Raw genomic sequence first — 72,089 nt, 5'->3', positions numbered from 1 at the left:
CTGAACATCCTACAATGCACAGGAAAGTCCCCCACAGTAACTATCCAGCCCAAAATGTCCACAGTGCTGAGATTGAGAAACTCTGTTCTAAATCAGGGCTGGATTTGCACCACTAGAGTTTCCTCCTTTCAATTTAGGATTTCAGTCCCTTGAAAAATGCAAATCCCACTGAGAGTAGTAATATTTTATGCTGTTGGCCACTTACACCTGACTATGAAGCAAGGATCTGTGAACGGGATTGGATAAATGGCTGGGTAGGGAAGAAGAGGAAAAACAGGACATGGAGGACACAAAGCACACATCCTATTGGAAGGCTTTCACCATTTCATGATAAGGATCATTCCACGCAGGGAGCTCACACCAAATTCCTCTTAGTAATTCTGCCATTAATAATGATGTCACACTATATAAAGTTGATCACTTGCTTCAGGAGAAGCACTGAATTCAACCACTTTATATCTATAATCCCACTGCATCCTCATAACAATATTGTAAGACAGATAAGGAAACTAAGGCATAGAGGAGATAAGTAATGATCTCAAAGTCACACATACAGAGAGTGATAGGACTGAGACTCTGAAACTTGCATTGCTCACTCCAGAGATCAACCTCTTAGCCAAGAGGAAGGGACAACATTTACTAAAATTTTCACTGAGCCAGACACCATGTTAAGCACTTCGTCTACATGATGTCACTTAATCTTTACAAAATCCTGAGAGGTAGATATTATTATCATACCCATCAAACAAGTGAGGAAACTGAGGGTTAGACAAGTCTCACAATTAGACCTTTAACACAAGGTCTGCTTGACCTCCTAAGTTTAAAGTTAGTCAAAGCATTACTTCGGTCCATCTTGCCTTCACTGACATTGGAGGGAGTGATGTGGAATGGACAGAGCACTGACCTTAGACCAGAAGACCTAGTTTGTAGTCTTAGCTGTGTCACAATCTTAATGGGTGACTTCAGTCAAGACCCTGAGATCAGGTCCTCTGTCCGATTCCCAAGAAAAGAAAGGAGCCAGACCATCATGAGCCATGGTTTCCTATAGATAGCTTCAGTATACTTAGAAGAAATGCTCCTGCCCAATGACAAAGCAATGAGGAAACCTAGTCAGTCTGGTGACAGCATTTTCAATCAAAGAGGCTGAACCAGAAATACTGAGCTGCTCCAGCTCAAAGAGTAGCCATGAACCTTTAAGAACTTTCAATATGGAAATATGCATATTAATCATGACTCTATTATGCCTCAATTTTCACATTCTGTTACCGTAATCTGAGCATCTTTCAAAGTCAACTTCTACTAACATTGCCTAGCAAAGTCATGATTTTCTAAAACATAATTTGAATATGGTCCCTACCCACTTTTATAGTCATCTTTTCTGGGGATTTGGGGAACTTTTTCTTGTTTAGTAATAAGAATAGCCTCCTAGATCTTTTTACCTGAGCTGATAGGGCCTTTTCTGTCAGTTCAGAGGGAAGGTAAGTTAAATTGTAATGGAGTGTCACTTAGATGACCCAAAGGGTATATTTGTTACTTTATCATAGTAACTTCCCCAAAGCCAACTTCACAAAGATACAATATTATTGAAAAGCATGTGCTGTAAGCAAACAAAAACATAAAATGGGGAAAGGACACCCTTTTCAACAAATGGTGCTGGGATAACTGGCTAGCCACATGTAGGAGAATAAAACTGGATCCTCATCTCTCACCTTATATAAAAATCAACTCAAGATGGATTAAGAACTTAAACCTAAGACCTGAAACTATAAAAATTCCAGAAGATAACATTGGAAAAACCCTTGTAGACATTGGCTTAGGCAAGGATTTCATGACCAAGAACCCAAAAACAAATGCAATAAAAACAAAGATAAGTAGCTGGGACCTAATTAAACTAAAGAACTTTTGCAAAGTGAAAGGAACAGTCAGCAGAGTAAGCAGACAACCCACAGAGTGGGAGACAATCTTCACAATCGATACATCTGACAAAGGACTAATATCTAGAGTCTACAATGAACTCAAACAAATCAGTAAGAAAAAAACAAACAATCTCATCAAAAAGTGGGCTAAGGACATGAACGGCAGTTTTCAAAAGAAGATATACAAATGGCCAACAAACATACGAAAAAACATTCAACATTACTAATGATCAGGGAAATGCAAATTAGAACCATAATGTGATACCACCTTACTTCTGCAAGAATGGCCATAATCAAAAAATCAAAAACCACAGATGTTGGCGTGGATGCATTGATCAGGGGACACTTCTACACTGCTGGTGGGAATGTAAACTAGTACAGCCATTATGGAAAACACTGTGGAAATTCCTTAAAGAACTAAAAGTAGAACTACCATTTGATCCAGCAATCCCACTACTGGGAATCTACCCAGAGGAAAAGAAGTCATTATACGAGAAATATACTTGTACACACATGTTTATAGCAGCACAATCCACAATTGCAAAATCGTGGAAGCAACCCAAATGCCCATCAATCAACAAGTGGATAAAGAAACTGTTTTTTATATATATCATATATACATATATCTCATATATGTCATATGTATCTCATGTATATCATATATATGTATCTCATATATATATATATATATAAATACTAGTCAGCCATAAAAAGGAATGAATTAACAGCATTTGCAGTGACCTGGATGAGATTGGAGACTATTTTTCTAAGTGAGGTAACTCAGGAATGGAAAACCAAACATGGTATGTTCACACTGATGTGTGGGAGCTAAGCTATAAGGAAAGGCATAAGAATGATACAATAAACTTTGGGTACTCAGGGGGAAGAGTGGGAGGGGGTGAGGGATAAAAGACTATAAATATGGCACAGTGTATACTGCTTGAGTGATGAGTGCACCAAAATCTCACAAATCACCACTAAAGAACTTACTCATGTAACCAAATACCACCTGTATCCTCAATAACTTACGGAAAAATGAAAACAAAACAAAAACAAAACTTCCCTTTATAAAGGGAAAAAAATGAAAGGAATGTGTCATGATCTAATGTTGAAATTACAAACTATCTTGACTTAGTAGATTTGGCAATGTTTAATAGATTTCTAGTATCATTGTCCTTACCTTGAAATTTTAAATTTCCTCCAGGAACTCAGGGTACTTTGGTGCACAGTTTGGGAACCACAGGTATACAATAAAAATTACATGCCCTTCCTACTTCAGACCCCAACTCCTCATTCCCATTCCCTGTGGTATACAATATTAACAGTTTCTGTTGTCTAATTCCAGAAAATTTCTATGCATAATCAAATAGAAGCATATCATACATACTGCTTTGATTCCCACTTTTTCTGCTTACTATATTCTGGAGATCACTTCATAGCAGCACATAACAATTATTTGTTGTTTTTACAGTTTCATGGTGTAATTTATGCAATAAAATTATTGATGTACATTTAGTTGTTAGCATTACTAATGGCATTGTAGTGAATATCCTTCTACATATATCTTGGTGCATTTGCATAATGAATTCCTAGAAACAGAATTTCTGGACCAAGGGATATGTACATTTAAAGTTTTAAGAGATATTAAATTTGTTGTAATTAATTTCAATTAATTTGTACACTCCCCCTCCCCCCAAAAAAGTCTAGGTAAGAAAGAAGAAACTTGCAGCTGGCATATTAGAAAAGCTTAGATCAAAATACTCAAGTCTTTTCAAATGTGTGGAAAGCCTTCCCAAGAAGAATGGCTACAAATAAGCTGAGACAGTGAAGACTACAATAAATACCTAATTCTTCAATGCCCAGACATGAAATAACATCTTTAGTTCATTTAATGAGGTCATGTTTTTCTGGATGGTGTTGATGCTAGTAGATGTAACTTTTCAGATAGAGAAGTCAAATAGCTGTATTGAAGAAACTCAAAAGAAATTTAAGATAACATAGAGAAGGAATCTAGAATTCTATCAGATAAATTCAACAAAGAGATTAAAATGATTAAAAAGAATCAGTCAGAAATTCTGGAGCTGAATAATGCAACTGGCATACTGAAGAATGCATCAAAGTCATTTAATAGCAGAATTGATAAAGCAGAAGAATTAGTAAGCTTGAAGACAAGCTATTTGAAAATACACAGCCAGAGTAGATAAAAGAATAAAAAAGAGTGAATAACACCTACAGGATCTAGAGAACAGACTCAAAAGGGTAACTCTAAGAGTTATTAGCCTTAAAGAGGAGGTAGAGAAAGAGAGAGGAATAAAAAAAAAAAAAAAAAAAAAAAAAAAAAGAAATAAAAACAGAGAAAGTCCTAAACCTAGAGAAAGATATCAATATCCAAGTACAAGAAGGTTATATAGAACGCCAAGCAGATTTAACTCAAAGACTACCTCAAGGCATTTAATAATCAAAGGCAAAAATAAAGGATTCTAAAAGTAACAAGAAAAAAAAAGACAAATAACATACAGTGGAGTGCCAATAAGTCTGGCAGCAGGCTTTTCAGTGGAAATTTTACAGGCCAGGAGAGGGTTGCATGACATATTTAAAATGTTGAAGGAAAAAAAAAAAAAAACAAAGACAAAACCTTTTACCCTAAAATAGTATATCTGGTGAAAATATCCTTCAAAGATGAAGGAGAAGTAAAAAATTTCCCAGACAAACAAAAGCTGTGGGATTTCATCAATAGCAGATCTGTCCTACAAGAAATGCTAAAGGAAGTACTTCATTCAGGAATAAAAGGGTAATGACCAGTAAATAATCACCTAAATGTACAAAACTTACCAATAATAGTAAATACACAGAAAAGCACAGATCGTAACACTGAAACCATAGTGTATAAAGTATTTGTGTTAGTCCATTCTCACACTGCTAATAAAGACATACTCGAGACCGGGTAATTTATAAAGGAAGGAGGTTTAATTGACTCACAGTTCAGCATGGCTGGGGAGACCTCAGGAAACTTTTACAATCATGGCAGAAGGTGAAGCAAACACATCCTTCTTCACATGATGGCAGCAAGGAGAAGTGCAGAGCGAAGCGAGGGAAAGCCCCTTATAAAACCATCACATCTCATGAGAACTCAATCACTGTCATGAGAACAGCATGGAGGTAACTGCCCCCATGATTTAATTACCACCCACTAGGTTCCTCCCATGACATGTGGGGATTATGGAAACTACAATTCAAGATGAGATTTGGGTGGGGACCCAGCCAAACCATATCACTATTCTTGACCTCAGTAGAACGACTAAATAATGAACCAATAAAAAATACTAACTACAACAACTTTTCAAGACATAGTCAGTACAATAAGATAAAAATAGAAACAAAAAAAGTTAAAAAGCAGGGAAACAAAGTTAAGGCATGGAGTTTTCATTAGTTTTCTTTTTGCTCTTGCTTGTTTGTTAATGCGAATAGTATAAAGTTGTTATCAGGTTAAAATAATGGGTTATAAGGTAGTATTTGCAAGCCTCATGGTAACCACAAACCAAAAAAACATACAATGGACACACAAAACACGAACTATAACAACAGACAAAGAAGGTCACTATATAATTAAAAAAGGTCAACTCAGCAAGAGGACATAACAATTAAAAAATACATGCACCCAACATGGGAGTATCCAGATACATAAAGCAAATATTATTAGAATTAGAAATAGGCCCCAACACAATTATAGTTGGAGAGTTCTACATCCTACTCTTAGCATTGGACAGCATTTCCACACAGAAAAATCAACAAAGAAACCTCACACTTTATCTGCACTATAGACCAAATGGATCTAATAGATATTTACATAACATTTTACACAAGAGCTGCAGAACACAGTCTTCTCAGCACATGGATCATTCTCAAGGGTGGACCATATGTTAGGTCACAAAACAAGTCTTAAAACATTAAAAAAACCTGAAATAATATCAAGCATCTTCTCTGACTACAATGGAATATAACTAGAAATTAATAACAAGAGGAATTTTGGAAACTATAGAGATACATAAAAATTAAACAATATGCTCCGAATGAGCAGTGGGTCAATGATGAAATTAATGAGGAAATGGAAGAATTTCTTGAGACAAATGATAATGGAAACACAACATACCAAAACTTACGGTATACAGCAAAAGCAGTACTAAGAGGGAAATAGAACTATAAGTGCCTACATTAAAAAAGAGGAAATCTTCCAATAAACAACCTAATGATGCATCTAAAGAACTAGAAAAGCAACAGTAAAACCCAAAATTAGTAAAAGAAAAAAAATAAAAAATAAAGATCAGAGCAGAAATATACGAAATTGAAATAAAAAAATACAAAAGTAAAGAAATAAAAAGTTGTTTTTTTGAAAAATTAAACAAAATTGACAAACCATTAGCCATTCTAACTATGAAAAAAAGAGAGATCAAAATAAATAAAATCAGAAATAAAAAGGAGATATTACAACTGATACTACAGACACTCAAATGATTATTAGTGGCTACCAGGAACAATGTACCAATAAATTGGAAAATCTAGAAGAAATGAAGAAATTCCTAGATATGTACAACCTACCAAGTTTGAACCAGGAATAAATCCAAAACCTGAATAGACCAATAATAAGTAATTACATCAAAGCCATAATAAAAATCTCCCAGTAAAGAATAGTCTGCAACCTGATGGCTTCACTGCTGAATTCTACCAAACATTCAAAGAAGAACTAATACCAATCCTACTTAAACTATTCTGAAAAATAGAGGAGGAGGGAACTCTTCCACTCTCATTTTATGAGACCAGTATTACCCTGATAACAAAACCAGACAAAGACACATAAAAAAAGGATATTACAGGCCAATATCTTTGATGAATATTGATGCAAAAATCCTCAACACAATACTACTAAACAGAATTGAACAATACATTTGAAAGATCATTCATCAAGACCAAGTGGGATTTATCCCTGGGATGTAAAAATGGTTCAGCATGCATAAATCAATTAATATGATGCATCATATCAACAGAATAAAGGATAAAAACCATATTATTATTTCAATTGCTGCCGAAAAGCATTTGATAAAATTTAACATCCCTTCATAATACAAACCCTCAAGAAATTGGGGACAGAAGGAATACTCCTCAACATAATAAAAATCATATATGACAGACCAACAGGTAATATCATACAGAATGGGAAAAAACTAAAGCTCTTTCCTCTAAGATCTAGAGCATGAAAAGGGTGCCCATTGTCACCATTGTTACTCAACACAGTACTGGAAGTCCTAGGTAGGGCAAACAGACAAGAGAAAGAATTAAAGGGCATCCAAAGTGGAATGGAAGAAGTCAAATTATCATTCTTTGCAAATAATATGATCTTCCATTTGGAAAAATTGAAAGACTCCACAAGAAAGCTATTAGAACTGATAAACAAATTCAGTAAAGTTATAGGATACAAAATCAACATACAAAAATCAGTAGCATTTCTATAAGCCAACAGTGAACAATGTGAAAACAAATTTTAAGTAATCTCATTTACAATAGACACACACAAAATTAAATACCTGGGAATTAACCAAAAAAGTGAAAGATCTTCCTAATGACAACTATAAAACACTGATTAAAATAATTGAAGAGGACACAAACAATGGAAAAATATTCCATGTTCATGGATTGGAAAAATCAATATTATTAAAATGTCCAGAGTACCCAAAGCAATCTACAGATTCAATGCAATCCCTATCAAAATAAGATTTTTCCCACAGAAAAGAAAAACAATCCTCGAATTTATATGGAACCAGAAAAGATGCAAAACAGCAAAAGCTATCCTGAACAAAAAGAACAAAACGTGAGTAATCACATTGCCTGATTTCGAATTATACTACATAGCTATGGTAACCAAAACAGCATGGTACCAGCATAAAAACAGACACACAGACCAATGGAACAGAATAGAGAACCCAGAAACAAATCCACACACCTACAGTTAACTTATTTTTGACAAACATGCCAAGAACATACACTGGGGAAAAGAAAGTATCTTCAATAAATGGTGCTGAAGAGAATAAATATGCAGAAGAATAAAGCTAGACCCCTATCTATTGGCATATAAAAAATCAAATCAAATGGATTAAAGGCTTACATCTAAGACCTCAAACTATAAAACTCGTACAATAAAACAATGAGAAAAATCTCTAGGACATTGGACTAAAGTTTCCTGTCAGACAGACAACCAAAGCAAAAACGGACAAATGGGATCACATCACATTAAACAGCTTCTGCACAGCCAAGGATACAATCAACAAAGGGAAAGACAATCCACAGAATAGGAGAAAATATATGCAAACTATCCATCTGACAACAGATTAATAACCAGAATACATAAGGAGCTCAAACAACTCTGTATGAAAAAATCTAATAATCCAATCAAAATGGGCACAAGATTTGAATAGACATTTCTCAAAAGAAGACATACAATGGTAGTAAACAGGCATATGAAAAGCTGATCATCATCATTGATCATCAGAGAAATGCAAATCAAAACTATAATGAGATATTATATCACCCCAGTTAAAACAGATTATATCCAAAAGACAAGCAATAGCAAATGCTGGTGAGAGTGTGGAGAAAAGGGAACCCTCGTACACTGTTGGTGGGAATGTAAATTAGTACAACCACTCTGGAGAATAGTTTGGAGGTTTCTCCAAAACTAAAAATAGAACTGCCATATGATCCAGAAATCCCACTGCTGGGTATATATCCAAAAGAAAGGAAATCAGCATGTCAAAGAGATATCTCCATTCCCATGTTTGTTGTAGCACTGTTTACAATAGCTAAGATTTGGAAGCAACCTAAGTGTCCACCAATAGATGAATGGATAAAGAAAATGTGGTACATATATACAATCAAGTACTATTCAGCCATAAAAAATATAAGATCCAGTCATTTGCAACAACATGAAAGGAACTGGAGATGATTATGTTAAGTGAAATAAGCCAAGCACAGAAAGACAAACATTGCATGTGCTCACTTATTTGTGTTATCTAAACATCAAAACAATTGAATGCTTTGATTCAGTTGGTTACCAGAGACTGGGAAGGGTAGTAGGGGGTTGGGTGCAGGAGGTGGAGTTGGTTATTGGGTACAAAAAAATAGCAAGAATAAATAAGACCTAGTATTTGATAGCACAACAGGGTGACTATAGTCAATAATAACTTCATATTTTAAAATAACTTAAAGAATATAATTGGATTGTTTGTAACTCAACGGGTAAATGCTTGAGGAGACGGATAAAAATATGCTACAGAGCTATAGTAACTGAAACAGCACAGTACTTTTAGTGTGATGGGTGCACCAAAATCTCAGATCACCATTAAAGAACTTATCCATGTAAAAAAAAGCCACCAGTACCCCAAAACTTTTAAAATAAAATTTAAAAAAACAGACACATAGATCAGTGGAACAGAATACTGAACCCAGAAATAAATCCACATACCTACAGTGCACTCACTTTTTCAAAGTTTCCAAGAACATAAATTGGGCAAAGGACAGTCTCTTCAATAAATGGTGCTGGAAAAACTGGATATTCACATGCAGAAGAATGAAACTGGACTCCTACTGTATCAGTCCATTCTCAGGCTGCTATAAAAATACATGAGACTAGGTAATTTATAAAGAAAAGAGATTTAATTGACTCACAGTTCTTTATGGCTGGGGAGACCTCAAGAAACTTACAATCATGGCAGAAGGCACCTCTTCACAGGGCAGCAGGAGAGAGAATGAGTGCAAGCAAGGGAAATGCCAGACACTTATAAAACCATCAGATCTCGTGAGAGCTCACTCGTTATCACAAGAACAGCCTGAGGAAATCTGCCCCCATGAGTCAATCACTTCCCACCAGGTCCCTCCCACGACAGGCAGTGATTATGGGAACTACAATTCAAGATGAGATTTGGGTGGGGACACAGAGCCAAACCATATCACCTACCTATTGCCATATACTAAAATCAAATAAAAATGAATTAAAGATTAAATCTAACACCCCAAACTATGAAGCCACTACAAGAAAACATTGGGGACAATCTCCAGAACATTGTACTGGGCAAAGATTTCTTGATCATTACACCAGAAGCACAGGCAACCAAAGCGAAAATAGAGAAATGGGATCACGTTAAGTTTAAAAGCATTTGCACAGCAAAGGAAATAATCAACAACGTGAAGAGACAACCAATGGGAGAAAATATTTGCAAACTACCCACTTGACAAAAGATTAATAACCAGAAAATACAAGGAGTTCAAACAGATCTATAGGAAAAAAAATCTAATAATTCAACCAAAATATGGGCACATCATTTGAATAGACATTTCTCAAAAGAAGAGATACAAATGGCAAACAGACCAGACATATGAAAAGGTGCTCAACATCATCAACCATAAAAGAAATACAAATCAAAATTACGATGACAAATCATCTCAACCCTGTTAAAATGCTTTTATCCAAAAATCAGGCAAAAACAAATGCTAGTGAGGATAGGGATAAAGGGAATACTTGTACATTGTTGATGGGTATGTAAATTAGTACAACCGCTATGGAGAACAGTTTGGAGGTTTCTCAAAAAACTAAAAACAGAGCTGACATATGATCCAGCAATCCCACTCCTAGGTACATTCCCCAAAAAAGGAAATCAGTATATCGAAGAGATATCTTCACTCTCATGTTTGTTACAGGGCTAATTATAATAGCCAAGAGTTGGAAGCAACCTAATGTCCATTAGCAGATGAATGAATAAAGAAAATGTGGTACATATATAAAAGGAGTACTATTCAGCCATAACAAAGAATGAGATCCTATTATTTACAACAACATGAATGGAACTGGAGGTCATTATGTTCAGTGAAATAAGCCAGGCACAGAAAGACAAACATCATATGTTCTCACTTATTAGTGGGAACTAAAATTTCAAACTGACATGGAAATAGAGAGTAGAAGAATGGTTATCAGAGGCTGGGAAGGGTACTGGGGAGGGAAATGTGGGATAGGTGGGGATGGTTAATGGGTACAAAAATTAGCTAGAAAGAATGAATAAGACCTAGTATTTGCTAGCATAACATGGTGACTATAGTTAAAAATAATTTAATTGCACAGTAAAAATGTATCATTGGATTGTTTGTAACACAAAGGATAAATGCTTAAGGTGATGGATTCCCCATTTACCCGATGTGATTATTATATATTGCATGCCTGTATCAAAATATCTTATGTAACCCATAAATTATATTCTGTGGGTACACCTATTATATACCCACAAAATTTAAAAATAAATAAAATAAAAAATAAATTAAAAATTTCAAAACCTTAAAATTCAACAATATGAGAACAAACATCTCAATTAAATATTTGGCAAAGTTAAACATAGTTTTGCCATGTGATCCATCAATTGTACCTCTAGGTATTTACTCAAATGAGTTGGAAACTTATGCTCACACAAAAACCTGCATAAGAATGTTTATAGTAGCTTCTAAGGTCTAATCTGTCCCCCAAAATTTATATGTTGAAACTTAGTCATCAATGTAACAGTGTTTAGAGGTGGGGCCTTTAGGAGGTGATTCAGCCATGAGGGCTCTGCTCTTGGGAATGGATTGGTGTCCTTATGAAAAGGTTTGAAAGAAGGGAGTTTGCTCTCTTTTGTCCTTCTGCCCTTCTGTCATTTGAGGATGCCTAGAAAACGCCATTTTAAAAGAACGGGCCCTCACCAGACACTGAACCTGCCAGCATCTTGATCTTGGACTTCCAAGCCCCCAGAACTGTGAAAAATAAATTTTTGTTCTCTATAAACTGCCAAGTCTCAGGTATTTTGTTATAGCAGCACAAACAACCTAAGATGCAAGTTTTATTTATAATCGCCAAAAACTAGAAGCAACCAAGATATTCCTCAACAGGTGAGTTGATAAACTGTGGTACGTCCAGAAAATGGAATACTGTTCAGCAACGAAAAAGAAGAAACCATCAAATCAGAAAAAGACATGAAGGAACCTTAATTGCATACTACTTAGTGAAACAAGCCAATATAAAAAGGCTATATAATTCCAATGATGTGATGTTTTGAAAAAAGGTAAATTATAGACAGTAGAAAGATCGCTGGTTGCCAGGGGTTCAGGAGAAAGGAAAGAGAGGTTAATAGGTAGAGTGCAGGTGACTTTTAAGGTGATTTTTATTTCACTGTAATCATAAGTGAAATTATTTTTATGAACTATAATGGCGGATACATGACATTATGCATTTGTCAAAATGCATGGAATTATACAATATGGAGAGTAAACACGAATGTAAATTTAGGACTTAATTAACAATGTATCAATATCAGTTCATCAGTTTTAACAAATGTACCACACTAATGCAAGATGTTAATACTAGGGAAATTTGCAGTGAGAGAGAAAGGATATATGGGAAGTCTTTGTATTTGCTGCTCAGTTTTTCTGTAAATCAAAAACTGCTCTAAAACTTAAGTCTATTTTTAAAAAAGACTCTACAGGATGGGACAAAACATTTATAAATGATATGTCTGCTAAGGGTCTAATACATAAAACATGTACAGAGTTCTTAAATTGATTAAGAAAAGACAAATAATCCTATTTAAATGTGGGCAAAGGATCTCAATAACTATTTATCCAATGAAGATACACAAATGACCAATAAGAATGTGAAAAATTGTTCAATAGAAAAATGCAAAACAATGCCACAATGAAATGCCACTTCGCATCCACTAAGATGGCTTGAATTAAAGACAGAAAATAACTAGTGTTGGCAAGGATGTGGAAAAATTGCAACTCTCCTACATTGCCGGTGGGGATGTAAAACATTGCAGCCACTTTAGGAAACAGTTTGGCAGTTTCTCTAATTTAATTACAGTTACCTTATGACCCAGAAACTCCACTCCTAGATATACATCCAAGAGAACTGAAAACATATTTTCATGCAAAAATTTGTACATGAATGTTCATAGCAGCACTATTCACAATAGTAAAAAAGTAGAGGAAACCCAATGTCTGTCAACTGATGAATGAATAAGTAAAACGTAACCTATCAATATCATGGAATATTATTCAGCCAAAGAATGGAACAAGGTACTAGCACATGCTACAACATGGATGAACCTTGAGAACATTACCTTAACTGAAAGAAGCCAGTCACAAAGTGCCACTTAGTGTATAATTCAATTTCTATGAAATATCCAGAACAGGCAAATTTGTACAGACAAAAATAGATTAACGGTTATCATAGGCTCGGGAGAGAGAACAATGGGGAGTGACCGCTAATGGGTACTGGGCTTCTTTTTGGTGTGATAAAAATCTTACATTAATAGGATACATATTGGTCATAGTTGTACAACATTGTAACATACTAAATGCTACTGTATTACATACCTTAAGAGAATAAATTTTATAGTATGTGAATTATATTTCAAAGAAACCTATGTTGAAAATCTTAATCACAAAAGTGACATCACTTTTGGTATATTCAATTTGTTCAAAATAAATTATTAGACCATAAACAAGTGAAGGAGATTATATAAGGACATGAATACAAGGAGGCAGCAATCACTGGGGACTCTTTAGAGTGTTATTCCTCATAGCCATTAAAAAGTATTATTCTTTTGGGAGGCCAAGGCGGGTGGATCGCTTAGAGCCCAGGAGTTTGAGACCAGCCTGGGCAACTATGGCAAAACCCTGTCTCTGCCAAAAAATACAAAAAGTAGCCAGGTGTGGTGGCATGCACCTGTAGTCCCAGCTACTCAGGAGGCTGAGGGTGGGAGGATCTCTGAAGCCCGGGAAATCGAGGCTGCAGTGAGTCATGACTGCCACTGCACTCCAGCCTGGATGACAGAGAGAGACTCTGTCGTTAAAAATAATAATTAAGAAATATTATTCTGAGAAGGGGTCCATAGGCTCCACCAGAGGCTGATGGGATCCATGGTACAAAACAGAGTAAGAAGCCCTGGTCTATCTGGAAAAATGAGTAAGTCGATTTGCTGTTATTGGTGCTGTTGATTTTGCTGAGAAAGCAGAATCTGGCCCGTGTGAGATGGTAAGAAGAAAGGGTAATACTTTTGTTCTAGAAAAGCAAACAGAGTCCAAATTTGGGCAAGTCAGAAGGAGAAAGAAACAGTCATAGCAGCACTGTGATAAAGTTGTGACTGCTCCTCATGTAACCTATGCTGTACTCAATTTTCTTTCCCCCAGGCCCAGGCCCAGGCCCATATTTGTGCCGCAGATCACTGTTTTCATAGAATGGTCCATGGAGGCCTTGCATTCCAATCCCCTGGGGAACTTCTTTAAAAGACCTACTTATTCAGACTGTCAGGGATGGGGCTAAGGAACATATATCTTCATAACCTCATCAGGTGATTCTTATGCACATTCAGGTTTGAACTGGAGGTATAAGGACTGTAGCTCTGGTAACTGACAGGTTTGAAATCTGGCCCTGAAAATTTCTAGCTAACTATGGGCCAGTCATTTAACCCCTCTGAACTTTACTTCCCTCATCCGTAAAATGCAAATAAAATAATAATGCCTACCTCATAGAGTGGTTTTGATGATTAAATGAGCTATTATATGTAAAGCCTTTATCACCATGCCTAGCGCTTAATGAATGGTAACTATTATTTATAAAGCACAAGACCAGATTTTCAATTGTTTTGCTCTTATAGTTCCCAATAAATATTCGCTATTATTATCATAGGTTAGAAGGAGACCACGGAGAGGCAGTGTGGTATGGTAAAATGAGCATAGGACATGGTGTCAGATCTGGATTCAAATCTAAGCTCTGCCCTTATAGGCTGTGATCATAAACAAATCACGATCTGTGTGAGCCTCAGTTTCCTCTTCCATAAGATAGTGATAATAACAGTATCTTCATCCTGGAGTTATAATAATTCAATGAGATAATCCACTTAAAGAACTTGGCATTCAGTAAGCACTTACTACATAATGTCAAACTTTGTCTCCCCACCCACCCCTCCTGAAGCCTCACTGTAGTAATCAAAATGATTGATTGGCTAAGGATGATTCAGGTACAGCCTATGGAAAAATTCTCTGAGAAGTCTAGTCTAGTGATTTTTACCTAGTTTAGATTTTGCCATTGGTAGTTTTCTGAACTTAGATCCTTTTACTATATGATCCCCTCTTACTATGACTTCTGCATTTGCAAACCTCACCATACCCCTGCTTATTAAAACAGATGCATTTGTGGTTAGTGATTATCATTGCATCTCTTTTTCTGGTTAAAAGGTAAACATGTTCCTAGTCCAGAACTTCAGAATGATCCAAGGGTTCCACGAAGCCACATGGCAGACTGTATAAATCATTAGTAAATCTTAAGATCTAAGTAAATCACATCAGTATTTAAATAGTCACCCTTCTATCTTCTGATTTGCATATTTAGTCAGCAGTAATATACATTTTGTAAATCTCTGATGTTTCAGAAGTTGCCAGATGCTAGAGAAAATGATCTCACCTAATTAGACAGACTCGGGCGTAGTTACCAGTTGGCCAATTCCTGCCAGTATGGGAAAGAGGACACTAATATGATGGAAACCAGGAGTCTGCAAGGCTTAGGCATCTACTTTGGTCTAGATTGTCAAGGTCTTGACCATGTCAGCAGAAGGGCAATTAACTCTAGTCATTTACCTTGTCAAGACTAGGGTCCAAATAGAAAATTTCAGTTAGGAAGAATAAGTTCAATAGATCTATTGTACCACATGGCGACTATAGTTAATAACAATGTATTGTGTTCTTAAAAATTTAGATACGTATTTTTCATGAACTGCGGTCAGACACAAGTGCAAGCCAGTTACTTAATCTGAGGGTCAAACAAAAGGAACAACCCAATATCTGCTCCTACACTGGAGGAAAAGCTGGCAGTGCTGAACTTTCTGAGAAAAGAATGTCATTCTTCAATGTCGCACCTTCCTAAGGCATTATGCAAAGTCATTTGACCAGATGATTTTCATTTTACATGTTGATTTTAGGACATATCTTGTGTTTAAGGAATGACTTCACTATGTGTGTCAGCAATCATGCTAGACGCTGGTTATACAGTGATTTCAAAAAACCCGTCGATGTACAAATCTATGTCCAGCAAAAAATCTTGTAAACATAAAGGCAAATTGTGTTGCCAGCATATCTAATCTATGAAAATGTTAAGGAAAATCTATGAAAATGATAAAACAAGATGGAAATTCAGACATAAGGTAATAAATGAAGAGCACTGGAAATTCTAAATAGGTAGTAAAATATAACACATTATTTTCCTTTAAAATTTTAAAGGGCAATTGAATGTCGAAATCATGTACTAGCAGCAACATATTTGAGGTGTTATAAATAAAAGTAAAACATAAAACGATAGCACTAAAAGCAGGAAGGGTGTAAACATCATGACATAATTTTAATATTATTATACATAAATGCTATATTATTTGTTTTTTATAATTTTGACTTTTACATTCAGGGGGAGCATGTACAGGTTTATTACATGGCTATATCACATGATGCTCAAGTTTAGGGTATGATTGATCCCATCATCCACGTAGAGGGCATTGTACCCAGTAGTTAGTTTTTCGACAATTGCCCCCTCTCCCTCCCCCTCTAGTAGTCCTCAGTATCTACTGTTGCCATTTTTATGTCCATGAGTAACCAATGTTTAGCTCCCACTTGTAAGTGAGAACATGTGGCATTTGGTTTTCTGTTCCTGCGTTAATTCACTTAAGATAATGGCCTCCAGTTGCCTCCATGTTGCTGCAAAGGACACGATTTTACTCTTTTTTATGGTTGTATAGTATTCCATAGCATATGTGTACCACATTTGCTTTATCCAATCCACCATTGATGAGCACCTAGGTTGATTCTATCTCTTTGCTGTTGTGAATGGTGCTGTGATAAACATTTGAGTGCATATGCTTTTTGGTAGTATAATTGCTGGGTTGAATGGTAGTTCTGTTTTAAGGTCTCTGAGAAATCTCCAAACTTAATTCCACAGTAGCTAAACTAATTTACACCCCTACCAACACTTTATACACTTTCTCTTTTTCTCCACAGCCTACCAGCAACACAATAATAGTGAGGGAACTCAATACTCCACTGATAGTACTAGACGTGCCATCAAAGCAGAAAATCAGCAAAGAAACAATGGACTTAAACAATACACTAGAAAAAGTGGACTTAACAGATATTTCAAAAGCATTCTACCTAAGAACTGCAGAATATATATTATTTTCATCAGTGTATAAAACATTCTCCAAGATAGACCATACAGTAGGTCACAAAACAAGTCTCAATAAATTTAAGAAAATCGAAATTATATCAAGTATCCTCTCAGACAACAATGGAATAAAATTGGAAATTAACTCCAAAAGGAATTCTCAAAACTATAGAAATACACGGAAATTAAATAATCTACTCCTGAATGATCTTTGGGTCAACAATGAAATCAAGACGGAAATTTAAAATTTCATTAAACTGAATGATAATCATGACACAACTTGTCAAAACACCTGAGATACAGCAAAAGCAGTGCTAAGAGGAAATTTCATAGCATTAAATGTCTACATCAAAAAATCTGGAAGAGCACAAATAGACAATCTAAGGTCACACCTCAAGGAACTACAGAAACAAGAACAAGCCAAAACCAAACCCAGCAGAAGAAAAGAAATAACAAAGATCAGAGCAGAACTACATGAAATTTAAACAAAAAGAAAAATACAAAAGATAAATGAAACAAAAAGTTGAAGAGATAAACAAAATTAAGAGATCATTAGCAAGATTAATCAAGTAGAGAAAAGAGAAAATCCCAATAAGCTCAATAAGAAATGAAACAAGAGGTATTACAACTGGTACCACAGAAATACAAAAGATCATTTGAAGCTACTATGAAAACCTTTATGGGCACAAACTAGAAAATCTAGAGGAGGTGGACAAATTCCTGGAAATTTACAACACTCCTAGATTAAATCAGGAAGAAATAGAAACTCTCACATGCAATGACACCCACAGGCTCAAAATAAAGGGATGGAGGAAATCTACCAAGCAAATGGAAACCAGAAAAAAGCAGAGCTCACAATCTCAGACAAAACAGATTTTAAACTAGCATATGAGATGGGTCTCTTGAAGACAGCATACCTACCGTCAGGTCTTGCTTCTTTATCCAGCTTGTGACTCTGTGACTTTTAACTGGAGCATTTAGCCTCTTTACATTCAAGGTTAGTATCAGTATGTATCAGTTAGTATCAGTATGTGTGGATTTGATCCTGTCATCATATTGTTACATGGTTATAATGCCAACTTGTTTGTGTGGTTGCTTTATAGTGTCAGTGGTACTTAAGTGACACTATAGTACTTAAGTGTTTTTGTAGTGACTGGTAATAGTCTTTCCTTTCCATATTTATTGCTTCTTTCGGGAGCTCTAAAATGGCAGGTCTGGTGATAACAAATTCCCTCAGCATTTGCTTATCCAAAAAGGATCTTATTTCTCCTTTGCTTATGGAGTTTAGTTTGGCTGTATATGAAATTCTCTGTTGGAATTTCTTTTCTATAAGAATGTTAAATATAGGCCCCCAATCTCTTTTGGCTTGAAGGGTTTCTGCTGAGAGGTCTGCTGTTAGTCTGATGGGCTTCCCTCTGTAGCTGACCTGGCATATCTCTCCAGCTGCCTTTAACATGTTTTTTCTTTCATTCTGATATTGGAGAATCTGATAATCATGTCTTGGAGATGATCTTCTTGTGCAGCATCTTGCTAAAGTTCTCTGTATTAGCTGTTTTAATGTTGTCCTCTCTAACTGGGTTGCAGAATTTCTCATGGATGATAACCTGAAATAAGTTTTCCAACTTGCTTCCATTCTCCCCATCTCTTTCAGGGATGCCAATGAGTTATAGATTTGGTCTGTTTACATAATCCCATATTTCTCAGAGGTTTTTTTCCCATTCCTTTTCATTCTTGTTTTTTTTTTTTAATTTTTCTCTGACTGTCATTTCAGAAAGCCAGTCTTCAAGCTCTAAGATTCTTTCCTTGACTTGGTCTATTCTGCTGTTAATACATACAATTGCATTATGAAATTCTTGTAGTGTGTTTTTCAGCTGAATCAGTCAGTTATGTTCTTTTCAATACTGGCTATTTTGTCTGCCAGCTCCTGTATCATTTTATTGTGATTCTTAGCTTTCTGGAATTGGGTTTCAATGTTCTTGTGAATCTTGATGATCTTTGTTCCTATGAACATTCTGAATGCTATTTCTGTCATTTCAGTCATTTCCATCTCTTTAAGAACCATTGTTGGGGAACTAGTGTGGTCGTTTGGAGGAAAGAAGACACTCTGGCTTTTTGAGATGTCACAGTTCTGGCAATTGCTCTTTCTCATCTTTGTGGGCTGATTTTCCTTCAATTTTTGAAGTTGCTGTTTTTGGATGGGTTTTTTATTCCCTTTTATGCTATTTCATGACCTTACGGGTTTGTCTATGGTGTTTTTTTCAGTCAACTGGATTCATTTCTGGAAGATTTTAGGGGGCTAAGGCTTAGCTCAGGAACCCTAGACTGCGTGTCCTAACTCTGGAGGACTAGTATCAGGCCCTGGCTTTGTTCTCTGGCCACTCAAGGTTAGGAACCTGCTGCACTGGAGGGGCCGAGGTGCTCCCAGACCACTGGTCACAACAGTCCAATGGGTGGTGCCAACCAAAGCACTTTGTAGGGCAGCGGCAGCATGATTTATTTTTGTTCACTCATGGCAGGAGTGGCGTCAGTGGCACCATGATAAAGTGTCCACTTTTCAACTGCAGTGGGGTGCTAGCAGGTGCCAGGATGCTGGCCGTCATGTGGGCATTTGCAGCAGCAGCATTGGCAGCATGTTGTCAGGAAGCAGGGACCCTCACTGGCATCTTTGTGTATGTTTGTGCTGGTGGAAGTTTTAGCATAGTGGTGGGGCCCTGGTGGCCACAGGACTGGATGAGCTCTTTGTGTGCATTTATGGGTGGCAGGGGCTGCTCAGGGCCAGGGCAGGTCTCTGTTCTCTGTGCCTAGTTTCTGGCAACAGCAGCATCAACAGAGGCAGGGTGCTGGTGGCAGGTAGGGCTAATGGACTCCGTGCCCTCCAACACTTCGATGGGAATGGCAGGGTGATTCATGCTCGCAGTAGTGTGATGGCAGGGTGCACGTGCACATGTGCGCTGGTGGGAAAGGGGAGGCAAAATCTGCCTGTGCACACACATGCCAGCAAAGTGATTTGGGAGTTGGCCATAGGCTACTATCTGCAGGCAAGTTACCACTGGGGAGGCTGCGTGGAAGGAGTGCATGTGTGGGCTGATATGTGTCTGTGGAGGCTGCTCTGCTGGACCTCTCTGCTTGTCAGGTGTGGTCTGCCAACACAGGAGCTATGATGCAGGCCACCAAGAGGAACACCCCTTTTGGGCACCTGAGCCTGTACTGCAAGCACCCAGGGAGAGTCCAGCAGACTGAGGGGTGTTCAGGTTGGACCAGCCTCATCTCATGGCCAAGACCACCCTGCAGAGTTCATGTATGACAATTCCTCTAGGGCTAAAGTTTCCTACAGGAGTAAGTTGAGCCTAAGGGAATGGGTGTCCCTGGCTGTGTTCCACTGCAGATGCTTCTGCATCAAACCCTCTGGGCTCCACACTGGCTGGAACTCTGTCCTGACCACTTCTGTAAGCAGCTGTCTTTGCCAACTCAAGTGTCCACAGTAGTCATGGGGACTCCTCTGGCCAGGATTCCAAAGGCCCATGGTTAGAGCAGGTTGTTCTTTGCTTCTTCAACTCATCCCTTCCCCAGGAGTTGTTGGGGGATAGGAATGAGTCCTGGTGCATGGTAGCCCTGTGCAGGGTTTCCAGCTTCCTCCCTCTTTAGCCCGACATCTGTGTCTTCCCTACATCTGCTCTCAATGCCTTCCCTCTGAAGATCTGCTAAGAGTGCACCAGTCTTCCCAATGTCCCAATCCCTCAGTGGCAGATGTTCCTCCTGGCTGTGTATCTAGTTGGCCATCTTGATCACAGGTCTACTTTGCTCTCATAAACCCTGATAAAGCCTTGTTCCCAGTAACCTCACAACAATGAGATGGAAAGCCTCAGAGAACGCACCAATGTGGTTACTCCAGGGTGACAGAGGCATGACTCACTTCGATTTTTGTTGTTGTCACAATTTATTTTGAGGATCTAGCTATAAATTATTTTCCAAGGCTGATGTCCAGAGTTGTGTTTCCTAGGTTTTCTTGTATGATTCTTAAAGTTTGAAGTCTTACATTTAAATCTTTAATTCACCATGAGTTACTTTTGTATTTGGTGAAAGCTAGGGGTCCTGTTTTATTTTTTCTGTATATGTCTAGCCAGTTATCCTGGCACCATGTATTGAAGACTGCACTTTCCCCACTGCTTACTTTTATTGACTTTGTCAAAGATCAGACGGCTGTTGGTGTGTGGGTTTTTTTCTCAGCTCTCTATTCTGTTCCACTGGTTTATGTGTGTTTTTGTACCTGTATCATGTTGTTTCGATCACTGTGCTTTGTAGTATAGTTTGAAGTCAGGTAGTGTGATGCCTGCAGCTTTGTTCTTTTTGCTTAGACGTCCTTTGGCTATTCTGGCTCTTTTTGGTTCCATACGAATTTTAGAATAGTTTCTTTCCAATTCTGTGAAAAATTATGTTGGTCGTTTCACGGGAATAACTCTGAATCTGTAGATTGCTTTCATTCAAAGGATGTCCCCTTGAATGATATTGATTCTTCCAATTCATGAGCAAGGGATGTTTTTCCATTTGTTTGTGTCATCTATAACTTCTTTCAGCAGTGTTTTGTAGTTCTCCTTGTAGAGCTCTTTCATCTCCTTGGTTAGATATACTCCAAAGTAATTTTTTTGTGGCTGCTATAAATGGGATTACTTCTTGATTTGGCTGTCAGCTTGACCATTACTGGTGTATAGAAATGATACTGATTTTTACAATGATTTTTGTAACCTGGAACTTTACTGAAGTCATTTATCAGTTCCAGGAGCCTTTTGGTGGACTCTTTAGGGTTTTCTAGGTATAGAATCATATTGTCTGTGTAGAGAGATAGCTTCACTTCTCTTCCTATTTGGATGCCTTTTCTTTCTTTCTCTTGCCTGATTGATCTGGCTAGAACTTCCATTAATTCTGTGTTGAATGTAACAAGATAAGGATGCGTATTGTAATCCACACAACTAAAAAATAATATACAAAAAGCTATCATTAAAAAGCCAATAAAGAAAACAGAATTAAATTTAAAAAAAAAAAACCCTCAACCCAAAAGAAGACATGAAAGAAGGATATACATAACAAATAAGAGAGAGAACAAATAGAAAACAAAAAGAAAGTGGGTACAGTTAAACACAGCCATGTCAATAATCCCACTAAATATAAATATATTAAACACTGCAACAAAAGACAGAGGTTGATGAACTTGATTTAAAAATCAATATCCAATTATATGCTGTTAGCCAATAATGCACTTAAAATATAAAAACACAGCTAGGTTGAAAGTACTAGGATGGAGGAGATACACAATGCAAACAATAAGTGATTATGCAAGAAATAACAGAACTTCAAAATACATGAACAAAATTAAAAAAGAGAAATAGATAAATCCACAATCACAGCTGTAAATTTAAACTCTCTTCTATTAATTATTCATAAGTGAAGCAGACAAATAAATTACTAAGGATATATACAGTATTTGAAAACTCCTATCAACCAAATTTGACCTACACCAAGATAAACCAAATTCTGGGCCATTTCTAAACATTTTAAAATATTTAAATCATGAAATATGTTATCTGACCACAAAGAAATTAAATTAGAAACCAATAGCAAAAACATATTTAGAAGATCCCCAATACTTGGAAATTAGGTACATTCTTCTAAATAACTCATGGTTTAAAAAGAAATTGCAGGTGGTTCCAAGATGGGCAAATAGGAACAGCTCCAGTCTACAGCTCCCAGTGTGAGTGATGCAGAAGACAGGTGATTTCTGCATTTCCAACTGAGGTACTGGGTTCATCTCACTGGGGCTTGTCGGATAGTGGGTGCAGCCCACCAAGCATGAGCCGAAGCAATGTGAGGCATCACCTCACCTGGGAAGCACAAGGGGTCAGGGAATTCCCTTTCCTAGCCAAGGGAATCTTTGACAGACGGCACCTGGAAAATCGGGTCACCCCCACCCTAATACTGCACTTTTCCAATGCTCTTAGCAAACGGCACACCAGGAGATTATATCCCACGCCTGGCTTGGAGGGTCCCACTCATGGAGCCTTGCTCATTGCTAGCACAGCAGTCTGAGATTGAACTGCCAAGTGGCAGTGAGGCTGGGGGAGGGGTGCCCGCCATTGCTGAGGTTTGAGTAGGTAAACAAAGCAGCTGGGAGCTCGAAGAGGGTGGAGCCCATGGCAGCTCAAGGGGGCCTGCCTGCCTCTGTAGACTCTACCTCTGGGGGCAGAGCATAGCCAAACAAAAGACAGCAGAAACCTCTGTAGACTTAAATGTCCCTGTCTGACAGCTTTGAAGAGAGTAGTGGTTCTCCCAGCACAGAGTTTGAGATCTGAAAATAGACAGTCTGCCTCCTCAAGTGGGTCCCTGACCCCTGGGTAGCCTAACTGGGAGGCACCCCCCAGCAGGGGCAGACTGACACCTCACACGGCCGGGTACCCCTCTGACATGAAGCTTCCAGAGGAACGATCAGTCAGCAACATTTGCTGTTCAGCAATATTCGCTGTTCTGCAGCCTCCGCTGCTGATACCCAGGCAAACAGGGTCTGGAGTGGACCTCCAGCAAACTGCAACAGACCTGCAGCTGAGGGTACTGACTGTTAGAAGGAAAACCAGCAAACAGAAAGGACAACCAAACCAAAACCCCATCTGTATGTCACCATCAACAAAGACCAAAGGTAGATAAAACCACAAAGATGGGGGAAAAACAGAGCAGAAAAGCTGAAAGTTCTAAAAATCAGAGCACCCCTCCCCCTCCAAAGGAATGCAGCTCCTTGCCAGCAACAGAACAAAGCTGGATGGAGAATGACTTTGATGAGTTGAGAGAAGAAGGCTTCAGATGACCAAACTTCTCTGAGCTAAAGGAGGAAGTTCAAACCCACCACGAAGAAGCTGAAAATCTTGAAAAAAGATTAGATGAATGCCTAACTAGAATAACCAGTATAGAGAAGTCCTTAAATGACCTGATGGAACTGAAAATCATGGCACAAGAACTACGTGATGAATGCACAAGCTTCATTAGCCGATTTGATCAACTGGAAGAAAGGATATTACTGATTGACGATCAAAGGAATGAAATGAAGCAAGAAGAGAAGTTTAGAGAAAAAAGAGTAAAACCAAATGAACAAAGCATCCAAGAAATACGGGACTATGTGAAAAGACCAAATCTACGTCTGATTAGTGTACCTGAAAGTGATGGGGAGAATGGAACCAAGTTGGAAAACACTCTGCAGGATATTATCCAGGAGAACTTCCCCAACCTAGCAAGGCAGATCAACATTCAAATTCAGGAAATACAGAGAATGCCACAAAGATGCTCCTCGAGAAGAGCAACTCCAAGACACATAATTGTCAGATTCACCAAAGTTGAAATGAAGGAAAAAATGTTAAGGGCAGCCAGAGAGAAAGGTCAGTTTACCCATAAAGGGAAGCCCATCAGACTAACAGCAGATCTGTCAGCAGAAACTCTATAAGCCAGAAGAGAGTGGGGGCCAATATTCAACATTCTTAAAGAATTTTCAACCCAGAATTTCATATCCAGCCACACTAAGTTTCATAAGTGAAGGAGAAATAAAATCCTTTACAGATAAGCAAATGCTTAGAGATTTTGTCACCACCAGGCCTGCCTTACAAGAGACTCTGAAGGAAGCACTAAACATGGAAAGGAACAACCAGTACCAGCCATTGCAAAAACATGCCAAAATGTAAAGACCATCGATGCTAGGAAGAGACTGCATCAAATAGCGAGCAAAATAACCAGTTAATATCATAATGACAGGATCAAGTTCACACATAACAATATTAACCTTAAATGTAAATGGACTAAATGCTCCAATTAAAGAAACAGACTGGCAAACTGGATAAAGAGTCAAGACCCATCAGTCTGCTGTATTCAGGAGACCCATCTCACATGCAGAGACACACATAGGGTCAAAATAAAGGGATGGAGGAAGATCTACCAAGCAAATGGAGAATAAAAAAAAGCAGGGGTTGCAATCCTAGTCTCTGATAAAACAGACTTTAAACAAACAAAGATCAAAAGAGACAAAGAAGGCCATTACATAATGGTAAAGGGATCAATTCAACAGGAAGAGCTAACTAACCTAAATATATATGCACCCAATACAGGAGCACCCAGATTCATAAAGCAAGTCCTTAGAGACTTACAAAGAGACTTTGACTCCCATACAAAAATAATGGGAGACTTCAACACCCCACTGTCAACATTAGACAGATCAATGAGACAGAAAGTTAACAAGGATATCCAGGAATTGAACTCATCTCTGCACCAAGTGGACCTAATAGACATCTACAGAACTCTCCACCCCAAATCAACAGAATACACATTCTTCTCAGCACCACATCGCACTTATTCCAAAATTGACCACATAATTGGAAGTAAAGCACTCCTCAGCAAATGTAAAAGAACAGAAATTATAACAAACTGTCTCTCAGACCACAGTGCAATCAAACTGGAACTCAGGACTAGGAAACTCAATCAAAACCGCTCAACTACATGGAAACTGAACAACCTGCTCCTGAATGACTACTGGGTACATAACTAAATGAAGGCAGAAATAAAGATATTCTTTGAAACCAATGAGAACAAAGATACAACATACCAGAATCTCTGGGACACATTTAAAGCAGTGTGTAGAGGGAAATTTATAGCACTAAATGCCCACAAGAGAAAGCTGGAAAGATCTAAAATTGACACTCTAACATCATGATTAAAAGAACTAGAGAAGCAAGAGCAAACACATTCAAAAGCTAGCAGAAGGCAAGAAATAACTAAGATCAGAGCAGAACTGGATGAAGGAGATAGAGACACAAAAATCCCTCCAAAAATCAATGAATCCAGGAGTTGGTTTTTTGAAAAGATCAACAAAATTGATACACCGCTAGCAAGACTAATAAAGAAGAGAAGAGATAAGAGTCAAATAGACGCAATAAAAAATGATAAAGGGGATATCACCATGGATCCCACAGAAATACAAACTACCATCAGGGAATACTATAAACACCTCTACGCAAATAAACTAGAAAATTGAGAAGAAATGGATAATTTCCTGGACATTTACACTCTCCCAAGACTAAACCAGGAAGAAGTAGAATCCCTGAATAGACCAATAGCAGGCTCTGAAATTGAGGCAATAATTAACAGCCTACCAACCAAAAAAAGTCCAGGACCAGATGGATTCACAGCTGAATTCTACCAGAGGTACAAGGAGGAGCTGGTACCATTCCTTCTGAAACTATTCCAATCAATAGAAAAAGAGGGAATCCTCCCTAACTCATTTTATGAGGCCAACATCATCCTGATACCAAAGCCTGGCAGAGACACAACAAAAAAAGAGAATTTTAGACCAATATCCCTGATGAACATCGATGCAAAAATCCTCAATAAAATACTGGCAAACTGAATCCAGCAGCACATCAAAAAGCTTATCCACCATGATCAAGTAGGCTTCATCCCTGGGATGCAAGGCTGGTTCAACATATGCAAATCAATAAACATAATCCAGCATATAAACAGAACCAAAGACAAAAACCACATGATTATCTCAATAGACGCAGAAAAGGCCTTTGACAAAATTCAGCAGCCCTTCATGCTAAACACTCAATAAATTAGGTATTGATGGAACATATCTCAAAATAATAAGAGCTATTTATGACAAACCCACAGCCAATATCATACTGAATAGGCAAAAACTGGAAGCATTCCCTTTGAAAACTGGCACAAGACAGGGATGCCCTCTCTCACCACTCCTATTCAACATAGTGTTGGAAGTTCTGGCTAGGGCAATCAGGCAAGAGAAAGAAATCAAGGGTATTCAGTTAGGAAAAGAAGAAGTCAAATTGTCCCTGTTTGCAGATGACATGATTGTATATTTAGAAAACCCCATCGTCTCAGCCCAAAATCTCCTTAAGCTGATAAGCAACTTCAGCAAAGTCTCAGGATATAAAATTAATGTGCAAAAATCGCAAGCATTCTTATACACCAGTAACAGACAAACAGAGAGCCAAATCATGAATGAACTTCCATTCACAATTGCTTCAAAGAGAATAAAATACCTAGGCATCCAAGTTACAAGGGATGTAAAGGACCTCTTCAAGGAGAACTACAAACCACTGCTCAGTGAAATCAAAGAGGACACAAACAAATGGAAGAACATACCATGCTTATGGATAGGAAGAATCAATATCGTGAAAATGGCCATACTGCCCAAGGTAATTTAGAGATTCAATGCCATCCCCATCAAGCTACCAATGACTTTCTTCACAGAAATGGAAAAAACTGCTTTAAAGTTCATATGGAACCAAAAAAGAGCCCGCATTGCCAAGACAATCCTAAGTCTAAAGAACAAAGCTAGAGGCATCACGCTACCTGACTTCAAACTATACTACAAGGCTACAGTAACCAAAACAGATGGTACTGGTACCAAAACAGAGATATAGACCAATAGAACAGAACAGAGCTCTCAGAAATACCACAAATCTACAACCATCTGATCTTTGACAAACCTGAGAAAAACAAGAAATGGGGAAAGGATTCCCTATTTAATAAATGGTGCTGGGAAAACTGGCTAGCCATAAGTAGAAAGCTGAAACTGGATCCTTTCCTTACTCCTTATACGAAAATTAATTCAAGATGGATTAGAGACTTAAATGTTAGACCTAATACCATAAAAACCCTAGAAGAAAACCTAGGTAATACCATTGAGGACATAGGCATGGGCAAGGACTTCATGTCTAAAACACCAAAAGCAATGGCAACAAAAGCCGAAATTGACAAATGGGATCTAATTAAACTAAAGAGCCTCTGAACAGCAAAAGAAACTACCATCAGAGTGAACAGGCAACCTACAGAATGGGAGAAAATTTTTGCAATCTACTCATCTGACAAAGGGCTAATATCCAGAACCTACAAAGAACTCAAACAAATTTACAAGAAAAAAACAAACAACCCCATCAAAAAGTGGGCAAAGGATATGAACAGACATTTCTCAAAAGAAGACATGCATACAGCCAACAGACACATGAAAAAATGCTCGTTATCATCGGCCATCAGAGAAATGCAAATCAAAACCACAATGAGATACCATCTCACACCAGTTAGAATGGCAATCATTAAAAAGTCAGGAAACAACAGGTGCTAGAGAGGATGTGGAGAAACAGGAACACTTTTACACTGTTGGTGGGATTGTAAACTAGTTCAACCATTATGGAAAACAGTATGGCGATTCCTCAAGGATCTAGAACTAGAAGTACCATATGACCCAGCCATCCCATTACTGGGTATATACCCAAAGGATTATAAATCATGGTGCTATAAAGACACATGCACACGTATGTTCATTGCGGCACTATTCACAATAGCAAAGACTTGGAATCAACCCAAATGTCCATCAGTGACAGACTGGATTAAGAAAATGTAGTACATATACACTGTGGAATACTATGCAGCCATAAAAAAGGATGAGTTCGTGTCCTTTGTAGGGACATGGATGCAGCTGGAAACCATCATTCTCAGCAAACTATTGCAAGAACAGAAAACCAAACACCGCATGTTCTCACTCATAGGTGGGAACTGAACAATGAGATAACTTGGGCAGGGGAAGGGGAACATCACACACTGGGGCCTATTATGGGGAGGGGGGAATGGGGAGCGATTGCACTGGGAGTTATACCTGATGTAAATGATGAGTTGATGGGTGCAGCACATCAACATGGCACAAGTATACATATGTAACAAACCTGCACATTATGCACATGTACCCTAGAACTTAAAGTATAATAATAAAAAAAAAAAGAAAAAATGCTCATCATCACTGGCCATCAGAGAAATGCAAATCAAAACCACAATGAGACATCATCTCACACCAGTTAGAATGGTGATCATTAAAAAGTCAGGAAACAACAGGTGCTGGAGAGGATGTGGAGAAAGAGGAATGCTTTTACATTGTTGGTGGGACTGTATACTAGTTCAACCACTGTGGAAGACAGTGTGGCGATTCCTCAAGGATGGAGAACTAGAAATACCATTTGACCCAGCAATCCCATTACTGGGTATATACCCAAAGAATTATAAATCATGCTGTTATAAAGACACATGCACACGTATGTATACTGTGGCACTATTCACAATAGCAAAGACATGGAACCAACCCAAATGCCCATCAATGATAGACTGGATTAAGAAAATGTGGCACATATACACCATGGAATACTATGCAGCCATAAAAAAGGATGAGTTCATGTCCTTTGCAGGGACATGGATGAAGCTGGAAACCATCATTCTCAGCCAACTATCACAAGGACAAAAAACCAAACACCGCATGTTCTCACTCACAGGTGGGAATTGAACAATGAGAACACTTGGACACAGGAAGGGGAACATCACACACCAGGGCCTGTCATGCGGTGGGGGGAGGGGGGAGGGATAGCATTAGGAGATATACCTAATGTAAATGACAAGTTAATGGGTGCAGCACACCAACACGGCACATGTATACATATGTAACAAATCTGCACATTGTGCACATGTACCCAAGAACTTAAAGTATAATAAAAAATAAAAAATAAAATAAAAAGACATTACAAGTGAAATTAAATATATATCAAACTGCATAAGGAAACACAATATATCAAATTTTGTGAGATGCAGCTTAAGCAGTGCTAAGTGGAAAATTTATAGCTTTATTTTTATATTAGAAAAGAAGAATGGTTTGAAGTGAATAATATAAGATTTCACCTTAAGGAGCTATAAATTAAATTCAAATTGAATAGGAAAAATAAAATAGTAAAGATAAGGAACAGACATAATTGAATTAGAAAAAGCCAAAATGATAGACGCAAATCAAGAAAGCTGAAGATAGTTTTTAAAAGAATAAAATTCATAAAAGCCTAGATAAAAGTAATCAAGAAAAAAAAACACAAAACATAAGTTACCAATTTCAGAAATTACAGAGGGTGCATCATTACACATGCTACACGCATTTCAAAACTGTAAAGGGAATATTATGTACAACTTTATGCCAACAAGTTTGATAATTTAGATAAAATGGAAAAAGCCTTTGAAAAACAATTTACCAAACTAACGTGAGACTGGACTTTTTGAACAGTGTAAATACCAAAGTTAATTCAAAACATAAAAGCTTCTCAAAAGGAAAGTTTCAGGAACGGATGTCTTCATGGATGACTACTACCAAATACTTAAGGAGGAAACAATACCAATTTTAAACAAATTGAACGTTAAAAAACACTGCAGAGATAAATTAAACACCTAAATAAAAGAGATACATGTTCACAAATTGAAGGTCTCAAAATTGTTAAGATTTTAATTCTCCCTATATTGATTTATAAATTCATCACTGTCACAATGAAATCATAACAGGCTTTAACATTAATAGAAAAGCTGATTCTAAAGATTTTAAGAATGTATGAAGGACCTAGAGTAGCTGAAATGATCTTGTAAAAGAAGAGCAAAGTCGGATGAGCTGTGCTACCTAATTTTATGTCTTAGCACAAAATTATGACATGACATGAAATTAATCATGACAATGCAGTTTTGGCATAAGGATAGGCAAATAGATCAATGGAACAGAATAGATGAGGAGTTGGCAATCTTTTTTTCTAAAAGGACAGATAGCAAATACTTTATGTTTTGCAGGCTATACAATCTCTGTCGCAACTACTCTGTTGTAGTGTCAAAGCAGCCATAGCTAATAGTTAAATTAGTGTATCTGTGTTCTAATAAAGTTTTATGAACACTGAAATTTCAATTTCACATAATTTTTACATCATAAAATATTATTTTGCTTTTTTTCTCAACCATTTAGAAATGTAAACAAATACACACACACACACAAAACCTGTCTTAGTTTACAAACCATACCAAAACAGATACAAAATGGAAATTTGTTTGAGGGAAGTGGAATGATTCATATTTTGACTGAGAATTAAATAAGGCCACTGTACCCTGGGGGGATTGTAGATAAGACATCCAAAATAGTAGGTCATGGTAAAGGGTGGGAGAGAACAGAATGGACCACTGACTAGGGGTGGCTGTAGGGAATGCCTTTAAGGAAACACCTTCTCCCTGCTATGTGACCCACCAGAATTGAACATGGGGAATGATGGGGGTAGCAGGTCATTTTGAAATGGACCTTCAGGTAGTATTGGGGGTGGAAAAATCCCCTTTCTCTGACCACATTTTGGCCACCCCAGCAACACCACCCCCCAGAGGTGTCAGTGCTTTGTGATGTCCAAGCCACCCCAGGACTACCATTGGATAGGGGTGCCCCATTCTGACCAAACAAAGCTGAAGGGTGGGGCTCCTCGACACCCAGGGCTGCGTATACATAAGGAAGTCAGGAGCATGGGGTAGACCACCGGGAGGCTTCAATATGGCTAAGGAGACCCACACACCAGTGAAGCCCAAAGAAAATACGAAACAACCAATTGTAAGCACGAAAAAGCCAACCCCAAGAACCAAAGAGAAGAAGGAAAAGAACTCTTGCCAACAAAAGACCAACAAAACTGGCAAGGTCAGATGACCCTATCCTTGTTCCTTCTCTCCCTCCCCTCTATTCTCTCAAGACCCCTGTCCTGTCCTTGCCTAGCACACTCCCCTCCTCAGCCTGCACTCCTATCCATGAAGCTCCCCTTGCTACACAACCTCTCTCTCTTCCCCTAAACCAATGTCCTTCTGGCTCATGTGTTGTCCTTCCAGGTGGAGAAGAAAATCACAAAGGTAAAAAAACCCCTTCAAAGGAATTCAAGAAAGAAAACTCAATCACCTCCTTCCTGCTCCAAAAAGCCTAGGATAACAATGAGTCCAACAATATTTGCGTGTCACCACAAGCAGAATAAGACGCAAACTAAAACTCAGAAGAGCAAGCACAAAATACAACGGAAAATAAAAATCACAAGAGCAAGCCCAGAAGCCATTGGCAACAGCAAACCATCCCAAGTAACCATCTCTGCTGCCAGTAAATGCAGAGCCTGGATCAGAAATGTACAACTAGCAACAGCATCTCCATAGGCAACTCTGGGGAATCACCAATCACATAAAGGCCGAATCTGAGACCAAGAGTGTTCCACCATGTTGATGAACGCAATAAAATCAGCACAATGTGAAAAGATGATGTGGACTTTGTCTGTAGTGGGGAGGGGGTTAAGGAAGAAAAACTGGTAAGAGGGAGAGAGGCAGGCTCCTGCATGGTTGGGGGCCAGACCAATAGGTATACAGTTAGCCATCGGGGGGGATAAGGAGTGGGTGAGGACTAAGAAATGAAGACTAATGAACACTTTGCCCCCAAAGACAAGAAGAAAAAGGGTTTTGGTGTTTCTACATGTATTTAGGGTAGGTGTGGGTAGCAACATCAAGGTCTGAATTCCCAGAACCCAGTTAGGAAGAGGGTTTCATGTGTGATGTGTGTGGCAATAACACACTGCACAAGAAGACACTAAAGCCACCTCCAGGTCACCCGCGTCACAGTGGTGTCTGTTGTACCCCACACTATGCTGTAAGCAAGTAAAGGCCCTCAGGAGGACCCAGAACTCATCCTGTCAAGAGTCACTCCAGCAGCCTGAAAGACAAATAGTGGAGTCTGGAGGCCACAAACCCAGTGCTAATTAGGCCACTTTCTTGTTAAGTAGCTTAGGATGGAGCAGTGGCCTATCAAGCGTGGGGGCAGTAGCAGAGGTCTGCCCACTTGCTGGCCATAAAGAGAAACATTGTTTTGCAGAGAATTTTTTTTTTTTTTTGAGATGGAGTCTCGCTCTATTGCCCAGGCTGGAGTGCAGTGGCCGGATCTCAGCTCACTGCAAGCTCCGCCTCCCGGGTTCACGCCATTCTCCTGCCTCAGCCTCCCGAGTAGCTGGGACTACAGGCGCCCGCCACCACGCCCGGCTAGTTTTTTTGTATTTTTTTTAGTAGAGACGGGGTTTCACCATGTTAGCCAGGATGGTCTCGATCTCCTGACCTCGTGATCTGCCCGTCTCGGCCTCCCAAAGTGCTGGGATTACAGGCTTGAGCCACCGCACCCTGCCGAGAATTTTAATATAAGAATAATAAAACCCAGTAAAAGTCAGTCTTTTACTTATTAGCATCACATACAAGTTTTCAACTTTTCTCCCCCCACATCCTCTTTTGGTCTGAGCTGTAAAAGATTGCTGTGGTTACATTTAAGCTTGAAGAAAATCTATGTAAGGTGCGAATTCGCTGATTTTTAATATTTCTGTTTTAATAATCATTTGATTCTACAGGGAAGTTAATTTGGATAAATCCTCATTAAATAGTTGGTCCAAGACATAGGCTGTTACCTTCTAAAGTAAGCTCTGAACAATTTGGAAATGTTTTGATGCGGGACAGGGAAGCCCCACACTTGGGGCTTAGGTGGGAGGTTCTTGGCTTCACTCAGGAAAGAATTCAAGGGCAAGCTGGTGACGTTAAACAGCAAGTTTAATTGAAGCAGAAGTGTGCGGAGCAGCAGAGGAACTGTTCCTGCTTCTTGCAGAGCAGGGCTGCCCCATGGGCGGTGTCCCCAGAACAGCAGCTCAGAGGCAGTTCTGCACTCATGCTGATTCCCACTTTCAATTATATTCACATTAAGGAGCAATTTATGCAGCAATTTCTAGGATGAGGGTGGTAACTTCCAGGTTGTCAGGTCATTGCCATGGAAAGGGGCAGTAACTCCTGGGTGTTGCCATGGACTGGTAAATTGACATGACACATTGGTAGACAAGGCTTAAGGAAAGCTGCTTCTGCCCTAGACCTGGTTTAGCCAGTCCTCAATTCGGTCGGCTGTCCAAGCCCCGTCTCTGGAGTCAGGTCCTGCCTCCTAGCTCCGTTTGAGCTTGCTTTGAGCATACTTCCAGACTGCAGTCCCTGTGGTAATATATGATACATATGTCTACACTTTCAAAGTACACGAAATTAAAAATTACAGCGTGTGATTATAAAGACAAAGAACAACCCGAGTTGCCTCAGCTCTGTGATTCTGTGTGATCACTTGCTTTTATTGGTGTCTAAATCAGTGAAACGAAGTGTTAAATTTAAGGAGTAAAATTTGGGGGGATAAAGACGTTTTTATTACATTTGAAAATAAAAGACTTTACTGAATTTGAACAATATACTCAAGCATGAAATGTATTCTTTAATTGCTCATTAATACTACATAAAAATCAAAATGCTAAAATTTTATAGCAGTTGCATAATTTAGTTGCCTACATTTCAATTTTACGTGTTTTAATTTTCTTAAAATTGTCTTATGACTTTTACTATGACAACTATACACAAAATGTTTTATAGAGAAAAGCTACACTTTATTTTCTTTCTGGTTATAATTATTTGTGTTAATTCATGTGTATTACTAAAAACATATTCTGTTGAGGAAGGGGCATTAAAAATATACCTCACAACTCAGTGTATACACTAAAAATCATTCAATTATGCACATTTATTAAATGGTTAATTGTACATTAAATGAATGAATTGTATGGCATGTAATTATAGCTCAATTAAATTGGCTTTGTGTGTGTGTGTGTGTGTGTGTGTGTGTGTGTGTGTGTGTGTCCAAGTGAGAACTATATTAATTGTGTCATGGAGGGGAATATTTTTTATCTAAAATCTTTCATAATTTGGCCCCAGTCTCTGGTATTTTTGGTTTTCTTTTTTTCTTTTTGTTTTAAACAGCTCTATTGAGAAATAATTAACCTACAATAAACGCATTTTTGAAGTATGCAGTTTGGTAAGTTTCCACATACACATACATCTGGTAAACCATCACTTCAAATAAAATAGTGAACATATTCATTTATAATCTCCTAAAATTTTCTCAGGCCTCTTGATAATCTCTCCTTTCCATGTTTCCTGTACCCCACTTCCCAAGCAACTGCTAACTTGCTTTCTGTCACTAAAGGTTAGTTTATATTTTCTAGATTTTTATATAAAGGGAACTATAGAGTAAGTAGTCGTTTGTGTCTACCTTCTTTCACTTAGCATAATGATACTGAGAATCATCCATGTTGTTGTGTATATCGATAGTTCATTTTTATGGCTGAGTAGTATTCCACATTTTTATCCATACACCACTATTTTTTATATATTCATCTGTTGATAGACATTGAAATTTCTTCCAGTTTTTAGCTATTACAAAGAAAGCTTCTATAAACATTCATGTACAAGTTTTTGTATGAACTTGTGCTTTCTTCTCTTTTGGGTAAATACCTAGAAGTGGAATAACTGGAACACACATAGGTGTATATTTAATTCCTTAAAAAACAGCCAAACTGTTTTTCAAAGTGATTATTCCAACAGTGCATGATAATCCCAGTTTACATTTTCACTGACACTTTATATTGCCTTTTATTTTTAGCTTTGTATTGTAATGTCTGTGTCATTATGTCCCACTGTGGTTTTAACTAATACTTCTGTATGATGAGCATCTCTTCGTGTTCCCATACATATATGTATATATATGCATGCATGTGTATATATATGTATGGAGACATGAAGAGATGCTCATATACATGAGCATATATATACATATGTGTGTGTATATATATTATATATACATACATATACACATATACTTTTGTAAAGTTTCTCACCAAATGTTTTGCCCTTTTAATTAAATTGGCTCATTTGTTTTCTTTTTAGTTTCAAGAGTCCCTTATATATTCGGCTGTACATTTTTTATTGAATATGTGACTTGCACATATTTTGTCCTAGGCTGTAACTTTTCATCCTTCTATCAGTGTCTTTCTCATTTCCAACATTTTTAACTTTGATGAAATCTAATATATCATGTTTTCTTTTATGAAAAGTACTAGAGGTTCTAACTTTTATAATCTCTAAGTGTATATCTTTCGCCAAATTTGGAAAATGTTTAGATACTATTTCTTCAATATGTTTTCTGCCCTACACTATTTATCCACTTCTTCTGGAATTCTGATTATGTATATGTTAAACTTTTAGATATTGTTCCACAGATTCCTGAAGCCCTGTTCTTTCCCCGCCCACCCACCGATCCCCCGAGACAGAGTCTCACTCTGTTGCCCAGGTTAGAGTGCAGTGGCACAATCTTGGCTCACTGCAACCTCCACCTGCTGGGTTCAAGCAATTCTCCTGCCTCAGCCTCCCAAGTAGCTGGGACTACAGGCATGTGCCACCATGCCCAGCTAATTTTTTGTATTTTTAGTAGAGACAGGGTTTCACCATGCTGGCCAGGCTGGTCTCGAACTCCTGACCTCATGACCCACCCACCTCGGCCGCCCAAAGTGCTGGGATTACAGGCATGAGCCACCGCGCTCGGCCGCCCTGTTCATTTTTTAAAATATTTTTTCTCCCTTTTGTTCAGATTGAATTGTTTCTATTGATTTTTCTTCAAGATCACTGATTCTTGCATTTGTCATCTCCATTCTACTTTTGAGTTCATGCAATGAGTTTTTTATATTAGTTATTGTGGTTTTAAGATCTAACGTTTTCATTTATTTCTTTCTTTATATCTTTTATTTCTTTGCAGACATTTTTTATCTTTCTACTTACTTCAAAAACATTTACCCTTACTTGATAGAGCATTTGATAGCTACGTTAAAGTTTTTGTCATATAATTTCAACAACTGCATCATACTGGCATTTGGCATATGTTGACGTTTCTATGGAAGTGGACAATTTTTTCCGGTTCTTAATATGCTGAGTAATTTTGGATTCTCTACTTGACATTTATCTCAATTGGTCTTTCTATTTTGAAGAGAGGTGTGCTAAGATCTCTTGCTATAATTGTGGATTTGTTTAATTCTCTCTGTATATCTGTTAGGTTTTGTTTGTATATTTCAAAGTTAGGGGCATACAAGTCCATGATTGTTATACCTAGTTGATGTGTTTTTATGCAATGTTTCTCTTTATTAATTATTTTCTCTTCAATTCTACTTTGATATATTATTACCTCACTAATCTTTTTTTGGTTAGAATTCACATAGCATTTATTTGTTCTATTTCATTAACTTCAATGTTCTGTTGGTTTGGTTTTAGGTATATATCTTACAAACAGCATATAATTGGACTTTGTTTCATAAATAATTAGATAATCTTTTCTTCTATATAGCTGAATTTAATCTGTTCACATTTATAATGATTGCTGACATTTTTAGAAATTTTCTCTCATTTTATGTTTTTTGTATAGCATCATTTTGTTTCATTTTTTCTCTTGACTTTCAGTTTGATTTATAAAGTTTTCTATATTTTTTCTTTACATATTTTGAAGCTATAGATAATATTTCTAGTTTTTTACTGGTTATTTTTAATATTTTAAGGATATATAAAATTGTACCTTTTTCTAACACAACCTAAAATTATTTAGAATTTTCATTCACCTACTGAATATGATGTAGACCTTGGCACATTATAACCTCAAACTAAATACTCTAATATTTTTCATTTTATCTTGAGCATTAATTTTGTATTTTCTCAAACATCAAAAAGTAATTCTTACATTCAATTAATTAAATATATAAATATATCATCTATTTTTGGTTTTTTTAACTTTTAGTTTCAGGGGTACATGTGAAGGTTTGTTATATGGATAAATTACATGTTGGAGGGGTTTGGTGTACAGATGATTTCATCCCCCAGGTAATAAGCATGGTACCTGACAGGTAGTTTTTTAATTCTCACCCTCCTCCTACCTTTCACCCTCAAGTAGGCCCTGGTGTCTATTATTCCCTTCTTTGTACTGATTGATACTCAATCAGTACCTGATACTGATTATTAGGTATCCATGTTGTATTAGTCTGTTCTTGCACGGCTATAAAGAAATGCCTGAGACTAAGTACTCTATTAAAAAAAAAAAAAAAGGTTTAATTGGCTCATAGTTCCACAGGATGTATAGGCAGTACGGCTGGGGAGGCCTCAGGAAACTTTCAATCACGGTAGAAGGTGAGGGGGAAGCAGTCAGGTCTTACATGGCTGGAGCAGGAGAAAGAGAACAAAGGTGGAGGTGCTACACACTTTTAAACAACCAGATCTCGTGAGAACTCAGTCACTACCTTGAAAACAGCAGAAGAGAAATCTGCCGCCATGATCCAATTACCTCACACCAGGCCCCTCCTCAAATATTCAAATTACAATTCGACATGAGATTTGGGTGGGGACACAGATCTACACCAGATCACGTGTGTACTCAATGTGTAACTCTCACTTACAAATGAGAACATGTGGTGTTTGATTTTCTGTTCCTGCATTAGTTCACTTAGGATAATGGCTTCCAATTCCATCCATGTTGCTACAAAGGATATTATCTCATGCTTTTTTATAGCTGCATAGTATTCCATGGTGTATATGTACCACATTTGCTTTATCCGGTCTACCTTTGATGGGCATTTAGGTTGATTCCATGTCTATGCTGTTTCAACCTGTTCTTATATTCTAAACTCGCCCTTTCTTCTTATTAAGTACATATTTTAAGAGTTCCTTTAGTGAGCCTCTCTGACCTGTAAACTAGCAGGCTGAGCATGTCTAAAAATACTTTCATCTACTCTCACTCTTGAAATTATTTTCATCTAGCACTTTAAGATAATACTATTTTTTACTGATGATAAATATACTGTGAGTCTAATTGATTCTTTCATAGGTAATCAATGTTTTCTGGTAGTTTTAAAGATAGTATCTTAATCCTTAATCCTCTGCAGTTTTATTATGATGTGTCTAGCTGTATATTTTCATTTATCCTGCTTAATACTCATGTACTACAGAACTGATAACTCAAGCATTCAATTATGGATGTTTTTTCAGTTATTATATCAGCAAACATTACTTCTCTGTGATGCTCTTCACTACTTCTGTCATTCCCATAGAATATTTGTTGAAACCTCTCTATAGCTCATATGTCATTATTCTGTTTTTTAAAAATCGTTCTCTTTGCTATATTTAGAATTTCTCAGTACTCTATCTTGCAATTTGATAGTTCTCTCTGACTGTATGCAACCCAAAGTTTATGTTCTTTTGAATTTTTTATTTAAATGACTTTTTTTCATGTCCAGGATTTCTAATTGGTTCTTTTATATTCATGTGGTCTCATTTTTCATTTCTTTACGCTTGTTTATTTCATAATTTTCTATTTTCAATAAAAGTTGTTCATTTACCTCTTTCAGCATCCTAAACATATTTTTAAATGACAAATCTTTTCATAAAATCATTTCATTCTGAATGAATTCATATTCTGATTGTTCATTTCCTTGGTGACCTCACTTAAGTGTAGATACTTTACATGTGTTTTGAAATTTTGGTGTAGAAGCTCATTTTGAATAGAATATAATTTTATTTTTCTTCCACATGTTCTATTCTGCATCCTTCCTTTTTATTGTCATTTCATGTTGCTCCTACATAGTTTCTAGGATGGTTGTCCAGAACAGGTCTTATAACAGATTTTCAAAACTCCTGTTACATAGTGATATTGAAGATATAGTAGAGCCAATGGCAGCTTGGGCCAGTTCCTCACAAGAAAAGTATATCTTTGGTCTTCTATTCCCCCACCTCCCAGGCCAATTGCTTCCTATAACATTCTAGCCCTATCGATGGGTGGTAATAGCAGTTAAATTTTTCTTATCTCTAGACTCATATATACAACTACCTACCTTACTTCTCTGCTTGGGTATCTGGTAGGCATCTCAAACTCTACATGCCTAAAGTTGAACTCTTGGTTTTCAGTCTCACCCAAACTGTCCCCCAGTGTTCCTCATCGAAATAAATGGCATCACCATATACCCAGTTGGTCAGGCCAAAAACCTTCAAGTCATCCTTAAATCTCTTCTGTCACTATCCTACATCCAACCTATCAGCCTGAAGTGTCAGTTCATTCTTCACAAGATATCTAGAATCTAGCACTTCTTATTATTTCCATCACTACTTCCCTGACCCAAGATACCATTACGTTTTCATTATCATTCCAAAAGCCTTCTTACTGGTCTTCACACTTCTGCTCTTGACCCCTTTTAATCAACATTCTACAGTACATCCAGAGAACTCACTTCATAATATAAGTCAGACTGTATCACTCCACTGCTCAAAACCCTCCAATGACATCTATTCACATTCAGAATAATCTAAATTACTGTCAGGGCCCACAAGCCCCTGCCTGATCTGGTTTCTCCTTATTTCTTCAAATCGTCTCCTACCACTTTCTACTAATTCCATAATGTCTTGTGGAGATTAAACATTATCATGTGTGTAGAATGTCTCCCACAGAGTTTCACCATGTACATTGCTCAATATATGTATACCTATTATCATAGTTGTATAACAAAGAAGTTAACAATGGGGCCTGGCCTAGAATGATGGGATTTGGGCAGAGAACAATATAAGTAATCATGAAAAGAAAAAAATATATATGGTGATGGAATGCTTAGAAGGGCTAATAAGAGAAGCTCAAAGTGAAGGAAGTGAGATGCTGTGCCTTGCTGCCATGACTTTTAATTCCCTCCTGCCCACCATACACACATAACACCATGACCACTGCCCACTTCTTGTTCAATTCAGTACTCATCTGAGTCATGTGGGAAAAGTAACCATCTTTTCAACCTCTTCATATTAGAATCAACCACTAGCAAGCAAAAGCTTGCAGATTTTGATACATCAATTAAAAAGCTAGGTCTTTCTGCATTCCTATAAGGACCATTACAACGAACACCCATACAAATCTATGTCATTCAGTTGGAGTTGTTTCAAGTAAGAGTTAAAATGTAATATTTCAAGACAAATTCCTTATGGTAGGTAGATATTCCTCCCCTCTTATAGGTCTTGCTTTGGCAGAGCAGCCAAGCACTAGTTCTTTTTTTTTTTTTTTTTATTATACTTTAAGTTCTAGGGTACATGTGCATAACGTGCAGGTTTGTTACATATGTATACTTGTGCCATGTTGCTGTGCTACACCCATCAACTCGTCAGCACCCATCAACTCGTCATTTACATCAGGTATAACTCCCAATGCAATCCCTCCCCCCTCCCCCCTCCCCATAATAGGCCCCGGTGTGTGATGTTCCCCTTCCCGAGTCCAAGTGATCTCATTGTTCAGTTCCCACCTATGAGTGAGAACATGCGGTGTTTGGTTTTCTGTTCTTGTGATAGTTTGCTGAGAATGATGGTTTCCAGCTGCATCCATATCCCTACAAAGGACACAAACTCATCCTTTTTTATGGCTGCATAGTATTCCATGGTGTATATGTGCCACATTTTCTTAATCCAGTCTGTCACTGATGGACATTTGGGTTGATTCCAAGTCTTTGCTATTGTGAATAGTGCCGCAATAAACATACGTGTGCATGTGTCTTTATAGCAGCATGATTTATAATCCTTTGGGTATATACCCAGTAATGGGATGGCTGGGTCATATGGTACATCTAGTTCTAGATCCTTGAGGAATCGCCATACTGTTTTCCATAATTCTTTACTAACAATTCACCGGCATTCTCAAAATCTTGCTGATTTTGGTACATAATTTACAAATCTGTAAACCCTTCAGAAGGGAGTTCTCTTGATTCTACTAAAAATAAGCATAAAATGATTCTTGCTCATTGATACTGTTAATTCCTACATAGTGATCTTCTGTCACCAGTTCTCACAAAGGAAGGTCTACACAGAGAGCCGTTAGAGCAAAATCTATTGGTATCATCTGATGGCTACAAGTCTTTTGTATTATAAATTGGTCACATGAAAAAAACAAAAGATTAAACTCTTCTTTAAAAAACAGGTTTTCACTAAATAACTTACCCATGTAAACAAATACCACCTGTTCCCCCGAAACCCATGGAAATTAAAAAGATAAAAATTGAAACAGGTTTTCAAAATACTCTTCTCAATATTATTAGAATTTTATATCATCCTAGAGATATAAGCACCGGAGTTAAAATAGCTTCAATATGTTTTGATTTGAAAAAAATATCATCATGCAAAGTTAACTTGAGGGGAAATTCATGCTAGCATGTTAAGAGAGGATTACTGCCCAATGTTGTGATAAAGCAGGCAGGTACCAAAATTCCTGACCCAGCTCAGCCCTAGGCTTGTCATTAAAGTAAATAATTGCACAGCCATCTTCACCTTGATGATGGAGACTCAGATTAAGATTTTTCCAACTAAAAATGACTGGGCACAGCTGTCCCCTATTTTGTCTAGTCAACATTAAGCATGGCAGATAAGTGAATATTACTGCATTAATTGGAATTAATCTTTGCAGAACTTAAAGAAAAAAGGCTAAGCTCTATTTCTATGAAGATGAAAGCACAAGGCAAGGACAAAGTGGGACCACTTGGAAGGCCAAAATCTGAGAGTTTGTGGAAAAAGGGCAGGATCTATATTTTTAATTAATAGCTTTTAGGCAAAGGCCTCTCAAAGACCTTGCATAGGAGAGGGTGGTATTTGGAGTTCACTACTGAGGTCAGTAAGCAATTGGGTTTTTTTGTTGTTGTTTGTCTATTAACTAGGTGTGTAGCAGGACATAATGAGGAGGGAAAATGGAATACCATCCAACAAATTCCCTTTCCTTTGAGACTAACTTTAATTTCCCATTGCCTCTACTTATATTGAAAGTCCCAATTATCCAACTAAATTCCAGTTAAGCCATGCCAAAACAACCCTCCAGCTCAGTTATTAAATATAGTAAATATTCAATAGAAAGTAATAGAATTCCTCATTTGAAGAAGTTGATTCATTAACAAATTCTAGTTGTACTTGTACAGTGTATATTCACCTTCCTTTGTGAAAGATGGTGAACATATACACCCTGAGACAAGTACTGATTGTATCATAATTGATAAGACCCAGTCCTTTCACACAAGGAACTCATATTCTATTGAGGAGAGAGACAAAGTGTCATTCAAATATTCCACAATAGTGCAGTGATAAAGAAATGAACCTGTGCCATGGAAGCACAGATAAAGGTCACATAACACAGACTAGAGATGACAGGGAAAGCTTCCTGGAGGAGGCAAAGCAGGGTAACAGCATAAACAAGGGTCCAGAGGTGATAACCAGCAGGATAAGATTAAGGCGAGATTAGGGCATTTTGATTTGCTAGACTACAAAATGGAAGCAAGAAGTGGCAAGACATTAATATATATAAAAACATTTATAAATATGTGTATATATACATTATTATATACACATACATTTCCTGGCTCTATCAGGTGAGAAGGCCTAGAAATAATGACACCCCAGTAGCAAAGAACACTTCCTGCATGCATATTTTGGATTCTATTACCATTCTCCAATAAAAAGAATCAGGGATCCTTGGAGAAATGGCTGATTCTGGGACTGGGGCAGGAAATACTGAAGATGAGCACAGAGTATCCTATAGTGCCTGAAAGTAAGGAATTACTCAAAAGAACAAAGGAAGGAAGCCAAGAGGGAAAGGGGGAGGGGAGGGGAGGGGAGGGGAGGGGAGGGGAGGGGAGGGAAGGGAAGGGAAGGGAAGGGAAGGGAAGGGAAGGGAAGGGAAGGGAAGGGAAGGGAAGGGAAGGGAAGGGAAGGGAAGGGAAGGGAAGGGAAGGGAAGGGAAAAGGGAAGGAGGACCAATAATGATGGGATGTGTTAAAGGGATACAAAGACAACTGAAAAAGAGCTCCCAATGGCCAAAGCTGGAATGCTTTGAGCAACAAAATAAAGTAATATCAGATTATATTCTAAAGTATAAAAAGTTATCCATGAGTCCATATTGGTATAACTCAATGAATGAATGAATGAATGAATGAATGAAGAAAAAGAAATAAATATCCCAGGCAGAGAATTCCAAATAGTTTATATAGATATTTCACCCTAAATGAAGTGGAATATAACTGTCTGACTCCATAAGTGTGACCTTCGTGTGGTGACTTTCTTCTGAGTAAAGTATAGAAAGGGGGAAGAGTAACTTTACGGAGGAGAAACCTAACAAACACTGTCTTAGCCAGGTTCAAGGTCAACATCAACAGTGCTCTCGTATTGATAGTAGGTATCTTTGATATGATGTGATGAAAGAGCACTTTACCTCTATGGTCTTCCTCCCAGAAACCCATGTGTGTTAGTCCATTTTGTGTTGCTATAATAGAATACTTAAGGCTTGGTGATTTATGAAGAAAAGAAGTCTATTTAGTTCACAATTCCACAGGCTTGGAAGCTCAAGAAGCATAGTGCTGGTGTCTACTCAGCTTCTAGTGAAAGTCTCATGCTACTTCCACTCATCATAGTGGAAAACAGAAGGGGAGTGGACAGGTACAAGGAGATCACATGGTAAGAGAAAAAACAAGAGAGAGAGAAGCCAAGGCAGCCAGACTGTTTTAACAACCTGCTTTCATGGGATCTAATCCATTCCCATGAGAGGGAGAACTCACTCACCACTATGGGAGGGCATTAATCCATTCATAAGGTATCCACCCCTATGACCAAAACTCCTCCCACTGGGCCCCACCACCCAACAGTGCTACACTGGGGAATCAAATTTCAGCATGAGTTTTGGCAGGGATAAACCACATCAAAACTACAGCACCATAACTCCAGTCTAATTACAAGAAAACAATTAGATGAATCTCAGTTGAAGGACATTTTGGAAAATACCTGATCAGTGCTCCTCAAAACTGCCAAAGTCATCAAAAACAAGTGAGAAATTGTCAAAATCAAGAAGAGCCTAAGGAAGCATGATAACTAAATGGAATATAGTATTCTGGATGACTTCCCAGGTTAGAAATAAACATTTGGTAAAAACTTTAAAAATTTGAATTAAGTGCGCACTTTCGTTAATAATATTAATTTGTTCATCAATTGTAACAAATGTGCTATACTCATCTAAAGTGTCAATAAGAGGGGAAACTGGTTGCAGATTATATGAAAACTCTGTAATATCTTCACAATTTTTTTATAAATCTAGAAATTTGTTATATAATTTTATTAATAGTTTATTATATTTATGTTGCTATTCATATTTTATTACTATTTTAAAATTAGTTGGCTGAACTTGTGTGGTGCTATATTTGGGTTCTCTATTGTCTTCCACTGATATATAAGTCTATCCTTCAGTCAACACCATACAGTCTTGATGACTGTACCTATATAAGAAGTTTTGAAATAGAGTTACTCCTTTTACTTTCTTCTTCTTTTTCAAAATTGTTTTAGCTATTCTCATTTACTTGCCATTTCATAAAAATCTTTTCTATATTTAGATAAAACATTGCAGGGATTTTGATAAGAATTGGGCAAATTTTTATAACAATTTGGGGAGAAATGACGTCTTTACTATATTGAAACTTCCAATCCATGAACACATATGCCTCTCCATTTAGATATTCTATTATTTTTATTACTATTGTGTACTTTTAAACATACATGTTCTGTATGTCATTTTTGAGTAGTTTCATATGATCTTGTACTTTTAAAATTTAACTTAAACATCTTCATTGCTGGTATATACAGTATATAAAAATGTAACTTCTTTTTGTAAGTTTATTTTGTATCCTGTGACTTTCGGAACTCACTTGTTAATTTTATCCATTCTGTGTAGATTCCTTTGGATTTCTTATGTAGATCGTCACGTCAACTGCAAACAGAGATGGCTGATTTTTCTTTTCCGATTTGCATGTCTTATTTTTATTTCCTCTGGCATTATTGAACTAGGTACATCTTCCAGTCTTACGTTGAATAAGAGTTGCGAGAGCAGACATTCCTGCCTTATTGACAATCTTTGGGGGAAAACATTCTGCCTTTCACTATTAAGTGTAATGTTAGTTGTAGATTTTTATAGATATCCTTTATCAAATTGAGGAAGTGGTACCCTATTTCTTGTTTGCTGAGAGATTTTATCACAAGTAAGTTGAATTCCGGGAAACTTGTCCTGCATCAGTTGATATCATCATATAATTTTTCATCTTTAACCTGTTGATTACATTAATTGATTTTTTAATGTTGAACTAGCCTTACATTCCTGGAATAAACCCCACTTGGTAATGGTGTACAATTCTTTTTATATATTTCTGAATTCTATTTGCCAATGTTTTGTTAGGGATTTTTGCATCTATATTTAGAAGGAATCTTAGTCTGTAGACTTTTTTTGTACGGTCTTTGCCTGGTTTTGATATCAGAGTGATACCAGTTTCATATGAGGAATTGAGAAGTGTTCTCTACTCTTCTATTTCTGAAAGAGATTGTGAAGAATTGCCATTGATTATTCTTTAAACACAAGGTAGAATTCTCAAGTGAAGCCATCTTACTCTGGCGATTTATTTGAGTTTTAAATTATGAATTCCATTTTTAAAATAATTATAAGGCTTTTAAAATTATTTCATATTGGGTGGCTTGTGAAAATTTGCATTTTTCTAGGAATTAGTCCACATTATCTATGTTGTCAAATGTATGTGTTCGTACTTCTTTGTAATATTCCCTTATTATCCTTTTGATGACTGCAGGTCCTATAGTGAAGTTCCCTATTCCATTCCTGACTTTTGTGATTTTTTTTTTTTTTTTGCCTTCTCTCTTTTTTCCTTGGTCAGTATTGCTAAAGAAACTTTATCTGTAGGGATAGAGTGGTAGAGAATCAAGAACAGAAAGCTCAGATTTTAGAGTCATACAGACTGTGTAAGACAGATGTGAAGTGCCTAGCTCATAACAGGCCTCTGATAAATGGAAACTGTTGTTATTATGAATGTCTAATGATGCTTAGATGCAACTGCCCAAAAAAATAAGATAGCTCCAAAATCCTGAGCAGGCTCAGGGGGATGGAGTCAAGGAGGTTAAGGAAGGCTGAGACACTCCTGATTTGTAGTCTCAGCTCCCACCAGTTACTCACAATATTGTCTCAGACAGAAAGCCACCGACCTCCCCCAGCCTCAACTGGCTCATCTGCAAAATGGACATGGTAATGGCTACCTACCTGTTTAGGGTTGTGGTGAAGATAAAATGAGAAAATGTATGCAAATCACCTGTCATTTACTGAGTGCTCAATAAACTGTAGTTATTTTGATTACCCTATCAAGGTGAAACCATTTCCAGCCAAAGCATTAATATCAGTGATTTTCTTTATTTGATGAACCAATCTACATCTGATTTTCTTTATAAGTATCTCTTGGGGTAGAATTGCAATGTGTCCTTCACTTTCTCTCACAAGGAATATTTGGCTGGAATTCTGTGCGGAGGAAATTAATCACCTCCACAAATCCATTTAAATAAGCACTTCTATCACAGTGCTATTAAAGAATGCATCATGGTCTGGTCCTGTCAGCACAGAAACAGAGCTGCAGGGATGAAAGCAGACTCAAGACCTGGCCATCAGTTGTTCTGAGCCTTTTTTCTCCAGAAGTCCTTTTACCTGCCTTATTTTGCTGAGATAGGCTAGAAAGCTTTTGGAAGCGAAGTGGCTGTGGAGAAAGAGCACTTAAGGAAAGACTTCCCGTTCCTGAATGACAGAAATTCTGCCTGGGGACAGGAGACAAAAATCCAGCATCTCACTGAACACTGCACAAACAGACTCCAGCCTCCCTTCTTGGGACTGTGATTTCCCTTGGCTAAGTGGACACCCTTGCTCCTCAGGAGGGATTTGACCTTCTCAAGAGCTGCAAGACACAGCTGCCCACATCCAGTTGGCCAGGTCCAAACACAGGGCACTTAGGACCTTGACTGTATTCCCAGTTCATTTTCCACTGTCTGCAGAAAGCAAATGCACACCTTTACAAAGGTCAGGCCTAGCCTTAACCTCCAGTAGCCCAAAGGTATACAGGCTAATCAAAGTCTAGTGGCACTGTAGATAAGAGTCCCATGCTGAACGTAAACGACCCATTCTGCCACATCCTGGCTGTGTGACCTTTGGTAAATCTCTCAACTTCTCCGTACTTAAATTTCTTCATTTGTAAAATGGAAGGAGTAAGAGTGTCTGCTAATAGCTCTTAAAAGTTTAAATGAGACAATGTTTAGCAAGTACTGAATGCAACAGATGTTCTTAGCAATTAGTAGCTATCATGTTGATTATTAACCCAAGTTGTGTTAAAGTCAAATGCATAAAGTCAAAGCATTTTCTTAGTCAGGTCTCTGGCCTTGAAGGAGAATCTACTCAAGTATTTTCAGTGCTCAAAATATTTCCCAATTTGGGTCAACAAATAGCTGACAAAAAATTGAAGGGTTATCCTAATTTTGTTTTTTTTACAAAAGTGAATGTGAACATGCTGGAGAAAGTATACGCTCATATATGGGTGGTAAAAATATAAATTGTTATAGCCTGTCTGGAACGGAATCTGGTATTATCTGCTAAATTAAATATATAGCTACACTTCATCCTAGCACTGCCACTCTTGGGAATCTACTCCACAGAAATAAAAGCACTGGAAATGGAAGGTATGTTTGTGAGAAGGGGTATGGCCGAGTGAACTGCATATCCAAACCATGGCCTTTCATGCCAGCACTTAAAGGAATGAGGTGGTTTCCATGGTGCATTATTAAGTGAAAAAAGCAAGATGTAGTAGTATATATATGATACTTGGATGCCACTGTTGTAAAATCAAATAACCAAAACCTCCCTTTTGTATATGTAATATAAATGCTCTATATAATTATGCAAATATGGAAGAAGACATGAAAAGATACTTACCAGGTTATTCACATTGGTTACCTTTTGGGAGCAATATAAAGGGTAGGAAAAAAAGGCTTCACATTTTTTTAAAAAGGTATCCACAGTGAAAACTTGTATTCTGTAGTACTCTTTAGGTAAAATAGCATGTGTGTGCGCACAGGCACACATGCGCAGGAAGATGTGATAAAGGATGGTTGCCAAGATGTTACTGGTGTATATTTCAAGAAAGTGAAAAATAGGAAAATACTGATTTACTTATTAGTTTACTGATTTATGTATTCATTTATTTCACACAAACAGAACCCGCAAACTTTCCTTAGTGTAAATTTTCCCTTAAGAACTGACAATAGTGGTCCTTTTAGGAAGGAAACCGGACTGGCAGCTGCAGGGCTGACTGGACGGAAGAAAAATGCACTTTTCACTGTCCTTCGTTGCTTTTGAATTTCACACAATATGCATGTGCTACTGACTCAAAATAAGAAATAAAACTTAATTTGTGTTGTATCCCAAGAACCACAGACTCTCTTAGAGGCCAATGATTTACCATCAGTTTCTTCAGTGGGCACCACCAGTCTTCTCTTGTTCCTTTAGCGCATCCTTTTCTTTTCCACTGTAGGGTCTGGGTTCCTGCAGTCCACTCTGTCCAGATAACTTCCTTCATACATGGAGGGAGGAAAGGAAACATATTTAGTTGCCTTCTTACCTGCCCTTTTGATCTTGGCTCGAACACTATCTTCTCACCCATGCAACTAAAATAAATCTGCTGTTCTATCTCCCAGTTGTGCACTGTATATGTATGATTTGGTTTGGCTCTGTGTCCCTACCCAAATCTCATCTTGAATTGTATTCCCATAATTCCCATGTATTGTGGGAGGGGCCCAGTGGGAGATGACTGAATCATGGGGGCAGTTTCCCCCATACTGTTCTCCTGGTAGTGAATAAGTCTCACAAGATCTGATGGTTTGATAAGAGGAAATTTGTTTCACTTGGCCCTCATTCTCTCTTGCCACCGCCATGTAAAAAGTGCCTTTTGCCTTCCACCATGATTGTGAGGTCTCACCAGATATGTGGAGCTGTAAATCCAATAAACCCCTTTCTTTTGTAAGTTGCCCAGTCTCGGGTGTGTGTTTATCAGCACTGTGAAAATGAACTAATACAATGTATATTTTAATAAAGTTCCGACAATGCTCAACACTCACATGATTTCTCTCACTGTAGATCATATGTGTGCAGTTTCCCCTATAAGAGTATTGCCCTTTGCCTTGGGGTGGACTTAGGAAAGCTCAATTCTGATTGGTTTCAGCAGAACCATACAAAAGCCCAGAAGCTGCATAAGCAGCTTTACCATTCATCCCCTCATTTAGCAGAAATGTAATAAGCCGGGCACAGTGGCTCATGCCTGTAATCCCAGCACTTTGGGAGGCCAAGGTGGGCGGATCACCTGAGTTCAGGAGTTTGAGACCAGCCTGACCCACATGGAGAAACCCCATCTCTACTAAAACTATAAAATTAGCTGGACTTGGTGCCACATGCCTATAATCCCAGCTACTTGGGAAGGCTGAGGCAGGAGAATCGCTTGAGCCTGGGAGGTGGAGGTTGTGGTGAGCCAAGATCATGCCATTGCACTCCAGCCTGTGCAACAAGAGCAAAAAACTCTGTTTCAAAAAAAAAAAAAAAAAAAGCATCTAGAAGGGCCCTGGCTTCGTGCTGTGTCTTAGAACAAGAGTGAGCACAAATTAAGTTACTCCTTGATATGGTGGTCACAGTTCAGTGGGAGAGACAGGCATTAAAATTAGTTAACAAGTAAATAAATAATTATTTAAGTTGTGCAACTGCAAAGAGAAAGGAGTGCAGGCTGGGCGCGGTGGCTCACACCTGTAATTCCAGCACCCTAGGAAGCCAAGGCGGGCAGACCACGAGGTCAAGAGATCGAGATCATCCTGGCCAACATGATGAAACCCCGTCTCTACTAAAAAAAAAAAAATACAAAAATTAGCTGGGCGTGGTGGCGTGTGCCTGTAGTCCCAGCTTCTTGGGAGGCTGAGGCAGGAGAATCACTTGAACCCCGGAGGCGGAGGTTGCAGTGAGCCGAGATCGTGCCACTGCACTCCAGCCTGGCTACAGAGTGAGACTCCGTCTCAAAAAAAGAAAAAAAAAGAAAGGAGAGGAGAGGAGAATGCAGGGAGCTATCACAGCAATATACTAAAATATGTCTTGCTCATATGTGTGCTATATTTTTAATATACATGTAGCTATGATTGATTCACTTAAAGTGCAGTTGAATTCATAGGTTTATTCACCCATGTACTTTTTCCTCAGTCGCTATATTCTAATAGCACAACTATTATTGATGTGGCAGTTGGGAGGGTGGGACAGGAAGAGGTACCTCATGAAAACTGCAAACATTAAAAAGGGGTCTCTACACATGTCCGTACTTTGAGAGAAACCTTGGGCTAAGTGAATGTTGGATTGCTATGCCACAGATCCCAAATGAATTTGAAAATTATTGTTGATATTTAAATGTCTTTATCAAGCTCTCCCAAGATCAGCTGTTTGATTTGCTCAGTAAAAAAATGATGGTTATTTTTAAAGGAATCTTCATACTCCAAAGAATTCTGAACCAACAGCCTAATAATGCTCTGGAGCCATAAGATGCATTCATTCATTCATTCATTCATTCATTCATTCATTCTCTCTCACACACACACACGAGCACCTGGCAAGTATTAGTAAGCAGCAACAGTCTATGAAAGGAGATTGCAAGCTCTGCTGCTGCTCCCATCTCTCATCTCGCAAAGACAGCTAGGAGCAAGATGAAGGGAAGACCACCACCCGTCCACGCTCAGTGCTGGGCTAGTACCTGATACAGTTGGCAGACGTGTTCTGTACTGGGGACAGGGGGAACTGCCCCCGGATTTTAACCTGGGGAATGATGACCCTAGGACTAACAGTTGTGTGCTTGGCCCCAAACTGACTCTGCAGGAGATACAGAAGAAATAAAACATTCCGTCTGTGCCCTCAGAGAACCTGCAACCTACATGAGAGTCAAGATTTGCTTGCAGGAAATATTTCGGACTGGAGTACCTCGTTTAACTGGACTTGCAGAACCAAAACTTCCATTTAAATTAATTTATCCAATTAACTGATAATTTCTGTTAAGTGTTCAGATTCTTTTTATTTAGATTCTTTTTATTGGAAAGCCTTCTAAATGTATTACAAATTTGTCTTATTCGACAGAACATCCTGGGTATAATTTAACCTTTTTCTGATGACTCAGGGTCATTTTTTGAATATCCTTTATTGTACCTCATCTGCTTTCGCATTATTGTGAATTCTCTTTCTTTCCACATCTGGCTGTCACCTGTCACTGCTCATCCACAGTTAATGAGCCTGTCTCTTCCAACCCCCTCAGCTCTCGGCTAATCACTGATAATAACAGCAAAAACCGCATTGATCCACTGTTATATGCCAGGCCTTGTGCTAAGTGCTTTGCATGGATTAATTAATTAAATCCTCAGAATAACCCTGGAGGCAGGTACAATTATTACCCCCAAATTGCAGATGGGGTAACCAAGGCCCAGAAGGGTCAAGTAATTTGCCTAAGGTTACAAGCAAGCGTGTATCAGAACTAGGATTTGGACTCTGATGTGCTGGTCTCAACATTTTAAGTTCTTTAGCACCACATCAGTGCTTTTCAAACCTTTTTGACAGTGAGACACAAACAGAAATATATTTTTATTACCATCCAGTAGACAGACACATATGAAACTGAATAGAAACTCCCAACGACAACACATTTATTACGTAGAACACACTCTGATATTCTATTCCATTCTATTCCATCATTATCATCACTAATGTTGGTCGTGACCCACTAAAATGATTTCCCAGCCCATCAATGAGCTACAATCCACGGTTTGAAAAATGCTGCAGCACATTTTATGCTAATCTACAATGAGTACAGGGTAACCACTATCCATGACACCTTGATGTGAACTAGAAAAAGGTGCCCCTTCCTCAAGATGCTTAATTCTATCTGCCAAAAATTATCATAATGTGCTGACTTTGTTTGAGTAAGACACTACTGTTGTAAGGCAGAGAATGGTTAAAAATAAATCAGTAAATCTTGGTGTCAACATTATGAATGGTGTCCCAAATAAACAATGATGTTGTAAGCACCCTATACACAACTGTACATATATGCCCTGGTGGACAGAGAAGCCAGATGACAAAATCGTTTAGGAGGTATTTGTTCAATTGATAGATGATGTCAGAGTACCTGTGTACCGGGGATTTGTGACAGCCCTTTTGCCTTCTTAGGGCCTTTCTGCTCATTTCCCAATTAGAGTAGCCAGATAAAATATAGAACACCCATTTTAATTGGAATTTCAACTAAATAACAACAAAAAGGTTAGTGTAAGTATATTTGGAATATTTGGAATATACTCATGCTTTAAAAAATGTATTATTTTTGGAAAATAATATTTGGAATATACTCATGCTTTAAAAAATGTATTATATATTTCAAAATTGCTAAATAGTATATCTTAAATATTCTTAACACAAAAAACAAGTATGTCAAGTGATGGATACATTAATTAGCTTAATATAATTATTTCACAATGTTTGATACATGTAAATATATCAAAACATTACATTGTACTCTATAAATATATACAATTATTATTTGTCAATAACATTTAAAAATTAAAGAAAATTCAAAAACATTCACTGTTTATCTGAAATTTAAATGTATCTGGGCACCCTGTATTTTTATTTGCTAAATTTGGCAAACCTATTCTCAATGCGTAGTTGAATTGATGTAGTTCTTGCTGCTCTCTCTCATGCATCTGGAGCAGTCATCAAATGACACAGGGGTTTGATGGTAATTCTGCTGTAAGAGCTCTAGACCAGTCACATGGTATGACATGGTTCAGGGTCAAGTGGGTAATCCTGAGAGGAAGAGGAAGGACTGGAATTGATGAAGGATATCAGTTATACAAGCACACACAAGCATTGACTGCTGGAGTGATCAAGAGAGGCTCCCTGGAGGAGACAGACTTAGAAGGATGGGAATAACAGGGAATACATTCGAGAGCTGTTTGTTTCATGAGAAAAAAAAATCCTGAAGCTGAGATGGATTACAAAGTATGTATCATGCTCATGGAGAGATAATTTTGTGTACAGCAGTGTTTTGATTAAAGATCGTTTAGAAAGGGGCACGTGAGGGCAGTCAGGAGTACTTTAGCTAGCATTTCTGTAAAATGTACAGAGAGTACTAGACCATTACAGGAAAATCACAATAGTACTGAACTTATACTAAATACTGGGCATCATACCAAGCGTTTTATATGCATCATCTAGGTTGATTTGCACAAGAAAACTACAAGACAGACACCACTAGCATCCTCATTTAATAGCTGAAGAAACTGAGGCTCAGAATGGATGTTAAGTAACATACCCAGAGTCACACAGTTTATACATTGCAGACCTGGGATTTGAACCTAGATCTTTCAGACTCTGGAACCTGCACTCCTCACCACCACACTACGCTATTAGAAATAACACAGAACAATATACAGGAATGTTGTAGAACAGTTTCTGAGGTGCTCAAGGTACTTTTATGTTAGTGACAGAGGGACATGACTCAGATTAACAAGGTGTCCTTTAACCCTGTGTCCCTCCTACTTTGACAAGGGAAAAAGCAAAACATGTTGTGAAGTGACAAGTCTATGCCATCCCTAAGGGTAAGCACATTTCCTTGGCCTTCTTTCCCACTCTTTCCAAAAACTACAACCTGATAAGAGAAGAAGAAAACCTGACTGAAAAAAGAAGAATCCGGAAGTGCTGTTCCTAATATATGGTGTTGCCCCCACAGGTTTAAAGTCCCACAGTAAACAGAGCAAACACTTGAGGATCACAGGAGCCATTCTCCTGGTGAACATTCTTTCTCTGACAGAAACAAAAGTCCTTGGAAAGCCAAAATGCCAGTTGTGTTCTTTTAGACTCTTCTTGCTAGCTTTGCTACCCATCTGCAATCCATTCAATCTGAACCTTGTTACTAGGTTAACAGATAACACAGCTTTAATTTATTTGCCAAGACACTTGGCCTCCAAAACCTTCTTATTATTTACTTACACATGATTGTTAAGATACAATGCGTGCAGTTTGCAATAGGAGCATTAGCCACGAATGGATCTATGTTAGCAAAGTTTGAGAACCGGTTGTTACTGTGATTATTTGTTGTCAGTTCCTTTTCTCCCATCCATCCACCCTCATCAGACCAGCTGTGCTAGGCAAAGTGAAGCCAGGGAATGAGCTGAGGGGCTCTGTATAATGTGCTAGTATACCAGTTCCTTGGGAGAAAAAACTAAATCCCCTATTTGGAGCATTTGCCAATTTCCACAGTGTAAATGCACTCACCACGGCCAATTTCAAGCTTCCAATGTGACCTCACTGAATGTGAAGACGGGAAAAGATGCTAACAATAGCTTTCCAGAGCCAGTGCAAGCCAAGTAGGCTCTAGCAACACACAGTCTGTGCACAGCATCAAAAAGGAGTCGGGACTTTCAATAAGGGAGAGGGCAAACAAATGACAGTTTATCCAGACTATAGGCTACTAAGCAGTTGCTAAAAATCTGATGTGGATCTATATTTATTTATTTATACATTTCTTTTCTAAAATAAATATATCTATATTTATTGACATGAAAAAATCTTCAATATACTATTATTAAGATTTTCTTAAAGTCACCAATCAACATCAGTATATCATTGTAATTTTTTTAAATGTGTGTGTGTCCTCATAAACAGAAAAAATGATTTAAGCATATATACCAAGATATTAACAGTTATCTGTAGGTGGCAGAATTATGTACATATTTTAATTTTCCTTTTTCAATTTTTCTATGTCACAGTTTACAATGGGCATATATTATGTGTATATGCATTTTTTTAATTTAAAAAAACAGGAACTTGAACACCTTATTTCATGAGTTCTCTTCCATTCCTTCAACGCTTCTCCAGGTTGAAGTGGTAGGGCTAGGCTAGGGCAGGACTCAAGCAAACCAGGAGAACAACCCCACCATGGGTCTTACTCCACTTTCCTGAATGCCACTCAAGTAAGGGTGGGGGTCACACGTCCAATATTACAAAGCAAATGAGTGTCAGTATCCTGATCATAGAATTATCAAAGCTGGCTGTTCAGGGCAGGTCTCCCTACAGCAGCTGCCTCATGGACAGAACTGTACCAGGTTATTCCAGTTTAGACCTTTACAAATGAAGAATAATATGGGGCAAATTGAATTTGGGGGATTTGCTAGCAGGTTCTGCAATCTAAATCGCAGCACTAACATAGATTCCTTACCACTGTCTTCTGAGAAATATGGGTCTTACTTCTCTATTTCGTTTTTTAGGCTAATTGGCCAACACCGTTGTCCTTCAATTACACCATGATTTAAATAGACTTGTAAGCTAATTCATGGTATAATTGAAAGGCAATAGTGTTTGCCAGTTAGCCTAAGAAACTAATCATCATAAATAATATTGCTTCTATGGTGAAGCATGCCCCAGGTTTCCAACTGACTTACATACTAACGTCTGGAACATGACATGATTCATTTGTAAATTGGGGGCTGCCAATTGGGGACCAGGTGGTCTGATCTAAACAGATCAGAGCCTTATGCTTCTCATATGGAAATGTCTTTACAGATGTGCTATTGTGATCAATGAATAATTTTAAGGCATTTGGGAAATGTTAATTATTGATCCTTGCTTGCCTGACCAAAGGAGGATCTACAAAATATCACACAAATTCAGTTCAGTTTATGCGTTACATTACCAAATAACTGTTCTGGTTGTCTTTTTCTCTGTGTGGCTGTTGTCAAACTGTTATAGTTACAGTTTCAGATTCATTCAAGGACAGCTTAGATAAAATCAGAGATTGATTACTATCTCCAGAAAACGTATATGAAAAACTCAATTAAAGAGAAACACAGCTTCCTCTTAGGCAACAGAAGGGACTGAGTTATTATAGTTTCCCAGTCATAATCTACATTCTGCAATACCATTTCTTGTACCTAGTTATTACTGTGCCTCCCCCTCCTCAGCTCTCTGGTTTATTCTTGCAAAGAACTTCAAAAAACATTTTCAGGGTATTTCCACAGGAATAATAACAAACCACTAACTGTTTTGGTGGGAAAGTGTTATTTTAACTTATGCTTCAAATGTTTATCTTTCGGTACGAAAGCTCTCTAACCTGAAGATAACATAGTTGATTTCTAGACCCTCACTAGACATGCTTCTGTTCTTGGTAAATGATGGCTATACTCTACTAGAGACCCTATTGAATACAGTTCTAGACCAAAGAGGAGACTGTGAGGACCCAAACTAAGTCTGAAGGCAGGAAGAAGCTTCACAGTATGAAACCAAAACTTTTAGCCTAGGAATCAGAAGACACAGGGGCCAGTTTTGCTTCTGTGACTAACTGGGTATATTTCCTACAGCAAGTCCCTTCTTTTCTCTGAGCCTCAATCAATCTCCTCATCTAGAAAGTTGGCGGGATTTCAAACTGAGTTTAGGAGGAAAGGCAGGAGCCAGCACACCTTGAAGGTAATCTAATGGGAGGGCCATCTGGTTGAGCAAGATTATCCATCAAGAGGTTCATCTTCCCACCTGAGGGCAGGCCATCAGATTCGCTCTTGGAGGAGTAGTCATCAAAAAATCACAATTCCTTTTTGTCCTAGATGGCTGACAAAAGCAAAAGGGGCAGCTGACAAAGTGCAGCCAGTTCTTCCTTGAAGGGAGGGAAGCCCAGAGGGTGCTAACACCCTGAGCTCAGAGGTAAAAAGTGGAAAACAAGGAAGAGATCACTGCCCCCATCTTGCAAAAGGCTAAACTTCTGAATTGGGGCAAAGGATGGAGGAAAATTGAATACTTTATATTGTTTTTCTTCTTTTTTCAGGTTGTATTGGAAGAGATTTAATCTCTGGATTATTTTCAAGGTTTTTTTTTTTTTTTTGAGACGGAGTTTTGTTCTGTCACCTAGGCTGGAATGCAGTGGTGTGATTTCAGTTCACTGCAACCTCCGCCTCCCGAGTTCAAGCAATCCTCCTGCTTCAGTCACCTGAGTAGCTGGGATTACAGGCGCCCGCCACCATGCCTAGCTAATTTTTGTGTTTTTAATACAGACAGGGTTTCACCATGCTGGCCATGCTGGTCTCAAACTCCTGACCTCAGGTGATCCACCTGCCTCAGTCTCCCAAAGTGCTGGGATTACAGGTGTGAGCCACCTCGCCCAGCTTATTTTCAAGTCTTTGAGAGGAAAACTTGGTGGTAATTTTGTCTTACCTGTCTCGAATTTTGTTTTACCTTGGCTCCTTGAAAGCAGGAGCCAAGCACAGAGATGCTCTAGAAGGGTTTGCTAAATAGTAGCACAGTTCCAGCAAAATTGCAAAAACATGATCTTAACAGAATATAAATTAGCACTAAAGTGAATGAATTGCCTTAAATACTTTCTGAAATGAGGTAGAGAATAAAATAGTCAAACCAGATTAATTTCTTCACAACGGTTTCTTGACTTTTTAAAGCGCAATGTCCCTAAACTAGTATTACCCTTTGAGTGAGTTCTGGAAACCCAAAGCACTCTCTTTCTTCCATTAATCCACACCACAGATATATAAGTAGCCTGTGAGAGCACGGCCCATGTTTTAAATTGATATATTTCTGTATAAAGTCAGTAATTTATTAAAGGAATTCAGCAGAGTGGCTAAAACTTATACCTGAGTTAGATGCCAGAATTAGCCAGAGTCCAACAGGAAGTCAGGAACTGACCACAGTGCCTGGCCCATAGTAGACCTTCAACAAATAGCAACTGCTGCTGCTGCTGCTGCTATGACTGTTCTCATTATTAATTACTCCTCTCAGAAAATAATCCTAAAATCTTCTTTACATAAAGGCAGTTCAAGGAACACTATAAATGTTTTTGATCCTGACTGAAACCGTGGAGTATTCTGGACTAATCACCTTTAAAGTTCTGTAGTCTTTTCTAGTCGCAGCAAAAGAAATCCAAACATGCCTGGTAAGCTCTTGCAATCCTTCCTAATTGCTGCCTGGCTCTCTGCCACAGCTGGAGGACACACTGTTCCAAGACTCCGTCTGCTGCTGTATGATTGATCACAATATGTAATCATCAAACTCAGAGAATGAAAAAAACCATATACCTCTTTATGCAGGATTCTGATATGATTTGTAAAATAGACTAATAGAGATTCTGCTGAAACATACTCCTTTCCAGTCAGTTGCCCATTAGTAACAGGCTTACTTCAATTGATCTGTGTGTTAAGAACAATTGCTATTTGATCTGGTGGCTTCATGTCATGGGAAAATAGGAGTTATTTACTAGGCTTGCTGGATTTAGAAAATAAAACTATAGGATGCCCAGTTAAATCTGAATTACAGATAACGATTTTTGTTTTTAGTGTAAATGGATCCCAAATATTGCAAGGGGAAACTTACACCAAAAAGTTATTTTTTGTTGATCTGAAATTCAATTTAACAGAGCATCCTGTATTTTATCTGGCAATCCAATTTTTATACAACTATTCATCTTTACTTGTAACATGCCAAATATATGAATTTGATGACATTTTATTTATTATCTAAAAGGTATCAATTTAGCTGTCAGTACTATTTTCCATCACAAACACCGATTACATCTTTGAATGTTATAGGAGTTGACTCCTTGTTTTAAGAAATTTTAACAAAATTTCTATAAATCCATGTGATACGGCTTTTATTAGCATCAGGCATAATTGCATCACCAAATCACCAGAAACTACCAACAAATCCACGGTTAAGTATAAACTCTGGGTAGGCCACTTTGAAATGAATCTCATGTCAGAAACCAGAGCTCCAAGCCATCCCACTGAGGAAGGCTTCTGCCAGTTCACAAAGGTCATATTTACCTGTAGCTAGTGGCATTTCCTTGTTCCTAGATAAGATACAACAAAGGGAAGTGTTTGGTTCCAGGTGAGTGGGAAAGGGTGTAAGAAATAAGAAGATAACAGTGTTTGGTTCAGGTGGGAATGTATCAACCAAACTACTCTGCTACATGCTCAAGAGGCCACTGACTGACTATAATGCTGCTATTATCACCCATTAAAATCTAGTCATTTTCAATTCACATTTATGTATAGAAAATTCTGACTGCACAAGCACCATAACTTTCCTTTTCCAGAGGGGGAGGGGGCAAAGTGAGGTTGGTATTTATCTTTAATGTTTACAACAACTAGAGAAGTTCAATAGCATATCCTGGCTGTGTCCTGGGTGGAGTCTCTAGTTAAGAATCTGCAAGGCAGGAGTTAAAATGGGTATGTGCCACTAATGTACTCCTGCTCATTATTAAAAATCAGACAGACAGCTTTGTGGCACCATCCACAAGGCAGAGAATAACTGAGAAAGGCAAACATAAACTTGTAAGAAAAACATTGAAGAGCTACAGGCTTATCCCTCTTCACACTATCACAGTGCTCCTAAAGAAAACTGTCAAGTGTTTGTGAATCAAATCGTTTTAAAACCAATAAAATGGAGCCTGGTTTTTAAAAGTGGAAATGTGAAGTTTCTCAAACCTAGATCTGCTGTTCCTTGATCTGCTGTTTAGATACATCTAGAAAAAAAAAAATCTGTATTAAAGAAGATTTTAACCTCCCAATGTCCTTCCCACTTTTTTGTTGGGGGAGGAAGGACAGGAAGATGAGCTAAGTAAGTCAATACTAATGAAGGTCTTCAAACATCTTATGTGAATAGGCTCTATTTTTTTCTGCATGTCACTTCTTAAAAGCCCCAAAGTGTGTGTGTGTGTGTGTGTGTGTGTGTGTGTGTGTGTGTGTGTGTTTTAATGTAATTGTGAGGAAACTGAACGATCATTAACTGTGGTCACTCGTTTACCAAATTAAACTTTGGGCTGTGAGGTATCAACTTCCTCATCCCTACTTTTCACAACTGTCTTTAAACCTTTTCTCCAGTTCCCTTGAGACAGGAAGACATGGTATCCTTTAGCTTGGAGATTTGTCAACAACACACACCCATTGGAGAAGTAACGTGTGTATGCTGGGGAAAGAAAAGGATTTGGGGCCAAAATCCTAGATTTCAGTTCTGGCTTCATGACTTACTGGCTCTGCAATCACTGACAGGTTACTTATTCTCAGATAGACTAAATAGCCTTATCTGTAAAAATGGATTGTTCAGTTCTAATGATAAAATGCATGTGGAAGTGATTTGTAAATGGTAAATCAGTATAAAAATGTCGTTGATCATTCTTATTACAGGACTCAAAATAGAATTTCCACCTTGTGTTAACAGGGTGGGAACAGGGCAAAGGTGACCTTTGAAGAGGCTCCTGGTGCTTTGCTGAAGGCCATGGTCTGGAATGTTAAGCATCATTCTGGCTTTGAAACTGAAGGACTGACCCTGCAACCCTTATTTACATGCGTCCCATCAATGACTTTTCATGAGTCTAAACTAAAAAGTCAGCGCCTTTTTGCACACAACTCCTTCCTGTGCAGTTGAACCTCCCCCTCTTCTGACAAAAGATGCGTCTTTCCCAAAAGAGGACAAGGAAACACAGACAGCCTGTTCAATTTTATGTAGACTGCATCTTAACTGCCACCAGATCCCACTGGCCAAATATTCGAGGCCATCAATGGCCTATGCCAGTTTCAAGAACACATTGTTGTAACTGCTTACATCTCACTGGTGAAAAACTGTTTTAAATAGATGAAAATCACCATCATATCTAAGGAATGAGATTTTCTCCCAGTTTAAACAAACAACATGATTACAGGCAAAGAAGGAGTATATTGTATGTGGTACTATCTTTTTTTTTTTTTTTTTTTTTTTTGAGATGCAGTCTCACTCTGTCACCCAGGCTGGAGTGCATTGGTGTTACCTTGGCTCACTGCAATCTCCGCCTCCCAGGTTCAAGCGATTCTCCTGCCTCAACCTCCCCAGTAGCTGGGACTACAGGTGCCTGCCACCATGCCTGGATAATTTTTGTATTTTTAGTAGAGACGGGGTTTCACCATGTTAGCCAGGCTGGTCCTCATATCCTGACCCCAGGTGATCTGCCTGCCTCAGCATCCCAAAGTGCTGGGATTACAGGTGTGAGCCATTGTGCCTGGTGGTGTGCGGTATTATTTCTGAAGTATAATAAAAAAAATAGCTAATGCTAAAAAGTGAAACACACTAATTGCATGAATGCAGTGCATATTTGGGAGCTATTACTAGAACAAGTCTGAATATAATTTGGAGCTAGAATTTTATTTTTGAAATCACAATTAGCAGTGCTAAGGGATAAATACATGTATCTGTTTGTGTGAAAGGCATTCATTGTATTCCCCTAGTTGCAGAAAGCAAAGAGCTCATTGCTTTTGCAGTCTCGAGAACTTGATCATGTAGCAAATCTACACATGTACTTCCTGAATCTAAAATAAAAGTTGAAAATATTTTTTAAAAAAGAAGAACTTGGTTAAGCATAAGGCTTACAAATTTCCTCTCCTATTCAGGGACTTGTAAGCACCTAAAATAAAAGAAGGCACAATTGACCACGGGATATATGCAGTGAGAATATTTTAGATTTTGTAATCTAATATTGGATTGCAAAAGTCAATATTGGATTGACATTAATCCAACATTAACTTCAAATGTTTCTATCTAGGCAAAAGACAAGGCATTTGAAACTATGACATGTATGTTGTATAATAATTGCCATGATTGTACCTGTCAACCCCTTGCAGATATTTGAGTAATATTTTATTTGGCTTCTTAATTTTCATCCCAGAAGGAAGTATAAGAAACTTGAATGCATGTAATTTAATGTGCTTCTATAGTACTTGTTACCAGTTCCTTCACTGAATGCCTATTAGTTTGTCTTCATAGCCTCCCCTTTCCCTTCCTTTCCTTGGAATTGTCCCCTCCCTCTTCAATCCTCTTGCAGCCATGTTTGTACAACACGGCCGCCTTCTTGACCACATCCAACTGGTCTAGAAGTGGGCAGCTGTCCGTGAATTTGGAATTGAGACTAAGGGAGATTTGGTTTCACTCTGGGTAGCTGGGCCTATAATACGAATACAGACACGAGGTGAAAATTCCATTTTGAGTCCTGTAATAAGAATGATCAACAACATTTTTATACTCATTTACCACTTACAAATCATTTCCACATGCATTTTATCATTGGAATTGAACAATCTATTTTACAGATAAGGCTATTTAGTCTATCAGAGAATGAGTAATCTGTATTCATAGAGATAATAGAGATAGCCATCTGCCGTCATATAGCCTGGGGAGCAGAGAAAGAAAGAATCAAGCTGACATGCAGAAAGGGGCACAGATGAGATGGAGTGAGACACGGAAAAGTCCTGACCAATAACACAGTGTCTGGTTCCAGGTCAAGCCTAGCTGCATTCTTACCCCTGGGTTCCTTGAGAACCCCAGAGTCTTTAGAATAAAATTTTCCTTTTTGCCTAAGCTAGCTAAAGTAGGTCTCTGTTATTTACAAGCAAAAGTCCAGGTGACTGCACATTCCAACTTTGACAGTCTTCATTTTAAAACAGATACACTCACCCTAAAGCGAAAAGAGTTTGCATTCAATAATCCACTTAGGTAGGAGAGATCCTGGTGTACTGCAGTGTCTAGCATATACTTGAGTGGTAGGTGCTCATATAATGTTTGCTGAATGGATGAGTGAATCAATGAATGAACAAATACAGGCATGTGTTCCAAATAACCTGGAATGAACTTAAGCTGACATTCAGATAAGTCTCAGTGCCCATAAGTGTATGACTATTCAAATTTTAAATCTTATTGACCATTAACCTATGACTTTCAAAGCTGGTTGAAAGGCAGGGCTACATAGTGGTTACAAGTAACGGCACTGGAGTCAAACTGATTACATCCCAATCATTGCTTTGCCCTCAGGTCTCTCCAGACCTCAGTTTCCTCATCTGTAAAATGGGGATAACTTCAATATATATCACAGATATTTCGAAGATTACAAGAGATAATCCATGAACTGCACATGGTACATAGTAAGTGCTCAAATGTTAATGACTATTATCATGATCTGGGGCAACTTTTAAAGACAAAGCAGCAACATGTTCAAATCTCACTTGATACACTCTTTTTGATGAGTTGCTCTTCTTATCATTTATCCAACTTTTCTTTTTGACTTATTCTCAGCTGTAGGCTGCAGGACAACTTAGTGGTAGACTTCTTCCAGAATATTCACCTGGGTACCAGTACCTTTGCTTCATCTAGTGACAGTCCTCTGAAGACCCCTAAACATTCTGTTCCCTTCTGACCCCTCCAGTCACTTCTTTAGATTTTAAAAGTTTCTGTAACCCAAAAGTGTGATACCAGGAGAGCTGACACTACTCAGGATGAGATTTCTCTCTCATCACAGTATTTTCTGCCATACTACACATCTACTTAAAGTGTTTTTGAAGTGTTAATGTTGTAGGAATATCTATTAAAGTATTCATGCATGGAATGACACATCTTAGGTTTGTTTCAAAATAGTCAAGAAGCAGGGAGGTGAGTTGAGAAAGCGATGAAACAGAGAAGGTGTGAAAACTGAATGAGAGGAACCTGAGGGCTCGTGATATCAATCTAGTTTTTTACATGTCAGAAATTTTTCTTAATAAAAAGCTATGTCTAGAAATATTCTTGAGTACTCATTAGCCCTTCCTTCTGACACTTCCTTAGCCTGAGCTGTGTATAATTTTATTCATAAGGAGTATAGTTCTGCTTTTCTTACATCTCTTGCTTCAGGCAATGCCTTGAAATCATAAATGGCCGCCAAAAGAAGCAGAAGGTCCATATCCTGTGCACACAGAAGACATTTGAGCACAATTTAGATATTTTTTTTGAAAAGTTTTAAACTGGTTTCATTTCTGTTTTGATACTAATGAATGAAATAGGTAAGAAGTCCTAGCAGAAACTGTCTCTTTACTGGGGACCTTGGCTGATAATTTTCTGTTTACAACCAAAATGATAAAACATGTGCTGCTCCGTGATACAGGTGTAGTGTGTTAGCAAATACCCTTTAAAAGACACATGCAACAGAAGCTAAATCAAAAGCCGGATGAAAAACTGTCTCCACCTTGGACGACAGAGGGTTTTTGTTAATGCCTTGCCATCAATACACCAAATGTATCATAGCAACAGTAACCGGATGCTACTAACAAGAACCTCTTCCCAACGTTTAACCTTGTTGCAACCTTCACAGAAGGTTCTTGCCATGGCATTGCTGACAACAGCAGGCATCAGTTATGTTGTCCTAAACAACCAAGGACCATGGTAGAGTATCAGGAAGTGGCTGCCACTCTCTGACGGAGTCAGTCAGGGAAAAGGGGATACATTAGAAAGAAAATAATTATAATCTGTACCGTGATCATTGCCTTTATATGACCATCAGTGCCAATCATCTGTCTTCAAGGCCCAGTGGAATTGGGGATTGGTTTTCATGTGCCACCTTTTTCATACAAAGACCCAGGCTTTCAGCTGTTGCTAGTAGCGAGGGTCCACCGCCACACTCCTTCCTTCTCACCCCCCCCCCCCCCCCGCTTTAAAACAAACACGTGGTGGAAAGCCAGCTGGTAGGGTTAGGGAAACAGGGTATGGCCAAAGAAGGGAGCCAAGCTAACTGCTCCCCACGGGGATGCAGCCCTGACCTTGGCCTCATTAGCTTTGGGCTCTGACTGAGCTAAACCAGCCCAGATGGCTTTAGGAGTAAGGTGAAGACCCACTTCAGAAAAAAACTGGAGAAACAAATTAACAGCTTGCTAGCCTTAAAACGATGGGGAGGCATGGGAGGAAAGATGTTCTAGTGGATTTTCATAGCGAAAACTTCAAAGAACTTTTCAAGTTGCATGTGTTTTACTATTATTAATATTATTATTTTCAGTGAAAGATGATGAAATCTAGTTTATTTTCCCCAAATAGAAGTGAGTTTTAGATTTCTAAAATATCAGAACAACACAGCTTTTACTTTTTCCTAATACACTTTTCAAGGGAAAGAAGAGACCTACTATTGCTTTTAAATCTCACACCAACGCTACACCCTGTTAGGTAATATTATCATCGCCATGCCTTGAAAATTGTGACCTGGAGATGTTAACTAATTTGCCCAAGGTCATACATCTAGCAAATAGTGGAAGCAGCTTGAATTTAGGTCAGTCCACCCTTGAGGCCCTCCAGCTTTCCACAGCACCCCATTGCTTACTAATTCTGAGTAGCAGCAAGCAAGTACAGGAGTGTTTTATAAGAATATCTGTGAGGTTTAAAACCAAGTTGACACTCCTTATCAAATCATTAACTCACGTCAGAAAAGATACGCTGGAACACTTGATTTGCAACAACTGATTGTGTCTTCCGGCAGCTCCAAAAGTTATGTCAGTGGCAGTCTTCAGCAAAATGGCTCCCAAATGTATTAGGCTGATTTTCTTCAAGGAGATTTAAAACATATTTTTGTTGTTGGAGGAAACAAAACCCATTCTACACTTATAGTTGGAGCAATATGGTGCACTGTTTTCTGTGACCCGATGCAAGTGCAGTTCAATGACCTAATTAATGGTAAGTGGACAACTCTGATGCTAGAGGGCAGAGCAGCCTAGTGGCTCCCAGGGTGGGTATGACAAAAGACAGATCAACACGAACACATGCGCAGCAGTCTGTAGATTAGAGTAATAGTTTAGTAAACGGCGGCTATTATTATGATTTGTATTATGTGCTTCCCTTTTATTCTCCCTTTGCCCATCCATGGGGAAACTTCTTCCAGTACTTCAGGCCAGGGTTTCTCAACCTCAGCACTATTGACATTCTGGACTGGACAATTCTTAGTTTCAGGGGCTATCTTATGCACTGTAGGCCATTCAGCAGTAGTGTTACAACTAGGGTGAAGTGAATGAAGCACTTGCCCTGGGCATGAAATTTAAGAGGACACCAAAAAAACTCATTAATCAAGATAAGTAATATCTTTAAGTATTTTGAAAACATCTAAATTAGTGCCCCATGATGAACAAAATATCAAAATTTTAAATATAGGTAAGATCAATATTCCTAAATGTTCCTTTTGTTTCAGGCTCCAAAATGACTCAGCATGGCACTGTAACTGATCCTCTGTTTAGCAGCTTCAGGGACTTCTACTGTAATTGATCCTCTGTTTAGCAGCTTCTGGGACTTCTACTGTAATTGATCCTCTGCTTTAGCAGCATCTAGTAGCATTCCCCACTCCCACCTCCGTCCCCACCCCCACCCCCAGTTATGACTAGCAAAAATGTCTCTAGACATTTTCAAATGTCTGCTGGGTGGCAAAATTGCCCCTAGCTGAGAACCACTACTAAAGGCATAGAGGATTAGGGACACTCTCCCACATTTAAAAAAAAAAAAAAAAAAACCATAAAAAAAGCTAATGGGGTACGACGACAGTATGACTAAGGACAGGACTCTGTATCACACAGACTTGGGTTCAAATCTCAGGTTTGACACTTGGTAGATGTGTGACCTTATGCGCTACAGTCCTGTGCTTCAGTTCACCATCTGTAGAGATGATCATAAAATCTATGCCATAGGGTTGAGAACATTAAATAATGATTTGTGTAAATCGTTCAGGACAGTACATGATGCATGGCAAGACCTCAAAAACATTAGTCACTGTTATTACTGAGAAGTAATCAGTGGGCTGGGCATGCCTCTGCCATCAGTTTTTGTGCCAGAGTGACAGGACTGCTCATTTTTCTGAGCAAATGGAGACTGGTTCCAGAGGAAAGGACGTGGTGTTTCCAATGGCTTCAACTTCAGGTATACGAGTGCAGGTGATTATTCTCCTTACGGAAGAAAATATTCAGTTTGTTTCATGATTAAACATGTTCGTATGCTAATCTTAGTGTCTCTCATTGCCAATCTAGAGCTTTGAAAAACTTGACTGCCATTCAGTGAAACTGTTTGTTGTTAAGGCTGAAAAGTTCAACCCACCAACATATCCTTATACCATTACTTTAACCGATAACAGGAAAACTTACAAATCCGAGATACAACTAGAATTCAGCAGCATCACAAATACTATTTTGAGCATAACTTAAAAACGAATATGGGCTGAGTTGTTTTCATCTAAATGCAGACTAAAGGAAAATAACAAAAATATCGAGCCACATTCAAATGCTTTGGCCCTTTAATGCCCATTTCAAGGAAAAATCGTACATGGCTCTCTTGCTTTTAGCTTATTTTAGTTTTTCTTATGGTTTTGAATGTGGTAGATAAAATATTGCTTCTCTAAGTCCAAAGTCATAGTTTTAATTTCTTAACCACTTCTTTGAAATATAATTCACACACAATACAATTTGCCTATTTAAAGTATGCAACTCAATGGCTTTTAGTATATTTGCAATTGTGCATCCATCACCACAACTAATTCTAGGATATTTTCAGAAAAGAAACTCTACATCACTTAGCCATCACTCACGATAACCACCACCATTTTCTACTTCCCCCAGCCCTTGGAAAACACTAATTACTGTCTGTACAGATTCACCTATTCTGAATATTTTGTCTATATGTACCCTTTTGTAACTGGCTTCATTCACTTGGCATAATGTTTTCAAGGTTCACCCATGTTATAGTACATATCAGTACTTCAATCCTGTCTGTGGCCGAGTCATACTGCATTGTGAGGATATATCATATTTTGTTTATTCATTTATCTATTGATGGACATTTGGGTTGTTTTCCTCTTTTAGCTACTATGAATAATGCTGCATAAACATGTGTATAAGTTTTTGGGTGGACATAATATTTTCAGTTCTGTTTGGTATATGCCCAGGAGTGAAATTGCTGGGTCATATGATAACACTGTGTTTAACGCTTTGAAGAACTGCCAGACTGTTTTCCAAAGTGGCTGTACCTTTTTACATTCCTGCCAGCAGTGTAAGAGGGGTCCAATTTCTCCACATCCTGGCCAACACGTGTTATTGTCTGACTTTTTGATAATAGCCATCCTAGTAGGTATGTAGTAATCTTTCATTGTGGTTTTGATTTGCATTTTCCTAATGACTAATGATGTTGAGCATCTTTTTATATGCTTGTTGGCCATTTGTATATCTCCTTCATTTGTATATCTTCTTTGGAGAAGTCATGGTTTCACTCTCATACTCTAAGAGGTGTTTGGGAAGTATGATGCAGTAAGTAGGACCATCTGTAATAGAAATAGGGACGCTGATAAAATATATATTTCCATCGTCATTCCAACACATGACTGAATTAATTAGCTTGACTGACAGAAAAAAAAAAAAACATTCTTCTAATGGCAACAAAAATTATTCTATCTGTGTGGCCTTAGCTGAAGGTGAACAGAAACTAGGTAATGGGGAAAGTCTGTTTAGCGTGAAAAACAATTTATATTTATCTAAGCCTCAAAACTGCAGAACATCTCATTGAAGACTGTATTCTGCCAGTACCTGTCAGGTCATTGGCATGTATGCTTGTGCACCTCAGGGTAACAGCAAAAGTCTAACTCGGGTGCTCTTTATTTCTTTCTCAACTTAATTGAGTCCATTTCACTGCACTTTCAGTTGATCTCATAGAAATTTTTTCCTCCGTGTTTGGAAAAATAATTCATGTGTTTCTTTCCTCTGAAAATAAACTCACTAGAAGAACAGTATGAATATACAGTCCATGCATACTGGATTATCATATCAGGATCATTTAGGAGGATATGTAGTATTACAATTAAAGGTCGAGGGCTGAGATGACTACCCATCTCTGGAAGAACTCTGGATAGCCTGATAAATTCAGACATTTGGAAATACTTGTTCAGCAGTCTGTGACAAAGAGGGAAGGCAAAGGAAAACAGAGCTCCAAGAGTCATTAATCTAAATTAATTAACCCAGTGACATTGTCATAGAATTTTAGCCCCACTGCAGAACTCAGATGAATACAACGTTTCAGGTAGGTAAGCTTTTTTTGTGTGTGGTTGTGGGATGTTTATTTACAATGGACTGTGGAAGAGGGTTAATCTAATGGGATGCAGGACTGCATTGGATGGTGAAATGCTTTGTGACCAGCATCCATTTGAGGTATCAATTAACTTTTAATTCTTGGAGGGAAACAAAAGCAGCCTTGCACAAAGCCTAAATTGGGGGTGGTATAAGGGGCACAGAGCTCATGGAACCTTAGGCCTGCTACCTTTTTGTAGCAAGGAAAGGCCTCCTTATGTAACACAAAGGGATTGAAGAGTAGGGAGGGAGAAGGGTGAATTGGTGTGTGGCCTGTTAACTCAATGATGTTTCTAAAGCCTGAATGGAAGAGTCAAAGCCACCCAAGTCACAACAGCGCTAAGTCAACAGCTTGGCCGAGACAGCATGACCTGAATGGAAATGCAAATGGTTCAGTCCAATAACTTGTTGGGGTGTCACTTGGTCCACCAGCTCTTGCATCCCTGCAAATTTTCAACTGCATACAAGACAGCAAATCACCTGAGTAGACCCCGTATCCAAACTCCAGGGAAAACCCAGAAGATACCAGTCCAAATTAAGAAAACAAAAAAACTTGTGTGGTGGTAATTCCCAATATAAAAAGAACATTTACTGTGCTGAAGGTTTCCCTAAAGGATTCTTTTCAGCTATCCACCATGTGATTTTCAAAAAGCATCAGCTGTGGTGCTAAAGAAGCGTCTCATGTTCAACAGGGAAGAAAATTCTTTCCATGAAGTGCTCTTGTGGACATGCCCGGCTTCCAACCACCAGCCAACATAGGAGTACATAATTAGTTTGTTTTCCAAAGAGAGCGCTACCTCATGCTTTTCTTCAGATTCAATCAAAACATGTACGTTCTAAATAGAAACATGTTCATTTGGAATCCCTCTGCATGAGCAGCTGTCTGGACCAGGCCTGGCCGAAGAGCCATTCATCCCTGCACTCCAGCCAGTAAATGCTCAGCTTTGTTCACCCCTACCAGCAGAGGCAGTCAGACTATGTCACTTGGACAGGGGGTTTTAATGATCTGAGGCAGGTGTCCTCAGAGGCTGCCCAGGTGAGGGGGGTCAGCCTGTGTGCCATGACTCACTCACTTGTCCTCAGTTTACAAAGCCCATCTTCCCCATTAATTACTGCCACTAGTGAGTTCATACACACAAGTGAAAGGAATCCACTCAAGCCTGCTTGGGGCCTCTGCTACTATTTAAGAGCTCTGAAGACAACCAAATGTCACTGTTTTCAAAGATGGGCAGGGGGGTGGGTGGTCAGTAAAGCACTCTACAGAACTTCTACAAAATGAAATCATAATAATATGAAAGAAATAAGCAGCTGCTAAGGCCTAATAAAGAAGCTGCCCAAAGCACAAAGATGTCCTTTCGGCAAATGCTCAGCAAGGCTAAAAGAATCATATTGACAAGTTCCCAAAAGGTAAGGAAAAGGTTTTGTTCTTGCCCTTAGTGAGTTTTTCAAAAGTCAATGCAGGAGACAAGCCAAATTGATGGAGAAGAAAAATCACCTCTTATTTTGTTTCACGTTTTTACATTCTCAAAACCCCACCCTACGTAATGCCTTATTTTATCCCCCACAATCCAGTGAGGGAGGCAAGGTACTAATAGCTTCACATGACAGATGAGGAAAATAAGTTCAGAGAAGTTAAGGGACTTACCTATAGTCACACAACTAATCACTGTGAGAGTCAGGGCCAGAATCCAGGTGTACTTACAAATGGAGCTGAAGTCTCAGCCACAATTAGAGTCGCAGAGGTGGTCTCACAAATCGCAGGGGAATGCAGCTGGATGCAACCTAGGTTAACAGTGCAAGCTTTGTCAGGAAGGAAATTGGCTTTTGATGGCCTGGAAGGAAGAGTGAGCTCTTTTGTACAAAGAGCTCACCACTGGCACTGGAACCCAATTTGTGATGCTCTGTTTACTTTGGCCAGACGGGAATTTAGTGTTTCTACAAAAACATTGTAGGACCCTGGAGTTTCTCATGAATGCAGAATAACATTTTCTGAATTCTCTTCACTTCTGCACAGACAAATTCTTCTCCAGGAATAACCAGTTTTCACCTGTCTGCTGACTTCAGGGTCCATTTGGGCATGTGTTATTTTATTATGACCCACCTTATTTCAAAAAGAATTTTAGGAGGCTGAATTAGTGTCCAGGGAAACTGACCTAATGTGAGATCATTTTTCATTGTGATATAGTCTGCCCAACAGGCACAGAAAGAAAAAAGCTGCCTCTGTAGTCTAGTGATCAAGAATCAGACAATCTCTGGGTTCAAAT

Source organism: Macaca fascicularis, chromosome X (assembly GCF_037993035.2).
Source record: "Macaca fascicularis isolate 582-1 chromosome X, T2T-MFA8v1.1".
NCBI lineage: Eukaryota > Metazoa > Chordata > Mammalia > Primates > Cercopithecidae > Macaca > Macaca fascicularis.
Note: the sequence above shows the minus strand (reverse complement) of the source record.